At 51.5% G+C, this 70,756-nt stretch overlaps 1 protein-coding gene across 1 annotated transcript; it reads right to left on the bottom strand.

Annotated features, from left to right (window-relative positions):
- Positions 1–24,996: 24,996 nt before the first annotated feature.
- LOC106831377 (annexin A8) lies at positions 24,997–43,015 on the bottom strand. The gene is made up of 12 exons (XM_014841525.3): positions 42,794–43,015; positions 37,572–37,662; positions 36,323–36,417; positions 34,820–34,933; positions 33,949–34,039; positions 33,059–33,138; positions 32,523–32,582; positions 31,810–31,903; positions 31,456–31,551; positions 29,677–29,735; positions 28,441–28,563; positions 24,997–25,905 (listed from the first exon to the last, which is right to left on the bottom strand). Exons 1-12 carry the CDS (start codon positions 42,812–42,814, stop codon positions 25,846–25,848), a joined length of 984 nt encoding a protein of 327 aa, XP_014697011.1. The 5' UTR covers positions 42,815–43,015; the 3' UTR covers positions 24,997–25,845.
- Positions 43,016–70,756: the final 27,741 nt, after the last annotated feature.

Raw genomic sequence — 70,756 nt, 5'->3', positions numbered from 1 at the left:
AGCCAGAAGTCAGTGTCAGGCCTGAGTCAAGGCGTATCAGCATCCTAGGCCTGTGGCCGGGCCATCTCGGGGTCAGCTGGCAGGGCAGGCAGAGTTCTGCCTTGGTGACCCCACATCTAGGAGCTAGTGCTGCCCTTTGGGTCTGCGGGAAGGCTGGCAATGATTATTGGAGAAGGAGCAGCCACCCGGGAGGGATGGGGTCCCCGTCACTGCAGGTGCTCAAGACCATCTGGAGGCCCAGGACTTATGAAGAAGGGATGCAGATGACCTCAGGGACCTTCAAAACCTTGAGGCTCTGCAGGCTGTGACCTGTGAGTCAGTAGGAAATGTGCGCACAAGGAAGCCAGGCCCAGATTCTGGGAAGCGGAGGTGGGGATCCAGGCCAAGAGTCTGAGCGCCAGGTCAGGCCCAGACAAGCACGATGAATGGGATCCTGGGTAGCTGCTCTCAGGCAGCTTCCAGTCATTCCCCGGGGCCAGAGCTGGGCACAAGCGGATGGGGTCAGTGTTCGGGACCCCGGACACAGAAGAGCCATATGCCTGGGAAGCAGATAAATGGGGAGGGGGAGGGCCTTCTCGTGAGAACCAAGCTCTTTATCGTCTCCTGGAGAGAGGGGTTCATTGATTTGTTCCTTCATCCATTCATAATTGCTTATTTATGTATTTATTTTTTTGAGGAAGATTAGCCCTGAGCTAACACCTGCTGCCAATCCTCCTTTTTTTTGCTGAGGAAGGCTGGCCCTGAGCTAACATCCGTGCCCATCTTCCCCTACTTTATATGTGGGACGCCTGCCACAGCATGGCTTGACAAGCAGTGTATAGGTCCACACCCGGGACCCAAACCGGCTAACCCCAGGCCACCGAAGTGGAAGGTGCGAACTTAACTGCTGCGCCACGGGCTGGCCCCCGTAATTGCTTTTTTAAATTAAAGCAAGTAAAGGTTTTATTTTTACAGCCTTAGAACATCTATCTTTTATTGAAACCTGTGACATAATAGGTCAAACTCCAAGAGGTTCAGCCCAGCAGATAAGAAATAAGGTAGTTTTCTTTTTAAGAAGCATAACTCAAATATTAATAAAGATCATTCTGAATTATACATTTTTTTCCTCATGACCCTAAAATTTCATCACAAATGGAGTCACAATGCTAGATATTGATCAGATCCCTTTCAAAGCCTAGGCCGTTCAGCCAAACATTTAAAAATCTTTCGCTATCACAATATGTCTTTCATTGACGTAATACATGCAAATAGGAACAAATTAAATAGGAGAGAAAGGTTTATGGTGAAGGAAAACAGCTTCTCCTCTCACCTCTCCCCAGCCCTCGTCTCACTCTCAGAGGCAACTTCTTTTAAACATTTCCATTTTTAGTGCTTCTGGTGGCACCTCCATAACTTTAAATGGCATGGATACAGACTCATGTTTCTTAACTCATCATCTGCAGAAAATTTATTGACCTTCCCTTACAAAGGAAAGTAAAAAAATTGCTGCATACATATGCCTCTCGGTCCTTTCATTCCCCCAAGGTTTTGTAGCTTTCCCATAATTATTATTAGTTCTTCTGTTATTTACTTTTATAACTTGGTGCAGTTACCCCTGACTCTGCATTTCATCAACCTCAGTCAGGGTAACGGACCGTGGCAGCCAGTTTTGGTCTGATCCCTTACTTCCTGCCCCACTTTCCTTTTTGAAGGACTCTTCCCTTCTCTCCCAGAGACGGCCATGGGAGTGCTCCTGGCCGGCCAATCAGTGCACTCCATCTCTGTAGCCATGGCAACTGCCCAAACCCTGGGCCTGTTCCCCATCCAGGCCATTAAGCAGCCTCTCCAGCACTTTGGCTGCTCAAACTGCTCTCTTTTTCTCAGCATTACCTCCAGGATGGAAGTGGAAAATTCTGTCCTGTGGGGTCCCTCTGGGCCACCATGTGGAGAGACATCCTACCTGAGAAAACCAATGCAGAGGCCCGTAGTGGTGAGAAAGGGAGATAACGAGAGAGACTGAGTTCTGTTGGTGGAAAGACTGTTGGATTTGTCTCACCTGGAGCCTAGTTTGCCTCTTGACCTTCACAGCTTCATGAGCCTGAACATCTTTATTAGCTTCAACCAAATATATTAGCTTTCTGATGACTACAGGGCTAATCATGGCATATGGAACACCCCATCACATAGAAGGTGAGAATTAGCGACTATTCTTCCTGTATTCTTTTCCTACGGCTGCTATAAAAACATCACCACAAACTGAGTGGCTTAAAACATCACAAATCTTACAGTTCTGGAGGTCAGAAGACTGAACTGGGTCTCGCTGGGCTAAAATGGAGATGTCCGCAGGGCTGTGCCCCTTCTGGAGGCTGGCGTGGAGAATTCATTTTCTTGCCCTTTCCAGCCTCTGGCGGCTGCCTGCTTCCTTGGCCCATGACCTCCTTCCTTCAACTCCGTCGCTAGCAATGGGGCTCGATCCTTCTCATGTGGAATCATTCTGACTGTCTCTTCTGCCTCCCGTGTCTCCATTTAAAGACCTTTGGAATTACATTGGACCCACCTGGATAGTCCAGGATACTCGTTCTATTTCAAAATTAGTTCACTAACAATCTAATTCCATCTTGCCTTAATTTCCTTTGCCATTGTGATGTTCTGTCTGACGCTGCTTCTGACACCCAAGGTGTGGCGCCTTTTCCAACACCAGTCAGTTCCATCATTCTCCAATATCAACACCAAATCTCTGGTTCTCTGACACCAACTCAGTGACCTACAATTCAACTCAATTCTGACACCAACTACTCAGAGTTAGCTCAGATCTCACAGGACTGTCCCCACTTCAGAGGCCAGTAGCAAGCGCCAGGTCCCCGGGTTACCCACACTTCTGTCTAACTGCTACAAATTTGGGGGTTCCAACCCCTTCCCCCGGGTTTGCTAGAACAACTCACAGAACAGGGGAAAATGCTCCAGTTAAAGTTTATTATAGTGGATACAAATGACCAGCCAGATGGAGAGGTTCATAGGCGGGGTCTGAAAGTGTCCTGAGCTACTACCCCATGGAGCTGGGATGCACCATCCTCCCTGCACGTTGATGTGCTCACCAACTTGAAAGCTCTCCTAACACTTTTGTTTGGGGTTTTTATGGAAGTTTCACTAAGTAGTCATGGCTGATTAAATCTTTGGCCACTGGTCATTGAACTCAATTTCTAGCCCCTGAGGTTGGAGGTTGGGATGAAAGTTTCAACCCTCTAATCACATTGGTTTCACTGGGACCAGCTGCCATCCTGAAGTTATCTGGGGGCCCTCTGAGAGTCACTTTATTAGCATAAACTCAGGTCAGGTTGAAAGGAGCATGTTATCAATAACAAAAGATGTTCCTATCACTCCCATGACTCAGAAAATTTCGAGAATTTTAGGAGCTCTGTGCCAGGAACCAGGAACGAAGATCAAATATTCCTTTTTTACTATACCACAGCCATGCTATTTACTTACTAATGGGTTCCAGGGACTAGGACGTGGACATCTTTGGGGTGGCCATTATTCTATCCACCATACTTCTCTTCACATTTTAAACGCAATTTCATACCTCAACTTCTGTCAGCTACACATTTTCCTTTCCTCTTGTTTTCAAATTTAAAGAGCTCACTGAGGTATAAAATTGATATACGATAAATGTCATCTATTTAAAGTACACAACTTGATGAGTGCTAACATATGTGCACACCCATAAAACCATCACCACAGCCAAGATAATGAACATCTCCATTGCCTCTCAGAGTGTCCTTGTGCCCATTTGTAATCCATTCCTCCCTCCCACCCCCATCTCCAGGGATTTTTTAGACTTTTATATAAATGGAATCATACCCCATGTATGCCTGTTTATCTGGCTTTATTTATTTATTTTACTAAGCACAATTATTTTGAGATTAATCTATGTTGTGCATACATTCTTTTTTATGGCTGAGTAGTATTCCATCGCATGGATATACTAGAGTTGTTTTTTAATTATCACAAACACTCTGTGTAAGGTGAATGGTCTTGGTGGACGTTGAGTTGTTCCAGTTATGTGGACATATACTTTCCTCCCTCTTGGGAAAATACCTAGGAATGAAATGGTTGGATCATACGATAGGCGTATATTGAATATTTTTTTCTTGATAGATGTTTCTGTGAATTTTGTATTGTATCGCATCAGAAGGCATATAATTTGCTTTTTTTTTTTTAGAGTTTGTTTTAGTTTACACACAGTGAGATTCCCTTTGGAGGTGGTATACAGTTCTATGAGTTTTAAAGGGCCACAATCAGGCCTTGGAGCAGCTTCACCACCCAAAAAGTTTCCTTGTGCTACACCTTTATCTACCGTCCTTCCAGGGGGCAGCTCTCGATCTACTCCCTGTCTCTATAGTTTTGCAGTTTTTAGCCTGTCACATAAATGAAAACATAAATGTTTTCATTTATGTGACAAATATGTATGTAACTTTTTGAGACTGGCATCTTTCACTTGGCATAAGGCCTTTGAGATTCATCCATGCTGTTTCAGGTATCAATCACTCATTCCTTTTGTCATTAAGTAGTACTCCACTTATAGACATGGCACAGTTTATCCACACACCTGCTGAAGGACAGTTGGGTGTTTCCATCTTTGGGCAATTACGGACGATGCTTCTCTGATCATCTGTATACAGGTTTTGAATGAACACAAATTTTTACTTGTCTATAATGAATATCTAGGAGGAGAATTTCTGGGTCATATTTTAAGTGTATGTTGAATTCTATAAGAAAGTGACAAACCCTTTTCCAGAATGATTGCACCGTTTTGCATTCCTACCAGCAATATAGGAGAGCTCCAGTTGGCCTATAGCCTTACCAGCAACAATGTCAGATTTTAAAATTGTAGGCATTAAAACCATTGTGGTTTTAACTTGCTTTTCCCTAATAACTAGTGAGGTTGTGTATCTTTTCATGTGCTTATTTGAGATCTGTATGCCTTTTTTTCCATCCAAATATTTTGTCATTTTTTTTTACTGAGTTTTTTTTATATTGTTCAGTTTTGAGATTGATGTTTGTGTTGCTCTGGTATCCTACAACCTTGCTGAAATCATTCATTGATTCTGAGAGTTTGGATGGGTTTAGTTAGTTTTTTGTTTTTTAGGTTTCTTGGGATTTCCTACATAGACAATCGTGTCATCTGCAATAGGAACAGTTTTATTTCCTCCTTTACAATTTGTATTTCTATTTTTTTTCATGACCTATTGCAGTCATAAAATTTCTAGTACTGTACTGAATAAGAGTGCTGAGAGTGGACATCTTTGTTTTGTTCTTAGTCTTAGAGGAAAAATATATAGTTTCTGGCCATTAAGTATGACGGTAGTTGTAGTGTTCTTTTGTAGATGTCCTTTGTCAATTTGAGGTAGTTTCCCTATCCTGACTTGCCAAGAGTTTTTATCATCAATGGATGTTGGATTTTGTCAAATGCTTTTTCTGCATCAATTTGTATGATCACATGATTTTTTTTCTTTAGCCTGTGGATATGATCGATAACATTAATGGATTTTCAAATGTTGAACTAGCCTTTCATATCTAGAATAAATCCTACTTGGTTGTGGGGTCTAATTCTTTTTATACATTATTGGATTGGATTTGCTAATGTTTTGTCAAGGATTTTTTGGCAGAAGCTCACAAGAGATATTATTTTCTTTTTCTTTTTGTCTTTGGTTTGTATCTGGGTAATACAGGCCCCCCAAAATGGGTTGGGAAGTGTTCTTTCCTTTTCTCTTTCTTGGAAAAGCTTGTGTAAAATTGGTGTTAATTCTTCCTTAAGTGTTTAATGGAATTCTCAAGAGAAACCATCTTGGCTTGGAGATTTACTTTACCAGAGCTTTTAAATTATTAATTAAACTTCTTTAATGGTTATAGGGCTATTCAGATTGCCTGTTTCAACTTGGTTTTCTTTTGGCAGTTTTTTATTTTTGAGGAACTTGTTCATTTATTGAAAGTTTCAAATTTAGGAATGTAAAATTGTTCGTATCATGCTCTTATCATCTTTTAAATAGCTACAGCATCTGTACTGATGTCTCCTGTTTCATTCCTGATATTTATGATTTGTTTCTTCTTTTGTATTTTTTCAGCTTGCTCAGATTTATTAATTTTATTTATTTATTTTTTGAAGGATCAGATTTTTGTTTCCTAGATTTTCTCTGTTGTTTTTCTATTTTCACTTTGATTTCTGCTCTTGTCTTTATTGTTTCCTTCTTTCTGCTTGCTTTGGGCATATTATTCTGTGTTCTTGAGGTCAGAACTTAGATTATTGATTTGAGAACTTTCTTCATTTCTAATCTAAGTATTTAGTGCTATAAATTTCCCTCTCAGCATTGCTTAAGATATGTTGTAATCTATGATGTGTTGATAAGTTTTTTTTTGATATTTTGGTATCTTGTGTTTTTAGTTTTTTTTTAGTTTTATGTATTTAAAAAATTTCTTTAGAGAGTTCCTCTTTCACCTATGGATTGTTTAGAAGTGTGTTGTTTAACCTTGAAGTGTTTACAGATTTTCCTGTTGTCTTTGTTTTTGATTTCTAATTTTATCCCATTATGTTTAGAGAACGTACTATGTAAGATTTCAATTCTTTTAAACATGTGGAGGTTTGTTTTATGGATATGGTCTATCTTCGTGAATGGTCCAGGTATACGTGAAAAAAAAGTGTATTCTGCTGTTATTGGATGGATCGTTCTGTGTGTGTCAATTAAATCCTTTTGGTTGACTGTGTTGCTCAGATCTTCTGTATCTGTCCTGATTTTCTGAGCAGCAGGTCTGTGAGTTTCTCAGAGATGCTGAAGGCCCCAACTCTAATTTTGGATTTCCATGGTTCTCCTTCGGCTCCATCAGTTTCTGCTTCGTGTGTTTTGAGGCTTATTGTTTGGTGTCTACACGAATAGGATTGTTATGTTTTCCACTTGAATTGATTGTTTTATCATTTTATAATGTCGCTCTTTGCTTCTAGTAATTTCTCTTGTTCTAAAGTTTCCTTTATCAGATATGAATATAGCTACACCTAATTTTTAAAATTAATGTTTGCACTCTATATCTTTTTCCATCATTTCACTTTCAACCTACCTCTGTCATTGAATTTGAAGTGAGGTTTTTTTTTGTTGTTGTTGTTGTTGTTGTTTTTTTGCCAAAGAAGATTTGCCCTGAGCTAACATTTGCTGCCAATCTTCCTCTTTTTTTTTTGTTTGTGAGCCGCCACCACAGCATGGCCACTGACAGACAAGTGGTGTAGCTTCATGCCTGGGAACCGAACCTGGGCTGCTGAAGTGGAATGTGTTGAACTTAACCACCAGGCCATGGGGTTGGCTCTGAAGTGAGATTTTTGTAAACAGCATATAGTTGGGTCTTTTTTTGTTTTTATTTTTGTTTTAAATCCACTCTGCGAATCTCTGTCATGCTTGGGACGTTTAGATGATTTACATTAAGGCAATTATTGATATGTTGGGGATTAAATCTGCATTTTATTATTTGTTTTATGTTTATTTCTTGTGGTTCTGGTACCAAAAGTTCGGTCTCTGATCTCGATGTCAATCCAAATACTGAGAACAGAGTCTTGAGTGAAAAAGGAAAAGTTTCCCTTTGCCAGGCAGAGGGAGCAAAGCAAGGGCTAGTGCCTCAAAAATTGCTAGCTCCCTGTTAAGAAACCGATAGGGGTTTCTTATTTGGGGTTTAGGTAGGGGAGGGGGACCGTCAGCGTTTTCCCCTCGGCCTGTGTCTGGGGCTGTTTCCAGTGGAGGAGACAAAGGGTTTCTCAGATGAGCGTCCTTGGCTGTGTATCTCTATGGTGGAAGGTAGACTCTGACGTGAGGAAACCAAGAAGCTGGGGCCTGGGAAGCTTTGGTTTCTTGATATTCTCTGGATATTAGTTTCTCTGTAAAAGAACTTCAAGGTCCTGGGATTAGCCATTACTTTAGTGGGAGCCCAGCTTGAGACCATCTGGCTTTAATAATTTGTAACTTCTACTTGGTTGTACAGCTCAGGGAGTCAGAGGTTAAAGAAACAAGTGTTTACCTATGAGTGTAACTAAAGACCCAGGGAACTGAGAATGTGTACCTTTAGTTTTAATCCATATATGCTGGGTTCACTGTAGGGGAACCAACATCAGGGCTGACATTAACTAAGCCGGTAACAGTTCTTGTTCCTCTGTTTCTCTTTTCTTGCCTTCTTATAGGTTATTGGAACACTTTTTAGTGTTCTATCTTGATGTATTTATTATGTTTAAGAGTGGATCTATTGGTACAGTTTTCATACTGGCTTCTCTGGGCATTACAATACACATGTGTGTCTTATCAAAGTCTGCTGGCATCGACATCTCACCCTCCGAGTGAGGTGTTGCCGCCCTGGTGATTGCAGCCTCCGTCCCGCCCGTGGCGTGTGTGGTGAGGGCCTCTCCCGCCTCCTCCGGAACCCTCCACGACGATGCCTTTGGCTCTGCAGATTCGCCTGCTCATTCCTTCTCTCCACACCATCTTCCAGGAATGTGTGGGACTTTCTCATTCATTAACAGCTCTCCTCTCCTTTTGCTTCCGCCTTAGAGGTCTTTCCATTTTAAATGTATGAGCTGAAATTTCAGCGATGTTTTCAGAACAGGAGGGGAAAGAACAAAGGAATGGAAAATTCGAAGGGCCCTTTAAAAGCATAGAGTGAGAAGAGCCTGGACTTGCTTGGGGCAGACCTAGTGATTTGTGAGTTAGCGCTGCTCACTCACTCGCCGGGGGGCCTGGGTGAGCGTGTGACCCCTCGGAGCCCCAGCATCCTCCCGGGCAGCACACAGTGTGGCTGCGGGGGGGACAAGTGAGACGGCATGAGTGAGGAGTCTGGGTCAGTGCCTGGCAGAGAGCAGGTGCCCAGTGAATGGCTCCTGTTACCTGTACGTCTGCACCAAAGTCCAAAGCTGAGTGCCGGGAGGGCATGGCACATCCCTGTGGGGCAACCACTCTGGCCTGTCACTAGCAACTCCTGAAACGAGTCTGACTAAGCCACCTTTGACACCGAGGAATGTCCCGGGAAAAGAGCCGTGTCCCCAAGGGAGGGGACAGGTTCCTGTCGGCTGACCTGAGAGTAAGCGAGTGGGTCAAGACATTTTAAGAAAGTCACAGGCCACCACACTCTATCTTTTGGAGGCTCCACCCACCCCATTTCAAACAATAAAACTGTCACATCCGACATCATTAAATGCGGTTTATATATAACTCTGTAGGTTATATGTAACTACTATAAAACAGAAAGTTCACTAGTTGACACAATGTCACGTATCAGAGGCATTTAAATAATTACGTATGTAATTAAAATGACTGCATATCGTAAGGCATTTCATTAAGACCACACTTTGCAGTTTTATTTGAGTATCTCAGAGCCCCTAATGGTTTCTCGTGTCTCAAACACTTTACAGGTCCTGGAAAAACCAAAAGGCCCTGCATTCTGGGCCCATAATGGATGAAACAGCCCTGGCGGTATTTTCTGGAGGACGATGGGGGCCGGGCTGGCTGAGGGAGGTGTCAGCTGGGATGCCTGCCACCCCAGAGGCAGGGCATTGTGACACAATGGTCAGCTTGCTGAGCACACCAGCAGCAGGACTGATCCCACACAACCCGCAGCAAGTGGCCAGTGAGTAGAGAACAACAGAGAAGCCATGTGGGGAAGCAGCAGGGTGAAATGCTGGCTCTGTGGCCTTCTGGCTGCGTGACTTCAGTCAAGTTACTTACCCACTCTGATCCTCAAATGCTCTAAGGTGCTTTTACCTCTAGAAGCTCTAGGACCAGAATGGCCATGAGGTTCTGGTTTGTTGGTTGCTGCCCTTTATTTAACTCCTTTTCTCTGATAGACGCGGTTGGGTTTGCTTAAAGTGGAGTGTCTCTGTGCACTCCCCTCACCCAGACTTGAGGCTCCAAGCAAGCCCACGTGCGGAAGGCATGGAGGAGCTTGTGCTGGGATTGTCCTTGTCTCGTTGGCCAGGGGAAAGGGAGGGAGATAAGGTGCTGAGTTACGGAGAGTGAGCATCACAGTCCTTTCCTTAGATTCGCGACCTGCCCGGGGTCTGCACCTCCTATGTTGCTAAGGCCTCCCGCCTCCTGGCTGGCCCCACATGTGTTCTCCATGCTGATGGCAGTGAGTGACACTGAGGCGTTCCTTGGGAATGGAAAACCAAGGCCACCTGGAGCCCGCCCCACATCCTGCTCTGGGGCCTGAAGAGCGTGGGCACCCTCAGCCAGCGCTGCGTGAGACCGGCAGGGGCAGCAGAGGTGGGCAGGGAGCCCCCGCCTGCGTTTGTTCCGGGCTGGCCCAGTTGGGGGTCGGGAGAGATGGGGTGGGAGGGCCGTGCCCAAGAAGGCTGGACCCTGGCTGGGAGCATGCCCAGGCGGCCAGCGCTCACCCAGGCGGAAGGCCAGGATGGCACGAGAGCCACGAGCCAGAGTCCAATCCAAGGTCACAGGGCGGCCCTGGCCTGGGCGCCCCTCCCAGCAGGGGTGGGTCTGAGCCAGGGGTTATTTCTCTTCTGAAAGTGAGGTCTGCGTATGGGGTCAGGATGTGGGCGGGGACAAGAATATCAGTATCATTCTTGCTGTTTTGTTATTGCTAGGATTGGAAAGACTCATTGAACTTCACCTGGTGGGCGTTGAAGATTAAACCCGAACCACAGGCAAAGCCCCTCTCTACGAGGCTCACGTTCTAGGGAGAAGCAGGTACCGTGTCCCCCTATGAGACAGTGAGTGCACGATGTAGTAACTTCCCTGCTGAGAATAACCAAGGGATGGAGAGAAAATGATGGTGGTAGGAGTGGGTTAGACTTTAGAAAAGAAATGAGGAGTGGTCTCTGCGAAGGAGCGAGGAGGAGGAAGCTGAGGCCCCGAGGAGGGAAATTACTTACCCAAGGCCACCTGCTGGTCATGGCAGGGCTGGTGGGCTGTCCGTCTTCACTTTGCCCTCTTCATCATGCCAACCTCCGTGGACCAGGGTCTGAGCCAGGGCAGAAATCATGGCGCTGGGGGTGTGTGGGCTCAGTGGAGGAGTAAGGGGAACCATGCAGCCACAGTCTGAACCTCCTGGGCTCAGCCTTCAAAGGGATGGCTCAGAGTCCAGCGTCCTGTCCCCCTCCCACCACCCCGGCCTTTTCCTGGCTCTGCTCTATGGGCTCAGGAGTGAGACCTGCCCTCATCATTACAAAATGATGACTGAGGAGAAGTCAGAGTTTAAACCAGAACTTGAAGAACACCACCCCTTATTTTATGACAGAGAAAACAGGTCCAGAGAAGGCGAGTGATTTGCCTGAGGTCACACAGTTGACCTGGAGTAGTCTCTCAAGGAGTCCCCAATGCTTTTTCCACTGCTGTGGTTATATTCCCTCCCAGGGAATTTACAGGGACCCAAAGGAATGCATCACTAATGGTGTAATTTCATGGAAGGTGGGAGTGAGGGATGTGCGTGGCATGGACCCAGCCTACTAATGGCGTAAAGTGAAACCAGCACATGCATGGCACGTGGTAAGCCCTCCGTGAGCAGTTGCTCCTCTCCCCTTCCATCGCCTGGTTTGGGACATGGCGTCTGAGTTCAGGACATTCTAACAAGTTTGCGAATTGACTACATGAATGCTGAAGTGTGGGGATGTGCTCCTTCCTGCTTTCCCATCCTCAAAGAACACTCTTTATACACCCAGTTTGGGGGAAGGTCCGGGGGTAATCAACTTTCACCTCTTTGCCCTGATTATATGATCCTGCGTGCATAGGTGCACACGTGTGTGATGTGCACACACACACAGACTCACACACACCCACACCCGCCTTCTCAAATTTTTGGAGCTAGTGAGGAACGTAGCCAGGCCTAAGATAATATTTGCTGGCCTGTTTTTTCTCGTGTTTTAGCAGAAAAAAAGCATTGCTCCAAGCCCGCAGCTGCAGACGTCTTCCTGAGCAGTGTCTAGTCTTTCATCACGCTGTGGAGGACAGGATGATCCATGGCTCAGGAATCTGCTTAGTCGATAACTCAATTCTGCAGCTGGGCCACATTTGTAAGCAGTGATAGCACACCCCATGGGAACCCAGAATCCAATTAGGGCTACGGGCTGCATCATTTCTCATCCCTCACTCCACCTTCCACAGTCCCCGGCCATCCATCTTTCTTGGCTGAAGACTCCCCGAGGTCTGCGGGGGAAACTTCGGACCCTCCCACTGGGGGCCTGAGCTGCTCTCTGATCCTTGCGGCAGCCACAGGTATTGGAATCAAAGCCTGAGGAGACAGGTTTTTCTTGGTCCATGGGACTGGGGCGCTCAGGATAATTCCAGGCTTTCAGCGAACAGAGGCATTTCCTTACCTCAAGCCCACTTAGTCTTGGAGGTCCCGGGTCTTTTCAAACTCACCCATCGCCAGGATGATGCCCTGGTCCATTGGTGTGAGGTTGCGTGAATTGCTTATGGGCAGCAGGTGTTGAAGGAGAACCAGTTAGAAAATCAGACATGAGGATTTTCACAATAGGGAAAGCAGACCCCAAAGAGGTTTAATTAGCTTCTTTCGCACAAAAATGCAAATGTGCTATTCGATAAGGGCTACCTGGCTTGGCATTAGGCCATAAGACCAGAAGTTTCTGGATATTTTTGAGATTCATGCTCACTTCCCCAATTCTAGGACTATTGAGGATATTTTTTTCCTGGAAATTTCTGACGGGCTAGATTTGTTCCACGGGTTCGGCCTACTGGTTTTATGAGGACCTCATTTGTTCTACAACGTTTTTTTCCAGAGTTCAGCCCCTTTACTTTATGAACTAGGTTAGATAAGGGACAGCAGATATCTTTCAACTTGCAGGTCAACTCCAATAGATTTGGTGGTGGCTGCTTTAAAAACTGGGTCTAGAAGCATTCGGAGTCCTAACTGGGCATAGAAGGGAAGAATGCCATGTGCATTTAGCAAAGCCCTCTGTGCCTGCCAGAGGGTGAGAGGCGACAGGTGTGCCACATGATTTGTTATCTTTGCACTGAACCATCCTAAGCAAAAATTGAGGCAAAGTTGTAAGTTGCTGCTGGAGGATTGAAGACATACCCCAATGCACACAAAGTTTCATAGCAAAGGTGGAGAGACTAAGTGGTTCAAACATTAAAGGAAATCTCTGTCCAGTCATTAGCTGACCACTGAACTAGCCAAGGAGAGACATTAGAGGCACACATGGCAAAGAATGCAGACTTCAGGAAAGTCACTAAACAAACAGAAACAGCAGTAGCAGCAATAACAAAAATGAAAAGCGGAGCAGCAGCAACAATAACGACAACAACTTTGGAAGAAGTTTGATTTTCAGAGTTGATTGATTTCCAGAGTTGATTGATTTCCAGAGTTGCCATATTGTATTATTTAAAATGTCCAGTTTTCAAGAAAAAATTATGAGAGGTGCAAATAAATAGAAATACATGATCTATTCACAGGAAAAAAGTGGTCAATAGAAACTGTCACTGAGGAAGACTAGTGCGGGACTTGACATTAAAGACTTTAGGTCAGCTGTTCTAAACACGTCCATAGATCTAAAGGAAACCATAGCTAAAGAATGAAAGGAAAGGAGGATGATGTCTCATCAAATAGAAATATAATGAAGAGGCAGAAATTATAAACAAGAGCCAAACAGAAATTCTGGAGTTGAAAAGTACAATAACTGAAATAAAAAATTCACTAGAGAGACTCAACAACAGATTTTAGAGATTTTATAGCCTGAGGAACAGAAAGAAGAAAAATGAACAGGGCCTCAGAGACCTGTGTTGCATCATCAAACATACCAACATATGCATAATGGGAGTTCTAGAAGGAGAGGAGAGATAGACAAAGGCAGAGCAAATATTTGAAGAAATAATTGCCATTAGGTTCCCAAATTTGATGAGAAACATTAATCCACACACATTGTCTAAGTTGGATAAACCCAAAGAGATCCACGTCTGGATCAGAGTCGAACTGTCAAAAGACAAAGACAAAGAGAAACTTGAAAGTAGCAAGAGAAAAACAACACACCACTTACAAACAATCCTCAATAAGATTAGCAGCTGACTTCTCATTAGGAACCATGAAGGGGAAGGCAGTGGGATGGCACATACTCAAGGTGCTGAAAGAAAGACTGTCAACCAAGAACTCTATATCTAGCAAAACCACCCTTGAAAAAGCACAGAAGAAATTTCCAGATAAACAAAAAGTGAGAGAATTCACCACTAACAGACCTTACCTACAAAAAGTACCAAAAGGAGTCCTTCAGGCTGCATTGAAAGGACATTAGGCAGTAACTCGAATCCACACAAAGAAATAAAGAGCACTGTAAAGATAATTACACAGGTAAATATAAAAGAGAGTAGGAATTGGCCCAGTGGTGCAGCAGTTGAGTTCCCACATTCTGCTTCTGTGGCCCGGGGTTCACTGGTTCGGATCCCAGGTGTGGACCTATGCACTGCTTGTCAAGCCATGCTGTGACACCATCCCACATATAAAGTAGAGGAAGATGGGCACGGATGTTAGCTCAGGGCCAGTCTTCCTCAGCAAAAAGAGGAGGATTGGTGGTAGATTTTAGCTCAGGGCTAGTCTTCCTCAAAAATAAAAGAAAGAAAAAATACATAAAAGTGAGTATAATGAATCTTTGTAATTTTTTTCTTACCCTATCTGCTTTAAAAGACAACTGCATAAGTGAGGAATTATAAAACTGTGTCGATGGGCTTATAATGTATAAAGATGTAATTTGTGTGACAATAGTGTACCTAAACATTGGTTAACATAAGAAAATTAATCAAAGTATGCACTATTACTAATACAAGGAATGGCAAAATCACATAGTCTTAAGAGATGCAGAAAAAGCATTTGACAAAATCCAACACCCTTTCATGATAAAAACACTCAAGAAACTAGAAATAGAGGAGAACTTCTGAAACCTGATAAAGGACATCTACAAAAAACCACATCTAACATCATCACACTTACTGGTGAAAGACTAAATGGCTTCCTCCTAAGACCAGGAAGAAGGCAAGGAAGTCTGCCCTGACCGCTCTATTCAATACCGGATTAGAGTCTAAGATAGGACAGTTATGCAAATAAATAAGTAAGGAAATAAATAAAAATAATTCACATCCAGATTGAAGAGAAAGAAGTAAAACTGTATTCACAGATGACATGCTCTAAGGAATTCACAAAATAACTATTAGAACTAATAAATGAGGTCAGAAAGTTTGCAGATACAAAATCAGTATAAAAAATTTCATCGTGTTTATATACGCTAGCAATGAACAACCCAAAAAACAAAATTAAGCAAACAATTTTTTCTTCAATAGCATCAGAAAAAATAAAATACTTAGGAATAAGTTTAATGAAAGAAGGGCAAGACTTGTACACTGAAAACCATAAGACATCATTAAAAGAAATTAAAGAAGATCAAAATAAATAGAAAGACATCCCATATTCATGGATTTGGAAGATTTAATATTGTTAAGATCGCAATACTTCCCAATTGGTCTACAGATTCAATATAATTCCAATCAAAATCTCACCTGCTTTTTTCTCAGAAATGTACAAGCCAATGTTAAAATTTATATGAAAATGCAAGGGACTCAGAATAGACAATCCAATCTTGAAAGAGAAGAATAACGTTAGGGCACCCACACTTGCCAATTTCAAAACTTACTGCAAAGCGATAATAATCAAGACAGTGTGGTACTGGAAATGGAACAGAATTGAGAATCCAGAAATAAACCTTCACGTTTATAGTTAATAGATTTTTTTTTTTAAATATGTTCAGATCCTTTGCCCATTTTTTTTTTTTTAAAGATTTTATTTTTTCCTTTTTCTCCCCAAAGCCCCCCGGTACATAGTTGTATATTCTTCATTGTGTGTCCATCTAGTTGTGGCATGTGGGACGCTGCCTCAGCGTGGTTTGATGAGCAGTGTCATGTCCGCGCCCAGGATTCGAACCAACGAAACCCTGGGCCGCCTGCAGCGGAGCGCGCGAACCTAACCGCTCGGCCACGGGGCCAGCCCCCTATAGTTAATAGATTTTTGACAAGGGTGCCAAGACAATTTAGTGGGGTAAAAAAAATGTCTTCAACAAATGATGCTGGGACAGCTGGATTTCCACATGCAAAAAAATGAAGTTGGACCCTTACCTCACACACTATATAAAAATTAACTCGAAATGGATCAAAGTTCTAAATGTAAGAGCTAAAACTATAAAACCATTAGAAGAAATCAAAGGGGTAAATCTTCATGACCGTGGGAACTTGGCAAACATTTAACATCAAACGCAAGAGCAACAAAATAAAAACTAAACACTGAATATCACCAAAATTAAAAACTTCTGTTCTGCAAAGGGCACTATTAAAAAAAATCAAAAGACAACCCACAGAATAGGAGAAAATATTTGCAAATCAGATATCTGATGAGTCTTGCATCCAGAATATATAAAGAACTTCTACAACTCAACAATAAACAACAAATAACCTAATGAAAACATGGGCAGCGGATTTGAATAAACATTTCTCCAAAGCAGACATACAAATGGCCAAAAAGCACATGAAAAGATGTTCAACATCCTAGTCACCAGGGAAATGCAAATCAAAACCACAATAAGATACTACTCCACATACCTGCTAAGATGAATTTAATAAACAAGACAGATAATAATAAATGTTTATGAGGATGTGGAGAAATTGGAAACCTCATACATTGCCAGTGGGAATATAAAATGGTGCAGTCACTTGGGAAAACAGTCTGGCAGTTCCCCAAAAGGTTAAATGGAGAATTACCATATGATCAAGCAATTCCACTCCTAGGTATATACCCAAGAACTTGGGGGCAATTTGGCAAAATTGATCTCAGTTACAATTCCACATGCCCTTTGATTCACACACTATATTTTAGGAGTCTACCCTATGACTGTGCTGCATGAAGTCGTACCAGGATGTTTATTGCAGCATTATTTCCAGTAAGAAATGACCAAAAACACCTTAAATGTCCATTAAGCAGAGACTTGCATTTACTGTATTACCCAGCAATCACATTCCTGGGCATTTATTAGAGAAATTAAAATGCTAAGTCCACACAAAATTTTGTACACATATGTTCATAGCAGCATTATTCATAAGATTTCAATTGATGGGTGATTTATATACAATGAAATGCACAAATCTCAAGTTTTACAATTCGATATGCTTTGGCAAACGCACGCACTGCTGTAACCTGCCCTTTATAAGATTTAGAACATTTCTAACACCCTAGAAAGTATCTTTTTGCCCCTTCCAGTTCATCTCTGCCATGTTGCCCCACCCCTCAAATCCCAGGGCAATTATTAGTCTGATTTCTCTCATTACAGATTAGTTTTCATATAAATGGAATCACACACTATATGTTGCTTTATGTCTGGCTTCTTTCGCTCAGGCGGGAACATGTCTGAGACTCTTCTGTGTTGTGACTTGTGTCAGTAGTTTGTTTGCTAGAGTCCCATTGTATGGACACACCACGATTTGTTTATTCATTCTCCTTGTGATAGATGTTTGCATTGTTTCTCGTTTTTGTCTTTTATAAATACAGCTCCCATGAGCCTTGCCATATAAGTCTCTTTGTTAGAGATGAGTTTTCCCTTTTGGATAAAAACCTAAGAATGGAATGGCTGGATCCTACAGTAAGGCCTGGGTGTAAATTGATAAGAAATGACCAAACTGTTTTCGAAAGTGTCTGTATCATTTACTTGCTCACCAGCAAAATTGATGGGCCTATTTGAAATTTTAACATGCAGGTAGTTTTCATGTGCATCTTGGCTATTTGTACATAATTCCTTTGTGAAGTGTTTGCTCAAGTCTTTTGCCTTTTTTTTTTTTTTTTTTTGAGGCAGGTTGGCTCTGAGCTAACATCTGCTGCCAGTCCTCCTGTTCTTGCTGAGCAAGACTGGCCCTGAGCTAACAGCTGTGCCCATCTTCCTCCCTTTTATATGTGGGACTCCTGCCACAGCATGGCTTGATAAGTGGTGCATATGTCCACGCGCGGGATCCGAACCAGCGAACCCTGGGCCACCGAAGCGGAGTGCACAAATTTAACCGCTGTGCCACTGGGCTGGCCCCTTGCCCATTTTTTAATTGGGCTTTTTATTGCGTTGTAGGAATTATTTTTCTTTCTCCAGGTTTATCAAGATGTAATTGACATATCACGTTGTGTAAGTGTAAGGCCAACAAGTATTAATTTGATTCACTCATATATTGCAAAACGATTACCATCATAGGGTTAGCTAAGATCTGCCTCCGGTCACATCATTACCATTTCTTTTGTTTGTTTGTTTGTTTTTTGTTTTCTTTTGTTTTGTTTTTGAGAAAGATTAGCTCTGAGCTAACTACTGCCAGTCCTCCTCTTTTTGCTGATGAAGCCTGGCCCTGAGCTAACATCTGTGCCCATCTTCCTCTACTTTATATGTGGGACGCCTACCACAGCATGACGTGCCAAGTGGTGCCATATCTGCACCGGGGATCTGAACCGGCGAACCCGGGGCTGCCAAGAAGTGGAACGTGTGCACTTAACTGCTGCGCCACTGGGAAGGCCCCACCATTTCTTTTTTGTGGTTAGAATGTTTCACATCTACTCTCTTAGCAACTGTTAATAATGCTAGTTTATTAACTATAATCACTATTCTGTACGTTAGATCCCCAGAATGTACTCATCTTATAGCTGGAAGTTCATGCTCTTTGACCAAGACTTGTAGAAATTCTTAAACATTCTGGCATCAAATCCGTTATTTGATATGTTTTGTAAATACTTTCTCCAGTCTCTGACTCGTCCATTCATTTTCTTACTGGTGAAGTTTAAAATTTTGATGGTCCAATTTATCAATATTTTTCCATTGTAGTTACTGCTTTCCGTGTCTTGTCTGAGAAATAATTTTTTACCCTAAGGTGGTGAAGATATATAGTTTTATTCTAGAAGTTTTAGGTTTAAGTCTATGATCTATCTCTGAATTTTTTTATCAGATGCATAAGTTACAGTTGATATTTAAAAAGTAAATAAGAAAAACATGCGGGAGTCAGTGGGAACAGCCCTGGCCTTGAAGCCCAAGGTGTATCTTGGTTGTGTCCAGCTGGGTGGCCTTGGGCAGGTCACTCCCCAGGGAACGAAGTGGGCCAAGGAGGGGCAATCAGTGACCCACAGAAGGTCGGTACAGGTAGGTGGTGTTGGAACCTAATCGGAGAAACGCGCTGCTCAGTGGAGAGGACACACAGCACTCCAGAGCTGGTGTGCAAGAAAGCGCGGAACTCCCCCCACTCCATGGTGAGGAGGGTGGGCTCCCCCTCCACAGCCCCTCAGCTTTCTTTTTGGGGAGCAGTGTCAGCTCCTACGCAGCCATTTAGCCTTCCTGCTGGTTGGAGTCGGCCACCAGAGGGCGCTGTGAGAGCGGGTCTCTAGGCCTGCAGCATGGACGCAGCACTGGGCCCCCACCGCCAGTGCAAGGGTGGTCTTGCCTCTGAGGGGCAGGGGGAGGCTGTAGAGGTCATGCATGGTTCCATGGGGAGGCGGGAGGAGGGCAGAGCGGTGGCTGCACCCAAGATGTGGAAGGGTCCACCTCAGCAGGCGTGCTCCCTCAGAACACAGACTTGGGAATGGGGCCGTCAGGAGGACAAAGGCAGCCTTGGAAGGGGAGGAGGGCCTGGAATGAAGGGCAACATGGGGCACGTAGCAGAGGCTGGCATCTGTGGTGGGTCGCCCACTGCAGGTTAGGAGGGGATGGCCTACGTGCTACCAGGCCCGGGGAGCGCTTGGACGACTGACTCCTGTTTCAGTTAGGATCAATTCATGACAGGTGGGATGGAGGTGGGGGATGGGAAACTTATCTGTGAGGAGCTCCAGACAGCAGACACGGGGTAATGAGGGGCTCATGGTTCACCCATGGCCAACCTGGTCACTCCAGCAGCAAGGCATTCTGGGAGTAGGAGAAATGCCGAGTTCTGGAGAGGAATTCTTGGCTACAAACCTGTGGCCCTGGGGCGGAGCCGTCTGGCCCAGACAGAGTGAGGTGAGCATGTCCGGTCAAACCTGAGTGTCAGGCAGCCCAGGGGTTTGGGTCTGGGAGACATTGATGGGGGTCCAGCTGTGGAACATTCCACAGAGATGGTGCAAGCCCTGATCTTGAAGCTGGTCGCCCCGGAATTCCATCAGAGTACTGCCCGAAGGCTAGGCTCAGAGCCAGGAATGGGCTGGCAGGGGAACAGGGGAACAAAGGTAGTCACATGCCACTGGGGCATCAGACAGCACCCACTTTGGCCCAGTATCCTGAGAGAATGTGGACACCTACGTGGGGAAGTCCCTGAAACCTTACGCTCAGGCCCAGGGCTCACAGAGCTGGTTCGGCTCAGTGGGCTGAGGATGGGAGCTGTGAAAACAGCATCTGCTCCTCATTCCAGGGACAGAGACGTGGTGGCCTGGGGCTACGTCACAACTATGTAGGAAGACTTCCCAGGACTAGGACAGAAGGTGGTCAAGGCCGGCATCCTCCTAGGAAATTAGCCCCAGGACCACAGAGTCCTAGGCTGAGAGGTTGGCAGGAATTGCTGTCGGTAGTTGCAACAGCTTTGGGGCTGGGATCCCAGCCTCATGCAGGCACACTCACCTTCTGTAGTGTTGCCAGAAATCTTACTAAGATCCATTCCAGATGCTCCCCTGCCTGACCCCTGAAAGGCGTCCTGGGAAGAGTTTGAGCTTCTCAGCCTGACAGCTCCAGCCCTCCCTGACTTGGCCCCTGACAACAGCTTTATCTTTTGACTCTCCCACCTCTGGTGGCGCGAACATAGCATTCCTGTAGTCTGATAGAGACCAGACTCCCTGGTACGTTTGCATTCCTCCCTCTGCCTGGAACGTTCTTCCATGTCCTGTCTATCTGATAAGTACTGAGTCATCCCTCAAAACTCTGCTCAAGCATCGCCTTCCTTATGAAGCCTTACCTGGCCAGCTCCAACCTGGTTGTAGATAGAATGCTTGACCGTGGTGACAGACAGTGTAGGGTGTTGCCCACAAATCTGTTCTCCCCTTTACTTCTTGCCAAGAGGGTCCTGATTTTGCCCAAGTATTTGACCCTCAGCAAGGTGACCCTTCATCTGCTCAAGGATAAACCGGAAAGAGGCCATGCCCAACAGCTTAGCCCCATCCCTCTGGCAGTGTGAAACCAGCGCTGGTGGACGTGTGCCCGGCTCTGGCCGTTGTCTGCATGTGCTGCTGGACTGGTTGTCAGGGGAGACGAGCTCATCCAAAGGGGCTCAAACAGGGACCAATTCTAGGCTTGTTGTCATCGCAGTGTCAGAACCTGAAACAGAGCCTGGTGCCAAGAGAGTTGAGAGAAGCTGCCTTCCCCATTAGCTCCCTTTCAGGACTATTTTTATTAGGGTCGGCCATGTAGGCTTCCCTTCTTGGGGTACCAAGAGGCCCAGAGCGTCTTCTCAGAATCAGAGACTGTGAAGGATTGGCTCAGGCTCCTCGGCTAGTTGGGTCTTCTGGCCCCAAAGTCTGTGCTCTTGTCTGTTGTTGTTCATTCAAAAATGTTCGTTGCACATGAAAAGATGCTCAACATCACTAATCATTAGGGAAATGCAAATCAAAACTACAAGGAGATATGCCTTACGCCAGTCAGAATGGCTATAATTACCAAGAGACCCAAAACAACAAATGTTGGAGAGGATGTACAGAAAAGGGAACCCTCATCCACTGCTGGTGGGAATGCAAACTGGTGCAGCCACTATGGAAAACAGTATGGAGATTCCTCAAAAAACTAAAACTAGAAATAACACATGACCCAGCTATCCCACTACTGGGCATCTACCCAAACAACTTGAAGTCAGCAATCCAAAGTAACATATGCACCCCATGTCCATTGCAGCACTGTTCACAAGAGCTAAGACATGGAAACAATCCAAGTGCCCATCGACCGATGATCAGATACAGAAGATGTGGGATATATATGATGGAATACTACTCAGCCATAAAAAAAAAACAAAATCATCCCATTTGCAACAATATGGATGGACCTGGAGGGTATTATGCTAAGCAAAATAAGCCAGACTGAGAAAGACAAACACCATATGATTTCACTTATATGCGTAATATAAACAAATACATGGACAGAGAAAACATTTCAGTGGTTACCAGGGGAAGGAAGGGAGGTGGGGGGTGGGCACAGGGGGTGAAGGGGAGCTCTTGTGTGGTGACAGACAAGAAATAATGTACAACTGAAATTTCACAATGATGTAAACTGTTATGAATCTCAATTAAAAAAAATGTTCGTTGAATGCCTGCTACTGTATGTGCCAGGCACCGAATGTTCACCCATGAATAAAAACAAGTTCTTGCTCTCAAGGGGCCCACAGCTTTTTTGAGGGAGACACATAAACAGATAATTATCCTCAGATGCCAGAAAGGCAGTGGTTCCATGTAATAGAGAGACTCAGTGGTTAACAAGAGCATCCACTTTGGAGAGTTTAAGCAGAAAAGGCATTGATGACAGGCCAGTGGATGGCTCACAGAATCCTGTGCGAATGAACACGATGTCTCCAGTCACGCTGGAGGACGAACTCCAAACTCAGTTTACCAGACCAGGTTCTGCCCTTCCCCACCAGCTGGCATCGCAAAGGAGGAAAATGGATCCAGCCTCAGAGAATGAGAAAACTTGGACCTAAGGATAGAGAGGGAGCACGAGGCTGTAATAACCTCCTGTGGACAGTTACAAAACAAAGCGACACTGTCCATTATGGAGCTGTCACAGGGCCCCATGCAGCAAATATCTAGTCTCTTATGTTTTTCCTCTGCTGAAATCGAACTGACCACATCCCAAATTATCTTTAAGAACATAGATGTGTAAAAAAAAAAAATCCCAAAGAGCAATTGCAAAAGTACCTTAGGAATGTGTCTGCTTCCTTACAAGTGCCCCAAGGGTTATTCCAGCAAAAATGTTTTGAAGGGGCAGAGGACACCACCATGTCCTGGCCAAGTCTCTTTGCCAGCCACTGCCCGCTTTGCCAGCTGCCGGGAGAGTCAGCTGATGACCCCTAGTTGGCCCCCTTTCTGGAGAATGTCCTCAGCTAGACAGGAGCCACCTCACAGGGAGTCACATCACCCCTCGTGCTGCTGTAGCTGTGACCCCAGGGAGAGAGCATCACTTTACTGGGCAAGGGAGCTCCATCCCACTCCATCGGGAGCCATGGATGACTGTGTGCTCCTGCTAAGACACATTCCCTTGGGGGCACATAGTAGGACTCAGCGATGTTTCCTGGGCCATCTCTCTGCCTGCAGTTTTCTCCAGGCTCTCGTCTGGCCACGTCAGGCCGGTTTTGGGGCGGGTCTCCAGAGAATCCCGTGCACAGAGAGCCACAGTCCCAAGGGGTTGCAGGGCAGGGGAATTCTGTAAGTCCTTCCTAAAGGGCTGTGGCAGAAAGTGACTCAGCACTGAAAGAAAGTCCAGGGCAGGACTTGAACCAAGAAGAAAAAGAATCCTCGTCACCCAGGAGCCTCGCCTGGGGCCCCACAGACAGCCCTGAAAGCCAGCACTAAGGATAGCGGCCTGGCCCTGCCGGGCCTCTGGGACCCTGCTCCAGCCCTCCAGACGGCAGCCATTCCCACGGGGCAGCTGTGCTGCACCAGTTGTTCAATATTTTAATCTACTTGTTGGGGATTTTTAAAAGGTGGGCCCCACATTCTTTGACACTCCTCCCATTGCCAGATGGGGTCTGTGTGTCTCCTTCCCTTGAAGGTGGGCTAGCTTGTGATGTCTGCCCAACAGGCTCGGTGGACGTGATCTCTGTGACTCGTGAGGTTGAACCACAGAAGGCAATGCAGCCTTGAGCTGCCGTGTAAGGAGTTCCAGTGCCCTGAGGCCCCATGCTGGAGAGGCCAATTGTAGGGTTAGGGGACAGTCCCTGCTGAGCCTAGCCTTCCAGCCGTGTCACCCAGGCACCCAGCATGGGAGCGAAGAAGCCTCCAGGTGATTCCAGCATCTGCCCTGGAGTTCTCCAAACCTGTAGGTCTTCCCAACAGAGTCCCCAGACTTGCTGGAGCAAAGACAAGTTATCCATGCCATGCCCCACTGCATTCCTCAACTACAGACCCCGGGAGCATCATAAAGTGACGGTTTACACCACTAGCTTAGGGGTGGTTTGAAGTGCAAGTGTAAGTGGGACCCCGCTCCTGCATTTAAAGGTAAGGAAACTGAGGCTCAGGGGAGAGAGAGAGAGAGAGGAAGTGATTAGGTCAGAGTCACCGAGCCAGCACAAGGCAGGGCCAGCAACTCCCTCCCCTCTGTGTGAGCTCACAGCCCCTGCTGTTTCCACCTCGCTGTTCTGCCTTCTCCTCACTCCTGGATGTGCCCCGGCTGGCTCCAGGGGGTCGCACATGAAGAGGGAGTTTGCAAACGAGAGCATTTTCAGAGGATGCGGCCCCAAAGTGGGCTCCAGGAGGGGCAGTGGAGGGGCCTGGCACGTTTAGCTTTGACAGAGTCTTGGCAGAATATGTGAGCAGTCTCCACACATCAGAAATGTTATTGTTGGGAAGGGATAAACGCCGTGGCCCTAGATGGTAGAGTCGAGAGCAATAGGCTCTATGGGGCAGAGTCTGGCTCAGTTAAAGGAAGAACTCTACTGATGACCTGTTGGGAAAACACTGGGCAACCCAAGGAGGCCATGAGTCCCCATCACGGAGGCAGCCAAGGACAGCTGGAGCCCCCTGGGCAGATGCCCTGGAGGGGAGGCAGGCCACAGGTTGGAATAGGAGCAGATGGCCTTTAAAGCCCCCTCTAACTCTGAGATGCCAGGATCTAGGCTCTAAATCAGGAGGTGAATGGAAGGAGTCATCCCCAGGGTGACAGCAGGCACAGCTCAGTGTTCCCACAGGGAAATTCCCACCTGGGGGCTCAGTTTTGATCCCCAAAGTGTTTTTTAATCACATTTCTTTTATATCCACTGACAAATTAAATTAGTCCTACTTCAGTCACTGTTGAACATCCAAAGACACTTGAAGTAGAATGTGTAAATCTTTATTATTCTGAAACGCACAGCACAGGCATCTCAGCTTCTCCCAGTGACCAGTTCCTGTCACCATTCAGTTGGGTTAAGAGATGCTCCGTGTTCATGTCATGGGAGGAAAAATCAGCTAATTTGATCAATGACTGGAGAAGGCTGGGCCTCTTGGAGTACAGCGTCCTTGGGTCTGGACACCGATCCGTAGCTTTCTTGGTTAGTAGGACGCTGAGAGAATTTTGCTACCTATAGCCTAACATTTTTCGATGAGGCTGGTGAATGAATGTTAGTGACATCCCAGTTGGCCCGGATATATGTGTCCTTTTCTCAGCTGCCAGGAGTGTGTGCTCTGAAACAGGCTCTCACAGCCTTCTCTCTGGTTCTTGAAAGAGAAGCATATCGGCTGAGATGCTTATTAAAATTCCACATTTCCTGGTCCCTTCTCTGCAGATCCAGACTCATGGATGGGGGTGGGGCTGGGTATCCGTGTAACCTGTGCCCAAGGGACCCTGATCAACCAAGCTTGGGAAGCCCCTGTGTAAGGCAGGAAGAAAGGACCACGAGCCCCTGCAGACCCCTTTACACCAAGCCCTTTGTCAGGCTAGGTGTGTGCTGAGGTTGGCGATGTGCTGCCTCCTGGAACTGTCCTGGGAGGATGGAGGAGGGAAGTGGCCTAGGCTGATCCCTCCCCCCTGGGTTGGAAAAACTGGCTGTAAAGCACCGGAAGCTGGGAGATAGAAGACTGAAGGTCTTGCTGTGCCCCACCCCCCGCCCGCATCCATGGCCAAGGTTGAGCAAGCAGGGCCTGGTGGCTCTGGCTTCTTGGCCTTTGCTCTCGTCCTCTGAGCCTTCAGGGGTTGCCACCCACCAGGTTCAGCAGGGCGTTCTTGTAGTCGCCACTGGTGTCTTCCTGAAGACAGAAGGGACACAAGAGTTAGAAGAGGGGTGTTTGCGACACTGGCCTGCTCTGAGTTGCCTCCGTCAAGACCAATGTTCTCATTATTATTAGGAGTCTTGCTCCCTGTGGGGAGGCCTGGCGCACCCCTGTGCCGCTCCTATACCACAGGCCCCACGCTATGTCCTCCACCTTTCCTTGTTTTCCATTTCAGGCTATTCCTTTGTACCTTCTTTTGATTCTCTTAGAACGAATCACAGACACAGTTCTGCTCTTGAGTCAGGAAGGCATTTAGGCGATTCCCTTACCCCATCAGTTGCCCCAGGGCTCTTCCCTGTGATTCATTCAGGACCCAGGTGTGCCTGGCCATTCATCTATCCAACACGATCCATCACTTATTCAACACCACTATTGCAGATCAGGGAACCGGGGCTGAGAGCAGGTGCCCACTGTCACACCTGATGTTGCAGAGGGTCAGGTAGAGAGAGTCTGGGCCTTGGGCCCAGAAAGAACCTGGAACACGGCTCTATCGCTCACTGACCCCATGGCCGAGGCAAGTCCCTTCATCACTCTGCCCAGCAGCTGGCTCACGTAGGGGTCAAGCAGAGTTCATCTCCCAATAGGATAGACCCCACAGGCCCAATGGCTGAGCCCCATTTCTGTGGTCTACCAGGCCCCCTTGGCTACTAGGCAGGTCCTGATAGGACTGCTGTTTAAGGACCTGCACACAGAGCCAGAGGAACAGGAGAGGGCTTATCATCCGACTCCCTCTTTACGTGGTTGAGAAAAATGGGAGCAAGAGAGGGCACTGGATTCATCCAAGGTCACCTACTGAGTAAGTGGTAGGGCTGGGGGCTAGTTCCACTTTTCTCTGCTCTATAGTCCTTTATGTCTCATAGAAACCATCTATTCTTGAACTGTTTAGTCAAGTTTGCTTCTAAATCATTTGGGCCTGAAATTGTTTGGTTTTTTTTTTTTTTTTTTGGTGAGGAAGATTCACGCTGAGCTAACATTTGTGTCAGTCTTCCTCTATTTTGGATGTGGGATGCCTCCAGAGCATGGCTGATGAGCAAAGTAGGTCTGTGCCCAGGATCCGAACCTGCAAACCTGGGCTACTGAAGCCGAGCGTGTGGAACTTCAACCACTTGGCCACGGGGCTGGCCCCTGGGCCTGAAATTTTTAACCACATTTAAAATTTTTTTTACTACTTACAGAACAATGTTTGTAATATAGTTGTTTTTTCTAAAAATAAAACTATTCATTTTGTCTATCTTTTCAAAGGTGCGGGTATAAAATTATACATGGGATTTTTATACATTTTTCTATTAATTTCTATGCAGGAGATTTTAATGCTGGTATCACTGTTGGGAATTATTTTTGGGCTTTGATGATGTCTACAGAAAGTGGTCTATACTAAAAAGAAAATATTTGGCTAACTTATTCACAATTCTACCCAAATTTTCTTAAGTGACAGCTTGACGCAATCTCAGAGGGTGGGCTTCGTCTGTGTCTAGACCAGGGGCTCCATTATGCACTAACTAGCCTGCTAAGTCTACCTGCATCATGAGGTCTACACCTTAGGTGGGTCAAAGTGATCATTTTCACTCAGTGTTTTTGTTCTTCTGAAGTCTACCTGGAATGGTGAGAAGGAACAGAAATCCCCCCAACGCCACAGAACCGTGTATGGTTGAAGGAATTCATGACATGTGGGCTGGGAAGCCATCTCTGTGGGTGACACGGCAGTAGCCTGGGCTGGTTTGTGTCTAGCCCTCCTGTCTCTTGACAAGACTGGCTGGAAAGCCTAAAACAAACAGAGTGATTCCACCCTCCCAGCCCCCCACTGCCCCATTCTGAAACATCCTAAAGCAGAAATGTTTTTTCAAACATGTCGTAAGCTATGTGTTTCTTGGAAAGTGTAATTAACAATAGACATTTGTAGAATAACCAGAGACTTACCAGCCAGTGAAGACTCAGGGATACATTTCTCCTGATTTGACTTCTGTTCATGAAGTTGTCAAGGCCTTAATTTGCATTAAGAGCTAGAAGAGCTATTTCTCTCGAAGTTAAAGCAGTGTGATAACCACTCTGCTTTTTCTCGGCTCCAGAAGTTTCGCTAACTGGAATCTGGTTAGGCAACCCACTGGAGCCCATCTGATTTATCTCCCTAAGATTTTGCTGCCAGGACTACTTAAATCTGGATTTGAATGCTACGCCTCCGTTCCCACTAGAATATTTACTCTCGTTGACTCTTCCACTATGGTTCCTTCTGCAAGAATTCCATGTGTCATTTTCAAAGGGGCAACCACAACTCAAATGCAAAGCCAACCCTCTGAGCACGATGTACAGGGCCCTCCCCGACTCCCCTCCAGGCCTTAGCCACACGACCTCCTTGCTGATCCCTGTGCATCCCACAGGGCAATGAATGCAAGAGTGTGACACCCACCGGGAAAGGATGGACACACGTGACTTGCAACATTGGTCACAGAAACCAGGTCTCCCAGGAATGTGTCCGTTTCAAACTGGTGCTGGAATTGGAAACTCATGGCTTACCATGATCATGCTGCTGAGGGTCTTGCCGTACATCTTCTCGAATTGACACTTGATAAGATTTAAGTCGATCTCGCTCCTTGAAACAATGTTTCTTATCAGGGTCCCATCGGACGTCCCAGCTCCCTGGATAAGAGACAGCAGAAAAAAGTCACATCTCGCCTTTCCACTCCATCTCTGGGATGATGGACAAATCTGGGTCCAGCAGGCTTTCAGAGGGGATGGAGATGCAGGAACGAGCCTCTGCTTCAGCGGGGGAAGCGCTAAGAGGGATGCTTTAGCGGCTTAGGGTTTATGTCCTCACTCTCTTCTCACTCACTGCCCATGTCTCTTCCCCTCTTAGAAGCGAGGTGCCCCAACTGCAGTGCGTGCTTTGCCACACAAGACTCTAGACACAAAATACTCACTGCTCCAGAAATAAGACTTCTTCCTAGGGCAGCAACATCATGAAATTCAGCTGAACTGGCCAATTCACAAGCAGGACCTCCCCGCTCACTGTTATCTTTGCCTAGTCTCATGTCAGATAGAGCCATGTGGTCAAGGGAATCCCAAGCCCTCTCTCATTGCCTGCCAGAGAGCTTAAGGTCCTTGGTCCGGGTGGTATAAGCCACCTGGTGAGCACTGACTTCAGCCTCAGGGAATTAATTGGACTGTCTGTTTTTCAGTTTGGTTCCAGATATCAGAAATTCCACCTGATACAAATGGCAAGGGCCTCTGTTTGAGTGGCTAGTGCTGCCTTCTGAGCAACAGGCAAACCCAGATGGGCACCCATGCAGGAAAGTCAAGCCTCTGCATGCAGCCATCTCCCTCTGAACTGGTCCATCCACAGGGTGCCTTGGTTTCCTGGCCATCCTGACCTGTGCTTTCTCAAGAAGGCCACGTGGTGGGGTGAAAAGGACAACTGGACTGGCCTGGGTTCAGATCAAGGCTCTGCCAGTTCCCAGCTGTGTGACCTTGACCACGAGCCCTAGTTTCACCATCTCTGGGATGGCAGTCATGACACAGGCCTCGCAGGATTGTTGTCAAAGTTCAGGGCAGTGAACACCTGTGAATGCATCTGCTCAGGTTCAGCCTCCTCCGGACTTGCTCTGCCCTCTGAGAACTAAACCCTTCTGATTACAAGAGGCTGGGACACGAGAAGGCCCAAGTGTCAACGACAGGGGTGGCTCTGAGCTCCTTGGCTTTACACTTGGTGCCACAAAGGGTTGACAGCAGGGGCACAGAAGACGGAACAGTTACCTTCATGGCGTAGTAAAGTCGCTCCGCAAAGTAGCTGTGGAGGTTCCGGGTGCATTTCACTGGAACACAGGAAAGGTCTCTTAACAGCTAGAGACTGTAGGCGACATTGTGCACATGTTTGTTTGTTTATGTCTTGTCTCGGGTCTTAAGGGTTAGCGTTATGCACTATTTGAGGCCTATTTATTTGTGCCCTGCATAGTTTCAAAATGAGAGGCTTTGTGTCAGGTGCGGTGGGACAAGGAAGGAAGCCTGGGGCACTGGGCACAGGTCCAAGGGCACAGAGCAGGCAGGCAAAGGGTGAGCATTAAGCACACTGGGGCCCCAGGGCTGGCCTGTCAGAGCACAGCTCTGCCCAGGGCTGCTTCTGGGCTCTGACGCCCCAGAGAAAGCTCTGCTGGGAATCTAGACACTCAGCTCCAGTGAGGAGCCCCAGTTATGGCGACCCCCAGCCTCAGAGTGCCTACTTTACGTGTCATTTCTTGGCAAGGCCCCTGCAGGTCGAATTCCCCTGTGGCAAGAGGGGCTCAGCCCTGGAGCCTTGGGGCACCTAGGGGCGTCTGACCCCACACTCGCTTTTGTGGATGCTGCTTCAGAGACTCGGCATCTGGGGTAGGGGTGTAGGGGAGGCTGGAGTTTTAACCAGGGCAGCAGGAGCGTGGGCTTCGAGTGAGGCAGGCGGGGGTTCAAACCCCACCTTGATAGCACTGGGTGACTTCATCACCTGACCTCTCTGCCTTGCATTGTCCCCATCTGTGAGGTAAGGGATCTGAGTATTCAGGGAGAAACGAATAGGAAGCGCCCAGCATGGGAGGGTAGCACCGCTGTGTCCTTCACTTTTCCCTGCCCAAGGATTTTACTCAGGAGGTTGTTCAAATCGGATGCAGGGCTGACTTTGGGAGCTGAGACTGGAGCACGGGGCCTGCTTAGATGCCCCGACAGAGACTGGATTTGATCACAGCTGTCAAAGCCTGCTGGGGAGTGTCAGGTGTTGCAGTCCACCCCGAGACACAGTGGGACACATTGTGGTGCTCCCCTGCTGCTCCGCACAGAATGGGGACGGCCTAGGGTGGAGGTGGGCGCCCCAGCCCTGGGGCACTGACCTTGGCTGCACCATGGGAAGCAGGGGAGCATAAGTCCCACTGCCCCTGGGTCTCAGTTCTCCACTCTGCAATCAGTCCTCTCACTGAGCCCTCGGCTCTTGACCCCGAAATGTGCTCTTTGGGGAAGCTTCTCAACGTTCCCCAGCATCAGACCATCAATCACTCAGTTTGGACTCAAACTACACATCATCATTTCTTCAGTCAGCAACCTAGGCAGGGACCAGGCTCCTGGCTAAGGTCCAGAAAGGTGACTTTCTTCAGGGCTCCATAATCAGAACCAGAATGTTCCTTCTGTGGCTGCTGTGGGTGAGCGCAGGGCCCAGGTCTGGCATAACTCTGCAAATGTGTGCATACTTCACACACTCACACACTCTCACATACATTCACACACATGCTCATATTCACACACACACGATGTGGGCGCACAGCATTGGGTATCATGTGGGCAGCACAGAGAACCATCCCTGGCCGGACACAGTACATTGAAGACACTAGGGTCCCCCGAATAGTTCCAGTGTCCTGGGCTGAAGGGTACATGCTGAGAGTGTGGGCTGGGGTGGGTCCCTTGAAGGTGAACACAGGGATCCAGTCACTTGCTATTGTCGCCCTGGGTGCTGCCCTACCCGAGCCCCGTGGCCTGCGGACAGGCGTGGATCTGAGCACGGAGCTGCGTTCTTACCCACTGTGAGCATGGCCTCCTCCAGCGAGCCCTGGGTCTCACTCTTGATGCTGTCCTCAATGCTCTTGTTGGCGATTTTCTCATATTCCTCAAACACTGTGGACAGCAGACTTCTCTTAGGGGACACGCAGATCTCAGTGTGATGCCCCCAGCATCTCAGAGCAGAGACCACACATCAATGCGCCATCTTTGACCTCCGTTTGGTTGCTGGGGGGAGGGTCCAGGGCTCCCTGGCTCTCTCCCCAGCTCCATGACTTGACAGGGCTGCACACTGGATATTCAGTGTGAAGAGAGAGGCCCTCTGGCCGGGGTACCCCACTGTGGCCCTGACATTCCCTCCCTCCCTCCCAGTACCTCTCATCAGGTGAGTGGCGCTGCGCGTGCACAGGATGGTGATGAATTTCATCTCATCAGTCCCGCGAATCTTCTCGCCTGCTGCATACAGATCCTAGCATTGGGACATCCACAGGAAGCCAGTGAAGGAGAGCAAGAAGGCGAGGGACAGAACCCCAGCGTCCCAGGGCTGGGGCTGCAGGGTCAGCCTCAGTCCACCCCACCAGGTTGGCCTTCTCCTCTGCTTGATTATCTCTTTGACGGGGAGCTTGCTATCCCTGAGTAGTTAAAATCTCTTCTCAGTGCCCGGCCAGAAGCTGCTCCAGGACATCCCCTGTCACCCCGCTGGGACTTTGCTCTGCCTCGGGCATCTCTGAGCACTCGGCCAGCAGGCAGACCTATGAGAGAGCTGAACACACACATCTGCTCCTCGGAGGCCCGGCATCCCCAAGTTCGTGGGCTGTTCCTGCCAGGACAGAGCTTTGCTGGACCCCACCCGAGTCACTCTCCTTCCTGTTTCTGAGTCTCCCCAACACCCTTACTTTCCTCCTCAAACACCAGAGGGTAAAGGCCTCCAGAGAGCTGAGCTGGGTCCCACCTTAGCATCAAAGAAAACCCCCACAGGCAGAGGGGCTGGAGGAAGCTCCTGGGCATTAGCCCCTGGAGTCTAGATGGCCAAGGGTGGGCCAGGTGGCCAGCAGGGCAGAAGCTGCTGAGGGTATGTGTGGCCTCACCTGTGCATCTTGGAGGGCCAGTCCTGGGTCCACAAAGCCGCTCACGTCATCCCTGCTGCCCTAAGAATGGAGGAGGCAGCTCTGTAAGGCGGGCTGGCCGCCCAGAGGAGCCAGGGCAGAGGGGGAGCCGGGCAGGAGGGCAGGCGGGGCTCTGCGGGCCTTGAGCAAAGCCAGTTATCCTCCTCAAGCCTCAGTTCCCTCATCTGTGAAATGAGAGTAGGAAGGGCCGCCTCACAGGGAGCCGGGGGATTTGGTGAGGTAAGGGAAGCCCCGTGCCTGGTCTGGGGCTTGGTGGGAAGGACCTGCTCAGTGACGGGCACTCCCCACCACTTCCAGGGTGCCCTCAGGTGGCTGCATCAGGAGAGACATGAGGCTCTGCAGTGAGAGCCCTGCGACCACTCTGAGATGTCCCCAGTGAGCCCAGGCTACGCCCTTGTCCCCACCCACCCCAGCAGCTTTGCCCAAGAGCTGCTCCCCGAGACCCAGCTGTTAGGATCCCCCAGACCAGGGGCTGCCAGGAGCCTAGGCTGGGATACCTGCAGGAGGCACACCAGGATCCTCTCCAGGTAGCCGCTGGTGTCTGCTTGGATGTCTTCCTCCAGGCTGGACCCGTAGTCTGCAGGGAAACAGGACCAGGAGGCAAAGACTTACTTTCCTCCTCCCAGGGCCTACCCAGGGCCTGATTTTCTCCTCCCAGTCCTGCTTCCCATGCTTCTCCAGATTAAGGGAAGGACAAGTCCTTGGTGCAGGGAGTGGACACACTGCCCAGGTGTCTGAGTGGCAGAGGCTCCATCATCTGGTGGTCGTTCAGAACTAGGAAGTGACATAGTCTGCCAACCCAGCTTGAAGCACAAAAATGGGCCAGGTCAGAGAGCCCGGCCAGAGGCTGCCGACCGAGCTCCGTTTCATCTTGTGGTTTCACAAAGCAGAACCTTCAGGCAGACTCCCCACCAGGCAGCGTGCATGGAGGATGGGCTGGCCTCTGCTTGTCTTGCATCCCGTAGATTCCACGATAGCTGGCCTGCAGTCCACAGCCCCCTTGCATCAGGGCCCTTCACGGTCCCCTAGGTCAGCCTGCGCCAGGCCAGGAAGGAGCCAGCCCCATCCACTGCTGACATAGCCCGTGGCCCAGAGAGTTGCCACACATTCGAGGGCAGAGGGGTTAGGGGGTGCACGCCCCTCTCCCCAGCAGCCCGTGGGCTTAGAGGGCTTGGAGATGGAGCCTGAGTTATGTCCAATCTCACTCACAGGCATAGGACTTGGCACACAGTAGGTGCTTGTAATCCATGTGTGGAAAATCCCAGAAAAGTCCCTTTCCAACGTGGTCCAGTACACTGCTTGTCCCTTGTCCCCTTCCAGGCTGCCAAAGCTTGTGCCCGTTCCCAAGCGAGGCTTTAACTCAGGCCCCGCACCCTCCCTCTCTTACCCTCCTCGTAGGCCTTCATTATCTCCCGCAGCTGGTTCTTGGTCCGAGAAGCCAGGATTTCGATGATGACGCCCTCTTTGGTTCCTAAGCCCTGCGGATAGAAACCTCTGCCTACTGGAGAGCCCTGCCTGCGCCCTCCTGCTCTGTCCACACCCCCTTTCGTCAAGAAGCAAAAAGAAGAGCCTCAGGAAGAAGCGGTCACAGCCCTGCCCGACTCCGATGGGGCCTCTCCTGGAGGACGTTCCTGCAGGAAATCACCCACGTTTGTCTCTGGTGGTGGATGCTGTGGGCAAGTGAGTGATGGCAAAGCTCTTTCTCAGCTCTGCCCTCCATAGCTGGGTGGGCTCGAGAACAACACTCCACCTCCCTGAGCCTACGGGTCCTCATCAGTAGGCGGGGATGATAAGCCGCCCTCACCCTGAAGGTGGATTAGAGATAAGGGATGTAAAACGCCTGGCGCATTCACACAGTAAGTGTCCTCTCAATGGAGATGATTATTGTTGCTGGGTCCCCATTCCCTCCTAGTCATCTGCAAATGCAGGAGTGGTGGGAAGTGACGGGAAATCAAGGGACTGGGCCCGAGACTGCAGAGGTGGGTGTGTCTAATGTCTGCACACCTGGCTAGTGATGTCCTGAGAAGACTGATTGTGGCTTCATCAAGGCCAGTTGGTCCTGTGTCTGGTGGCAGTGTGAGCAACAGGCTGCAAGGCCACTGGGCTCAGCCAAGGTCCAGGTGCCATTCCAATGATGGCTCACAGGGAGCTCAGAGCTCCCGGGGCCGGGTGCTCTTGGGAAAGGAGTCCAGGCATCGCTCCTCCACCCGGTCCTTGCGGGCATTTCTGCTCCTTTGCCACCCCACCTGCTTAGTTACCTTCATGGCGTCGTGCAGCTCCTTGGCTTCGTATCTGTACGGCAGGTACATGAGGGCGACGATGAGCCTCTCAAACTTGCCACTCAGCTCCGACTTCAAGGTCTCGGTGAGATCCTAATGCAGGAACAAGGAAGGTCATGATCTGTACGCTGCGCCCACGTGTGTGCAGGCAGCAGGATGGGGGTCAGCCCCAGGTGCTCCGGCTGGATTCCCAAGTGGGCTCTTCCACGCGCTGGTGCTGGCTGGGCTTTCTCGGTCCAGCAGCTTAGCCTCTCTAAGTATCATTACCCTCAACTGCAAGATGGAGCTAATGGTACTCCTGCCTTATCCCGCTGCTTAGGGGATTGGCAGAGAGAGGTGTGTGGCTCAGCTCAGCTCAGCTCTGGGCACAGTGCTGGGCACATCGTAAGCCTGAAATACGAGTTCGTCCTTGGTCACCATCAAATCTCCGGCACTTAGCCCCTGGCACTCAGGAAATGTGTGAATGAATTAAGGAGTCCATCCCACACGTGTCTCCATCCCTTAGCACTTGTAGACAAGAAGCCACGAGGCCACACCCAGCTGGTCTATCTGCACCTTGCACCAAAGGACCAGGAGCCTTGTCGGACCTAGATTTACATCCCAACCTCATGGCTTACAGGCTCTGGGATCTTGGGCAACTTACTCAACCTCTCAGAACATCAGTTTCCTCTAATGGTGCATGCAAAGAATAATGCACAGTTGTGAAGATTAAGAGAGAGAAATTATTTAAGAAAGAAATTATTTAAGAAAAAGCACACTGACTTCTCCCATGGAATGTTTGGGCTTCCTCACTCATCTTACTGTGTTAACTCTCTGATGTGTGCTGACGGAGGCTTCCAGGAAGCGAGGCTGTGCGTGCATTTACTCCTGGGTGACCTAGAACCCAGTGCCCGCTCTGTGCTGGAGGTGGTGGAGAGCGGGAGGGGAGACAAAGGGTCCAGGCTGCGTGCCCGCCGCCTTTTGAGTTCTGGTGCAACAGGAAGAAGGCCTGGGCACAGCAGCTCCGACATAAAGAGAGAGTCCCAAACCACAAGACAGAGGGGAGCTGGCCTGCGTCTCTGGCACATGGGGAAGAGAAGGACATTCCAGGCTTAGGGAACAGCACAAGCAGAGCACAGCGTGGGGAAAAAGAGCTCACAGCTGGGGGGATGGGGCTGTGGAGTAGTTGTGAAGGAGCCCAGTGCGAGAGACGGTGGGTAAGGAGGGTGAGCCAGATGCAGAAGGCAGGACACCAAGCCAGGAGCGTGGGGAGCCACAAGGAAGTTTTCCGATAAAACATGGGATGTTTGGTTAAATTTGAATGTCAGGTAAATAATGAATACTTTTTTAGTCTAAGTATGTCCCTTATGCCCCATGTTTCCAGTGGGCTGGTGTCTAGACAGGGGCCTCATCCAGAACGGAGCTGCCTCCCAGGCTGTCTCTGGCAGCAGCACCCCCCGACTGCCCGCAGCACACCTGCCCCCGCCCCCAGCCCCCCTTTACCTTGCCGAACTGGGCCTTGAAGGACTTGGCGATCTGCTGCCGCTGCGCGTTGCTTCTCCTCGTGAGCACGTCAGTGATGGCCTGCTCGTTGGTCCCTGCAATGGTGCACGACATCAGCACCCCACTGCCCCCAGGGGGCTGATGAGGGCTGGGGAAGAGGGAGTGCAGTTGCTTGGCAGCCAAGCAGTGGGGACATACCACCTGGATAGCTCCAAAACTTGGTGATTTTCATGGTGTAGACAAGACACCTAGACAGAAAATCTGTCCACATCTGTCCACCCCCCACCCACACGGTGCTGGGGTATGGCCCTGGCGCAGCCTCGCGGTGGTAGAATCTGGGGGCCCTCCGGTCATCTGATCTGCTCTGGATGTCACCTGGGGCCTTTCGAGCTTGGAAAGTGAGACCTCCCGCCCTGACTGCCCTTGTGCTGGTGGCAGTGGGGGAAGGTCGGGACCGAGGGTCCAGAAAACGGGATCTGAGTATCGGCCCATTAGCCGACTGGGCAACCTGCCTCACCTCCCCAAGCCTCCGTTTTCACCTTTGGGAGGTGGAGATAACAGTAAGGATTTCACAGGAAACAGAGGACAGGAACATGCTTTCTAGGCTCATCCAGGAATGGCGGTTCTCGTTAACGCCCCAATTTACCAGTCAGAGCCAGCTAATGGGTAAATCTGCCTGGGGCGACAGCATGAGGGGTTTCTGGGCAGGGGGATGGCTTCAGGCCAGCCCTTTCCTGCTCACAGGAATGCAGATACTGGAGACAGGAAGGAGCCTGTCCTGTGGCCAGCTGAAGCTGAGCAGGGAAAAGCTGCAGACCCTGTGTGATGCCCCCTGGACCAGTTCAGCCCCTCAAAACTCCCAGCGTCACCCCATCCAAGATTCACAGCAACACGCAGGCTCCAGAGTTCTTGGGGACTTTCAGGAGTGAGAGTGAGAAAGCTCAGCCTCAGTGAGGTGAAGTGGCTTGCACAAGGACACACAGGAACACACAGAGGTGGCCTCCCCCTCCCCACCCCCAGAGCTCAGGGAGGCACAACTGCCTTCCCCCTCTCCAGTTTTGGAGGGTGGGTGTAGACCAGTGCTGGGGAAGGCGGGACCCATGTGATCCTCTGGGTGGATGCTGGAAGTTGGTCTCAGAGGATTATGAGGTGACCCCTGGCATCCCCTCTCCAGAGGGGACTTGAGCAGAGTGGGCAGAGCCCCAGAGAGCCGCAGTGCTCCCGGGCAAGGCCACAGACACCCACTCACCGATGCCCTTCATGGCTTTGTAGAGGGTCTCCGCGTCAGGATCCGGGTTGAAGTGGGGGCTGCCCTTCACTGCAACGCCCTCCTGTTCGATCTGCAAGAGAACCCAGGCCTGCTCAAGGCGGGAAGTTGGGGAGGCCAGCACGGGCTCCTGGCCTGCCTCAAAGTCCACCCTAGTGGGTGAGGACCAGCTCTGCCCCTGCAGGCCAGTGGCTGAGCCTCTAGTCCTCCCGGGCCTGCCTGGCTTGGCCCCTCCTGCCCATCCACGTTGGGTGAGGGAAGGTCAGAGGGGTCCTTCCTGGTTCAGGGCCACAGCTTCTGGATGTGATGTTTCCAGCAGATGTGTGCTGAGAAAGGGCGCCTTTGTCCGCTTGGCCCCAAGTTGTCATATGGCCCATTCACCTTGGGGCCACAGAGGCCCCACCTGCCTGTTAGCCGCCTTGGCCAAGGGGAGGCCCATCCTGCCAGCTCGGCCCTCAGGCTGGCAGGAGGGCCTACTGAGGGGGACTCAGGCAGGGCCAAGCTGGTCCACACCACCTGCCACCCTGAGATGGAATCCCAGCTCTCAGTGCCGATTCCATCCTCGGGGAGTCAGACCATGCTGGCAAAGACCTTGAAGGTGGCCACCGTGGCCATTCCCAGAGTGGCCATGCTCACTGTGGGGACAGCAAGAAGAGGGTGTAGAGCCTAGACTCTCACCTCTGGTGTTGGGAGGAGGGAAGAACCAGGAGGAAGTCCTGGGACTGTGGGGCTGGCCTGAGAAAGGACCAGCAGTTGCTTGGGGGAGCATCCGTCAGAGTCCAGCAATGATTTTATTGGGGTGACAGGGCACAACAATTACCATGTATGTGTTCCTAGCCACCTGGTTGTCTTCAGAAGGGTCCCGCCTGGACCTGCAGGTTTCCCCTCCCCATTCTGGCCAGGCAGGTTCTTGGATCTTTTGTGATGAGACTCCTGAGGCCTGGGAGGAGGTTTCCCTGGGGTGATGGGAACTTGAATCGAGAAGTGGAGGGCACTGCAGAGTGCAGGGGCTGTCAGAGAATGTGAATGGCACTGCATCCTTTGGAGGTGGCTTTCTCGGGGTGGGGCAGACCTGAGTAGGGAACCTACTTGCTGACTGAGGAAGGTGGGGGCACCCTGAGAGGCTGTAGTCTGCCCAGCCTGGCTGTGCGGGGTCGCTGGTTCCCGTCTGGGGGCTGTGGGATTGCCATGTCTCCTCCACAGAACAGTCTCTTGGTTAACAGGTTAGCACCAGCCAGAGCCACAGCTGGCAGGGAGAAGCCCTGGCCCTGGGGCACGGGCTCTGCATCAGGCTGGTGCAGCCAGTGCCATCTGGGGGCCGGCAGCAGGCCCAGCCACCCCCAGCTCCTCTAGCACTGTGGACAGGCAGCGGGAAGGACAAACCCAGGCAAGCTATAGGACAATGAGCTGAACGTGCTGCTTCAAATGCATGCAGACAAGGCTGGGAGCCAGGCATGGTTTGAGCTCAATCTGCCCTCTTCCTGAGAAGTGGGGACTTACAAGAAGAAGAGAGCCAGAGCAATGAGCTGAGCATCTTGACAGCTCAGGGCCTTTGCACATCCACAGGCTCTTTGGGGGACAGAGGGTTGGGTTTAGGAAAGTTGCACGGTGTTTTGGAAATTGTGATATCAACCAGATAACCAAAGTCCCCAGGCCCTTGACTTCCACTCCTCTAATCCAGGGCTTGCCTCAGGACACTTAGACTTGTGCCCTGCAGAATTTCTCAGATGCAAATGAACAATCCCTCTTAAGTATGAGTTTTTGGGAAAGGAATTATAGGGGAGCGGAGGGAGATTGGAGATGGGCATTGAATTTGAGAGAGACTCGGAGAGCCTTCAAATGGAAGGAAGTTTAGTCCCATTGAACTTGGTCTCCCACTCACCTGTTTACTCCTTCTACCTGCTCCTCATCCACACACCTACTTTCCCCTCTACCCACCCACCAACTCACTCATTCTTTCATCTATTCATCCATTCTCCACCCAGATGCCCAACCACTGCATCCATCCATCCATCCATGCATCCTTCCTTCCATCCACCTATCCATCCATCCATTTATCCATCCATCCATTTATCCATCCATCCTTCCTTCCTTCCACCCTTCTATCCATCCATCTATACATCCATTCATCCATCCATCCATCCATCCATCCATCCACCCATCCTTCCATTCAAGCCCTGGATTAGGTACTGAAAATACAGAGCATTCCCATCCATAGTATATCTGTCAGGATATTTCTTTTGAGTAAGAGGTAAGAAGTCCTTTTATATCCTTTGCTTGAATTTCAACTGTGTGATGACAGATTTTCCTATCTCATTTCTTAGCATCACGTTTCAGGGCAGAAGTTGTTAGAAATAATTCCTTGTGGAAATTCCATCCCAAGAGCCTGTGCAGTTCAGATGTTGCCCAATTGTGTGCATGCATACACTGTATCCCTTGTTTGTGGAGTCATGAGCTGCTGTTACTACCGTTAGTGATTTGAGCACCACCTACGGGCCAGGCCCTGTGTGCTAGATGCTTTAGATGTACACTCATCTCCTTGACTTCTCCGACAGTTGCGCCAGGTAAGTATGAATGCCCCATTTTACAGGCATGGGCACTTGTCAAAGCTACACAACTAGTAACTGTTGGTGCCAGGACTTAACCCACAGCCTGACTCAGAAGCTGAGCTCTTTTTCGCCTCTCCCACTCTGTTGATGACTCAACCTTTTCCAGACTATGAGTCTTCCTGGAACTCTTCCCTGAAGGAACCCTCGCCCACAGGAACACAGGTCAGTGGGGAGCCTGGGGGGCATCTCAGTTCTCACTGCTAAGCTCTGGGGGCCACCCAGGAGGGGCTTTCCCCTGCTCTCAAGGTGGCACCCCGGGGGCCGTGCAGCAGTGACTGACCAGGCTGTATGGCTGAGTCACCATGGAGCGGCCCATCCAGCAGGTCTGAGGTTTGACTAGGGTGGCAGCGTTTGTACACAGCTCCCTGGGGGGTTGTGATTTTGCTGCATTGAGAAGCTTCAGCCTCACTCCCACTCCATGGTTTTAGGGGAAAAACAAAGGACAATTTTCTGGGAATTAGACCCCTGGGTATCAGTGTGGCGCGGTGGAGCTCAGGTCTTTCTGTCTGAGACCCGCCGGCTGTTGGAGGAAGGATCTGCCTGGGCTCCCCCTGGGTCTTGCCCAGAGCGGGCTAGTCCAGACAGGAGCATTTTCACTGAAGGGGTGACTCAGCCCAGCCCATGACTCTACATCGATAAAGTGTTCTGTGATGGTCACAGTGGGGTGGCCACGCCTTTGCCTCCCTCCATCACGGGGCTGCCCAGAGCACCTGTGAGACAGGCTTTGTGTCTACAAGGGAGGCCCAGACGCCCTACCCTGCAGACGGGCGCCCCCTAGCTGATTTTTCAACCCCCTTCAGTCCTCGTTCTGGTCCAATTGGTGCCCAGAGGACATTTGGTCCTTACTGGCAGCTCAGCCAGTCACAGGAGGGGTCTACCTGTGATCTAGCTGCCCCAAGCCACTCTCCCAGGGGGGTGGGGGAGGCGAGGCCCACAGACTTTGGGCTTTGGAATGAGGCTTCTCAGATCCTAACTCAGACTCTAATACTCGTGTGGCAACCTTGGGCACTCACTTCGCCTCCTGGTGCCTCAGTGTCCTCTTTTGTGGGTAAGGATTTTGGCATCTAAATGGTAGAGATATCGAGAGGCTTAAGTGAAATGTTGATGTGAGGTGCTTAGAGGAATGTCTGGCCCACAGTCCACGCCCAGTGAACGTCACCGTTATTCCACCAGGTTGACCAGGTCCCTGTGAGAGGTTTCCGCCTGCCTGGCTGGGTGGGGCCCAAGGCTGGGCCTTCACCGCTGCCGCACTGGGAGCCAGGCCCAAAATGAGGCCGCCTCGGCCAGCTGCTGACTTTGGAAAATGCCCAGCGCTGGGATCTTCCTGCCACGTCTGCCTCCCCTAAGGCTTGTTCCCACCAGCAAAGATGAAACTGGAGGCCGCCCTGGCCCCTTGACCTGTCCTGGCTACTTCACTAGAGGCCAGATGGCCACCCCGCCTTGCCCCTGACTTCCTTTCTGTCCCACCTGTCCGGGCCCATCATGTTCTGAATCTGAGGGCCCCTGGGTTGTGACATTTGTGACAAAGACTTCCTGAAGCAGGATCGTCTGGGTCATCCACTAAGGCTCACAGAGAGGCTGGGGGCGGGGGCGGGGGGAGACTCTAGTTCACGCTAGACCTCCACTTGCTGGCCGTGGGACCCAGCTAGTCACTTGGTGTCTCTGAGCCTCAGTTTCCTCCTCTGTGAAATGGAAAGAGCAGCCCTGAAGTCCCAGGGCCACCTGGGCATGAAATGAAGGGAGGTATGGAGACCACACGGCATTGTGCCTGCCCAGGAGAGGTCATTTGCTCAGCATCCTTGTCCCCTTTTTGTGTGTTCAACTCCTTAGCAGGAAATGGCCTCAGACTCAAACTCAGAGGAAACACGCCGGAGATCTGTTCATTCGGCTGGGATGTGGGAGACGGGGGGACAGGCTTGTGTGATGGGTCCTCCAACATGGGCCTATTCAATCAGGGTGCTCTCCAGCTCAAGGCCCTTCAATGGCTCCCCATGGCTCTTCAGGTAAGGCCTGAGCTCCTTAGCCTGCTCTGCGAGGCTCTTTAGGACGAGGGCCTGCCTGCTTCTCCAGGTACATCTCCCCCCACCCTCTGCCTTCCCACCCAGGGCCTTCAAGCCGGGCCCTCAAGCCGGAGATGGGCTACTTCTCTCCAAAGCCAAGCTTCCCACTCTTCTGGGCCTTTGCACGTACTGTTCCCTCTGCAAGGAATCACCTGTCTGGTTCTCCCCAAACACACGCATGTGCACACACGCCATACACACACACGCCATACACATAGGGCTCAACCCATGATTCTCTCTAGCTTTGAGTAGCCTGACCCCTCCCTGCAGGGGTTTTTCCTCTGGGCTCCTCCAGCCCCTCAGCTCTGTCCACCAGCCTAGCACCCTCCTGTGCATTTCAAAGTTTTCTTTATCAAATTGCTCATGTCCCCTGGCCACGAGTGCCTCCAGGGCTGGGGCGGTTTCTTCTTGTCTTCCTCCCTAGAGGCAAGGCAGCAGCAAGTGTTGGCTGAGCTTATCTCTTTCTTGTCTCTCTCTCTCTCTCCCAACACCGTGCAGGAACCCTCCACCCTGCCTCTGCTTGCTCCGCACTTACCCAGGCTTTCCACCAGGCCATCTCGATCACCTCGCAGCCGTCTGTCCTCCGGGAGCTAAAGAGACACCGTCAGCGCTCCCTCCACTGGAGATTCCTCAGGCCCAGTCCTGGCCGGCTGCGTGCAGAGGAGCAGGCCGCTGGGTTGGGTGTGGTGGCGGAAGCGGGTCCCAGGCCCCACCCAGCGCCACTCCTGCCTCCATGCCCGCCCCCTGGGCTTGGCCTGGCTTCAGGTCCCTCCTGTGACTCCCAGGCCCCACCCAGGCACTGCCCAGGCCTGCCCTGTGGAATTCTGCCACTCACCGCCACATGTTTGGGCTGTGGCTGTTATGCACGCAGACTGGAAACTCTGAGTCTCAACCTTTGAAAGCCACACTTAGGGAACACGGCTGTAGTTTCCTGGGGTCTTGGCGAGACCTGATCTTTAGGATCAGGAATGATACCAGCTAGCATCGCTTTCATTTATGGCACAGCTCCCACTCAATTAACAACACAACAGGGAGCTCGGCAAAGGACCAGAAATTAACAGCGGCCTCTGCTTCTTGGGGTGTCTCTGTGTCTTTTCAATCACTCTGTCCCTCTGTCTCCGGTAGTCTTCGCCACAGCCCTAAGCAGGGTGAGTTCCGTGCCTCAGGTAAGAAACGGAGGCTCCAGTGTTTGGACAAAACGTATCTGAAGGAATCACATTTCCCAGGAGAAGCAGAGCCGCTCCCCCCAGGATCCATGGACTGGCCTGCTCTTTGCTGGGCCCCGCAGGGCCCACCGGCTGCCGAGGAAGGAGAAATGTCCCTGGAAGAGGTTAATTTTTTCTTCTCTGGAATCTGCCCTTCCTGGGGTGCCTGCCTAGAATGTTCTGCAGCTCCTCCCTCCCCACCACCATCACGGTGCGTAACCGCCCTTCTGTGCAAACACCATGCCTCCAGGACTCCCTGGCGCCCCTCCATCCCGAGGGAGGCTCCCATGGGCTTCCAGAACCCCCATGGCTCAAGACCCGAGGGAAAAACAGCTCCCTGGTAGCATGATTGTTTCACATCCAGTGAAGCCCTGTCAGAGAAACGGATAAGAGTTGGCCCCTGATGCAAACCCTTCCAGTTTCCCGACCCTGGGTCCAGCACTCTTTGCTTTCCACGCACAGTGTCCTTGGGCTGTTCCTTCTGGAAGTGTGGGCTGGTGTGGGTGAGGACAGAGCTGGGACAGCATGCAGAGGGAGGGGAGGTAGCCGTGCCCTGGGAGCAGCCACTGTCCAGAGCTGCTGGGAGAACTGGAGCACCATCACCGCATAGCGCTGTGACATGCCACCACAGGAGGCAGGTTACTGCCCGCCTCCAGCCACACGGACTGGGAAAGGGCCTGCTCTGGGCCTTTGGGCGCCTGCACTCCCCACCCTTCTTGGGGGCCCTTTGGGCCAGAACTGAGATGCCCTCTTGGCAAGCCTTTCTCAGGCCCTCAGCCACTGGTCATGCCTATGTGCACGTTGAGGAGCCCCCGTGGCAGGCTGGAAGTGCAAGTGTCTGGGGAGTGGGGACCCTTCGGGGGGCTCTGGCCAAAGTCTGTTAATGAGGATGGCTCTAGGTAGGTCACCACGGTGTGGTGGGCCTCGGGCAGAGCCCAGAGAGAGATGCTGGACCCTGAGACCAAGACAGGCCACAGAGCTTGGTGCAGAGAGAATGCTAGACATGGCCCTGTCCTCCGAGGATCTGCAAGGTGCAGCGACCCAGTGAGGTCCCAGGAGAAGACCAGTCCCTCCATGGCCTGCCCTCCATACCCCAAACCCCCTCAAGCTCTCTTCTCAGGCCCTGTTCTGCCCAGATCCTGCAGCTAGGACGTCACCGTCTTTTCCAAGCTCAGACCTTGCTTGGCTTCCAGGATACCCAGCCCCCTTGCCATTCTTTTCCATCTCTTTTCCACCCACCTAACTGTCCCCAGGACTCCTTCCTGGGCCTTCTGTTCTTCTTCCTCAGCAGTGGGGGTTCTGAACTTTGGCCGCCCTGTGGGATCACCTGGGCACCTCCCGCCTCAGAGACAAGAGCCTTGAGGCCCCATCTGCTCCTGCAGGCTCTCCTTGGCTCAACAGCCCCATCCTGGGATCATCCATCGGGTCCCACATCCACTCTAGAACCTTTCACCCACCCGCTTGTGCCCACATTCTGCCCTTGAGCCTATTTCCTCTCCTGAATGGCCTTTCCTAACTCCTGGGTGGGTGTGTGCAGCTCGCTGGCCCTGGCCATGGGTATCCATCCCATCTGGAATGCTCTTCCTTCCCCTGGATTACCCCCCCAGGGATGGCGACGGGATGTCACTGAGCCTGGCTGGAAGAAGGTGCCCAAAGCCATAGTGTTCCCAAAGTCCTTGGCCTGGGTATCAGACAGAACCTGGTCCAGCTAGCTGCACCCTGGGGAGGCTGCCTGAGCACTCTGAGGGGGTCTTTGTGAGTGAAATCATTGTAGCCTGCCCTTCCTACCACTTAGGCGGACACTGTGAGGACCACACGCAACAGTGAACCTGGTGGGAGCTGGCACATGCCCGGGGGTGCTTAGGACCTAGCCAGGCTGAGCTAGAGTTCTTGTGAGGAATGTTATAGTCTTCCTATGGGATCCCAAGATCCCCAGACACACATTTTCCTCGTGGCACAATGAGTGATGGCTGCTGCCATGTTCCCAACACTCGGCTGAGTGTGGGCGATGCTGGGCCTGTGCCCTGGCCCAGGGGGAGCACACAAAGTCCTGCAAGCTGCAGGTGAACCACACAGAGAAAGGCAGAGGATGCTGTTTCGAGCGTGCAGCAGGGGATGGAACCTGGGGTTGGGAGGCAGCTCTGAGAACGGGACATTTCACTGGGCCCTGTTGACCCATCGCAGCTAGCCCAGGGACGGGGCTGGAGCGGGGGGTAGTAGAAAAGCAAAATGGAGGTCAATGATGCCCACGGTGTGGTGTTGGCATACAAATAGGGTGTGTATGCACACGGACACAGTAGGTGCCCAGCTAATGACAGGTCAGAAGGATGCAGGAGAGGGTGTGGGCTGTTCCAGTCGAGAATGGATGCAGAGTCCCCAGGAAAGCAGCGGGTGAGGCTGGGAATACAGGGAGCCTTGCAGACATGGAAAGAGTTTCCGAGTTTAGCCTAAGCACAGTGAGGCAGGATTGAGGGGCATGAAGGAGAATGGGGAGATCGGGCCCTGCTTTCTGGAAGCCCAGAGCTGTGTGGGGCCAGATGGGAAGCAGGAAGCCAGGCAAGTGAGGAGGAGTGGACACGGGGCTGCCATGGCTGAGGGCAGCAGACTGCTGACAGGGGAGAGGTGGAGATGGGGACTGGGGGACAGGATGTGAGTGTGAGGGACAGAGAGGGGTTTGGGCTCACTTCTGGTTTTTGCTTAGCAACAGCGTAGATGGGGGCAGGTTCTCCTGAGATGGGGAAAGACGAGGCCACTTCTGGACACGCTGTTTGACATCTGTGGGGACGCTGTCTGCATGCTGCCCAATTCTGCTCCCCAGATTCTGCACTTTACTCTTAAATGGCTGCTCTTGTGACAGCTTCAGAGGACTGCCCTTGAGATACGGGAGCGCAGCCAGTGCCCCGAGTCTCTATTGCCCCACCGTACACCCAAAGACTGGAGGGTGCTGACGTAGAAAAGCCTAGCTCCCCCACCTCGGGGGGGACGGACCTGGGGGCCTCGCTGTAGGGCTCCCAGGGGCCATGCTGAGGTGGGCGTGCCTCTCCTTCCCTGTCTTCCTTCCTTCACCCCCTCCCTGGCCTCCTGGGTCCACTTCCTGAGGAAACCACTGGACACATATCCTTGTCTCAGGTGCTGCTTCTGGCCAAACAGACCTAAGACAACATCTAAGTGGAGCGGTCAAGTAGGCAATTAGAGAGAAGCTTCTGGAACTCAGGAGGAGAACTGGTGTGGAGCGGGGTCTTGGGAGCATCATCATACCGGTGGTAATTAAGCCACAGGCATGGATGGTAACTGCTCAGTGAGAACAGAAGGGGATCAAGATGGAGAGAGAAGATACACCCATAGAACAGGGTGAATACGTGGTGCTGGGAAGGGCAAGAAGATGATGTTTCAGGAAACAGTGGTGGTCCTGCTGTCAAAGCTGCCGAGCAGACCACAGGTGAAGGACTCCAGTCGGCTAACTGGGTTTATTGACAGGTGGTCACCCTGGGGAGGGCAACTCCAGGGGTGTGGCAGGGAGGGTACTGGACAGCAGTGGGTGCCGTGGGAGCAACGGGCTCGGTATAGAGGCAGTTCAGGAGGTCGGGGACGGAGGGACCTGCATCTGGAAGGGGAAGCGGGCCAAGGAAGGTATTTTTAAGGGAGGAGGGTATTGGATGTGTTTAAATGCTCTTAGAGGGGTAGAGAAGGAGAGTTTGAAGACACAAGAGAGAGATGAACACAACAGCGACACCAGGTCCACAAGAAGGGAAGGGGGATGGGAGCCAGGGCATAACTGGAGACTTTGATTTAGTTTGGAAGGAAAGCAAAATCGGAAGCCCTAACCCTCTCTGTCATGACATTTAGAGGAAAGGGGTAAGAATGAGGGCATGTCAGAAAAGAGAGGGCGTTCCTTCCACAGGCCCTGAGGTTGTTATCGTCTGTTTAGCGGGAAGCAATGTCATATGCTGAGTGTGGGGTGAAGTAGCCAGGTCAGAGGTCGGCAGAGGTCTGAAATAGTCATTACGGTATAAAATTAACCTATGGAAGATATCAAACTTGAATACTGCTCGTAGACTTTGAGTCATCCTACGCACCAGGCCTGAGTGAAGACCCCCTTGGTCCATGAACATGGGACTTGTTTTAACCAACCGTGTCCAGACCCAGGAACTAGTTCTGTGCCATCCAGAGGGCTAGTTCTCCATCCTTGATCAGCCCCACCAGCCCTTCCAGAACCTTCTAGACACTTTGCTGACTCCCCCGCAGCAGACCACTCAGCAGGTTTCTCCAGAGGTGTCTGCTCCCTGGCCTGGCAAGTCGGGCTCTGTTCGCCTGTGTGTTTGAGTTCCAGGGCCTTGGTTTTACCCTTTGACCACTGAGGATGGGCGAGTGACCTGCTCCAGCAGAGCCTCCTCATTCTTTCCTTGTCCATTAATTTCCCTTTCCTGGTTTCCATCTCTGTTATCTCTGTGCTGCGCCGGGGGCGATGGCTGCAGACCTGTCTTTCGAATTCTTCCATCTCTTCTCTTCAACTTTGTCTACTCACGTTTTCTAATATAATGCCCTTTCAGGACTTTGCTTTGATCCTTTTTAAACTCTGCCTTTTTCCTGATTAGCTGTTCTTGTCTCGTAGTTTGGAGTCCTTCATCTTGTTTGAACATTTTACACACTCCTATTTACTGTTCCTTTTTGAATGCTCTGTCATCTCTACCTTCTGGGCCGAGCCTATTTGTTTCTTGCATCTGCTGGCTCTTTTTGGTTACACACCTAGGATTCTTTTCCTTTGAGGTCCTGTTTAGCGGGAAATGTTTTCCATGAGATCCCAAGGACCCTGAATGGTGAAGGTGTCTCCAGAGGCAGAGTTTCAGGTTTGGTTCAGCTGGAACCAGGAAGATTCTACGAGGTGCAGGGGGCTTCCATGCTGGCTTCTCGGCTCATTTTCCACACCCACTCACTGCAGACTTGGGGGTCCCAATTTCCCACAGGTGCCCAGGGCACGTGGCCCTTTTCTGCGCTGTGTCTTGGGCTGGGGACGAAGTCTCTAGTTCTGTTTTATGGGCGCTGTTGCCCCCTGCAGCTCTTGGCTTAAGAGGGAGCAGATTTCAGCTCTCTACATGCCTGAGAGCTGAGGCCTCACCTCTGACCCCACCTGGCATGAGCGTCTTGGCCCCTTAGGCATAAGCCTTGTTCTCATGTCTTCAAGGTCCAACAGCCGCTCACTGTCTTGATTTGATTTGACTTCAAGTTTCCTCACTTTTTAAAAGATTGGCTGGCATTTAGTAAATGTTTTTTCTTGTTTTTCTTGATGAACTTTGTATTAAAAGCTGTGCTCAGCACCTGAGGTTGAGGCTGGTGGGCACTGACTTATGAGGGTGCCAGTCAGCCAGGGGTGCATTTTTCCCCCCAGCAATCGGGAGCCCAGGGTGGTCTCAGAAAAGGCAAACAACTGGTTCCATCCATCTGAGTCGGCAGTCTCCGCCTGAGCACGTGACACAAAGAGAAGGGGCCAGAGAAATGCAGCAAACTGGAATGAGATTGGTCCGTGTGCTGGGGCCTGTGCTTGAAAGAAAATGGAGCTGTCGATGGATTGCAGGCCCTGATGAGGTTAAAAATAATGGAGTGGGAGTAAGAAGTGAATAGACTGGAAGTGTCCTTGGTGTTGGGAGAGACGTCTGAATCGTGTGGCTATGGGATAGTCAGGCTCAGGCTGTGGTCGGCGCTGGGGAGAAGGCTTGCAGGGCAGGGAGCTGGAGGCCAAGAGGTCAAGGATCAAGAGGTCATGGTGTTAGATGGGTCATCCTGTGGACCTTGGGGTTGCCCGGGATAAGTGTGGGTCTTGGGCTGCAGGGCAGCGTCAGCCTGCCCAGGTCTGCAGTGAATGAGGAGTAGACGGATGATGGTGGGGAGAAGGCAGGGGAGTGGCAGGGCTCTTCCATGGGTCCCTGCTACTGCGCAGGGCCCATACGCGTGGGCACACTGGGCTCTGGCAGAGGGGTTGGAGTCGTTCCATGGGCACAGACCTGGCCGCCCAAGCCGTGGGTCTGCTGTCATCATAGGAGGCTGCGTGTTCGGTGGGGGGCCTGTGGTCGGAAAAGTGCGTGCTGAGGGCTTAGGGCAGTGCAGGGTCCCCCCACCCCTCCAAGAACTCTCCCATCTCTCCAGGTCTTAAAGAAATGTCTTGAGATCCAAGATGGGGACAAATAGCTCTCACGATTGACCGCGTGATAGAGGGTGACCCATAATGGGTGAAATGGAAGTCTCAATTATATTAGTTCCATGACTGCTAACACTGACGTTTTAAAATGGACTTTTAAATTGGGCTGGTAAACAAATGTAAGCTCTGAGCGCCATCTCCTGGAATAATCGACCACATCACACTGGCCTCCATCATCTTCATCCCACATCCTCAGTGAGGCACCTGGACACCTAATGCCTGAGGCTACAAGGCAGGAAGGCCCCTGGGGGCACTGCAGGAGAGAGATGCCCATCAGCCCCCTGTGCCTTCTACCCCCTGGACCCCAGGTTAGGCTTCTGCTGATGTATCAGCCCATCTCTGAGAGGCACCCCTCCCCTTCCGGGCCTCCTGGCTGCGTGGTGAGCGCCTCCCGTGGCTGGCCATCTGCTCTCTGAGCCAGAGTTTGCTTCCTCGGACGCCGATCACCGACAAGGAATTGTATCTTTGGGTTTGAGAATCCCAGGTCACCCTTGGGCTCACAGGTTGCAATGCTGGACATTCTGGATGTCATTGGAGCCCCAGAGCCAGCATGAAGATCATGAGCACAGGGCTGCGGCTCTGAGGACAACAAGGCACCAACGTTCTTCCCTAGCTCCTCACTTGTCAAAGGAGATGATGAGTCTCCAAGGTCCCTTCCCGACCTTGCAGCCTGTCCATCTGGTGGCCACTGCAGGCCCTGCCTCTAAACAGCCCAGAGGCAGGGGTCTTCCAGATGCGGAGCCCTTATGGCTGGATTTCTTAAACTCCTGCATGAAAATTCCCCAGTTGACAAAGGACATAAACAAGTTGGGGGCACATTTTGGAGTGGCCTGTGAAATTTTTGAAGCTTTGTGGTTCACTTGAAAGATTCATGATTTAAAATGGAATTCTTCATTTTAAGAATGTAGTTTTTGTATGCTCCTGAGGGCTCCTGTTCCTCCAGGGTTGGGCCAAAGTCCCGAATGCAGAAGGTCCCTGGTCAGCAGTCCTCAAGTCTGTCCTTGAGTCACCCAGTGCCCAACCTGCACAGGCCCTTCAGTCCAAGCAGCTCTAGTGAACTGGGTCCCTGGGCCTGGTCACTACCCAGCCATCCCCCGGGGGTCTGGCATCGGGCAGCCACCCTGTCTGACCCCTGACGTCTGTCCTCCCTTGCTGTCCACTCCAGCTCCTCACTTGGAGTCACTAAGCATCGCCCCTCAGGAGCTTCAGTCTTGACACAAGATGGAAGAGGACTTGCCCATGGGGGCAGGTTGCCCATCACAGCACATGGATGAGCCGGGCAGTGCTTGAGAAATGGCACTCCCTCCACCGCGCTGGCCTCCTCCACATCCTGGGCCCGCTCTGGGGTGCCCAGTGCACAGAAACAGACAACGGGCGGGGACTGCAGCTAAGGCCACAGCTTTGTTAGAACACTAGCTCCAACAGGGGGTGTGTGCACTTCTACTTGTGTGCTTGTGGAGGAGGTCTGCGGCTGTCCCTGGTGGGGTCAGGGGGCTCCTGGCTTCCAGAAGCACAAGCTTTGGCTCAGGCTTGGAGGTCCATTCTGAGTCTACTGGGGCTGCTTAACGGGACACCAAGAGACATGTGCACAATGTGTGCTTTTACTGCCCTAGTCTAAAATAAGGGACCAGCACTGCTCAGTATATTCCCCTTTGCACTTGCCTCAGTCTGGGGCAGCTGAGATGTGAGACTGCTTTTCTAAAAATACCCTGCTGCGCCTGAGGACTCAGGCAGGAGGGGGAGGTGGGGCAAAAGGTAGCCCCCGGGATGTCAGGCGTCAGCTGCAGGCCGCGCCCTGTGCCGCTTCACTAGGGTGAGGGGTCCCAAACCAGAGATGGGCTGAGCCAGAAAGGGGGATGGCAGGGACCACCTGAAACTCCCCTTTCCTGCTGCCTCTTGCTACTGTTCACCAGAGAAGGCGAGGCAGGCATCTGAGGGTCAGTGTGGGTGGCGAAGGGCAGGCCGGTGTTCCTCCAAGTTCTCCTCTGGTCTAACATTCAGGAGTGACAGGCCTTAGTCCAAGTGGCTAAAAGCAAGAAGGCTCTCAACATCCATTAATAAACAGATCCGTCGATTTTAGTCAGGGCCACGTCAAGCTCTTTATTAAATCACAGACACATGGCTCCATACAGGGGCACGGAGTCTCAGAGATGAGCACGTGCTGTCTTACGTTTACATGTGGATAAAAAGTAGGAGCACACAGCCAATTTTGGGAAAGTGTCCTCGAATCTCTCAGACCCAGACCATGCTTTCACCAATTATGGACAACCCGAAATATTCCACTTCTAAGGAAGAGATAAAACTTCTCTATACACTTTGAGGTTATTTTAACGCTCTTCCTGCTTAATAAAAAAAGTTTCACACACTTTTCTTGGTATCATGAAGACAATAAATATTTTTTCCCTGATTCTCAAAAGACCCACAGTTCCAGTCACCGTTTTTTAAAGCTGGAACGTGTACATGACCCAGAGGTGCCAGGCAGCTCAGTGAAGGCTCCAGAACCAGTGGGGCCCACTCCACCCCTGCACTCGAGTCTGTGACCCACCTCTCTGGACCCTGCCCCATGGGGCCACATATGGGCCGTGTCACCTGCCAGCCAGGCATCAAGTGCCCCTCATTAACATCCTCTGTATTTACACAACCAGACCAGTGGCTTTTACTCTTTGTGACACCAAACCAAACCAAAACACAATAGTGACAAGGGGCTCACATTCCATGTGGGATGTCATGAAGTGAGGGATGGATGGCCGCTCTCTGCGCCTACAGTTGCTCTGGGAATGCATCTCTGAGCGAGGCCAAAATCAAACACTGAGTCCCACACCATGGGGCTTTCAGTACCCTCCTCGATTTCCTCCACTTCCGTTGGCTTATTTCTCTGAAATGCCTTGTGCCTGGCATTTTGTGCCGGGGAAAGCCTTCTTATAAACAGCTTGGGAGACGGACGTGCTAGCAGAGATGGACTAGGCCCACGAGGGTGTGGGGGATGCCCTCTCTCACTGCTCCTGTCCTGGCCGTTGTCAGGACACAGATGTGGGGCCCAAGCTGTGACAAGACAGAGCAGTGAGGGAGGGGCCCTTAAGAAACGGCAACTTCAGGTATAAACGCTGTCAAGGTTCAAGGTCACATGCCCTAGTGGAACCCTGCAAACAGTCTCTGCATAGAGACATACACGCCATTCCGGCAACAGTTTTTTTTCTTTCTGCCCAGGGGTCCCGAGTCAGGCTGCTGTGGGCTGTGTGCCCGGCACTTAGAGTAGTCACACAGACACGTGTGCACATGCTGGGCGGCAGGACACTGCATGCTGAAACATCCCTGTTGGTCCGTGGTTTCTGCTATGGTGGCAAAGGGCTAACAGGGGAGGTGCACCTTCTCTGGGAAACAGGGCCCTCTAAAGTTCTCCTGGGCTTAGGGATAGTTCGGGCTGTCTGGGAAATGAAGTGGCCCTTCCAGCTGACAAAGGCTAGGGGGCTGTCTCTTCCTATGACACAGTCAGAATGTGGGTAGCCAAAGAATGGAAATCAAGAGCATCAAGTGAAGGAGCTGAGAAATTCAAGTACTTCTCTCTGCATAAAACAAGGGAGTAGACACAAGATTGTATTCATAGTCCAAAGATGTTCCGCACTTTTTCACCAGAGCAGAATTTGGCTAAAACCCCATGTGTTGCAGCCCTTGGTGACAGATGAAGATCAGGCTGTGGGGAGTGGGACGCAGCCACGTCTACATCCACACGACACCAGGGTGCTTTGTCCCTGTAGAAGCAGTATAGATATGTCTTATACCATGGGGCAACACTCATCAGAAAACAAACTCTTGCCGATCAGCAACAAATTCCAACTCTGTTTGACTGTAAACCAAGACTCAATATATATGTACAATTCAGTACACAAGGGGCTCTTAACAATCCCGCGTTTCTGGTGCTTTAGAGGTTGGACTAAGGGGGCGGGTGTGACAAAGTAGTTCTGCAGAGTGCCTGGGCATGGGGGGGGATCATCGGCAGCATCCTGGAGGCAGGCCGGGAGCAGATGGCTTGGGGGTGTTGGCACCGTGAGCAGCAGCTGTGGAGGGGGAAGCACTCCTGGCTGGGTGCAAGGCAGATCTTTGGGCCACAGGACAACTGCCCGCAGGGCGGCTTCACTAGGGTGAAGTTCATGCATCTGTCCTGCAGGGACAAGAAGGAGAAGGTCACTGAAAAGCCACTGAATTGGGAGCAGAAGGCTGTGGTTTCTCTGGCTGCCGGGGCCTGGCAAGCTCCTTCTCTACTCAAGCCCACCCTTCTGCTGCCCAGAATCCCGCTGAGCCCCCTGCTAGGTCTGTCTGGGCCTGTGAGACCCCAGAAACTCCCACCAGACCCCCCAGGTGCTCCACATGGTGTGTAGACTCTGGCTTCTGTGAACCTGTCACTCACGCATAAGATGCCTGTGAATGACAAAGGGCACTGAATGCTGCTTTCTCTTACTGAGACCGTCACTTTCATCACCCTAGTTTTTAAAATCTTTATTAACCCTTTAGAATGATCATGGTTTTTCCCCCTAATGGAGTCACATTAGGAAAACAAAACATCTAAAACCCCTTGAATTTATAAGTATGTCTTAATGAATGTGCGACACCTTGAACCTGATGTTGTCCTCTTCCACACCCACAAGGATGTCTGATCCGACAAAACTCTCGGGAAATACACATACCCTCTGGGACCTGCACCCTTATGTGCAGAGCAGAGCCAAGCCCAGAGATGGGAAGGGGTTCCTCACTCTGATCTTCCCCAGCATGACAAAACTGAGATACCTTGCTAAATGTCACTTTCTAGGCAACTTTCTATGTCAATTCACCTTAGATTTTATCAAGTTAATATCTTCTCTTTTATACATAAACATTTTTACTTTTTCTGATTATAAAAGTAATACCTGCCCATTGTAGAGAAACTAGATAATAGATAAAAATACACACGAGAAAATAAATCTGCTTATTTTCCAAACACCCACATAACCACCTTGAATAGAGTCCTGAAGTCTCTGCAGACAGCAAATTCTTGGATTATTCATCAGCAGTCCCCTTGTCTGATCTCCACGCCCTAGCTGGCCATTCTCTCCTCCAGACCCAGGGCCCAGGCTTGCCTTCCCCTGCCACCTTCCTGCTGGCCCCCATATTGCCCATGCTCACCTCCCCTGCCTTCTTCCCTCTAGACCTCCCTAGCCTCCAGGTCACCAGGCCCAGCCTCAGGGCCTACTCTGCCCAGTGCCTGTCCTGAGCCACCTGTGGCCCTGGCCACCATTCTCACCTTCCTCTTAGGCTGACTCAAGTGTCCCTTCTCACCTGGTCACCTGGCTCTGCTCTACCCCCAATCCGGGCCTCAGAGTACCATCTTTCCCAAGAGCTTCCTCACCAGCTCACATCTTCCGCTGCACTTCCCCACTGCCTGGGGATCCAGCTCCGGTGCCCAGCCCAACCAGCCCAACCAGCCCAACCAGCCAACCCCAGGCTCCCGGCCCGTCGCCAATGCTCCCTGCATGCACCCAGAGCATCCCCGGGTCCCTGCTGTGCCCTCTGTGCTTCTCTGTTCCAGGGCTGTCCTCCCTGACCTCTCCGTTTCAGACATCCAGACTCCCCTATCCTCTAGTGCCGCCTCTGCCATGCGGCATTCCTGAAGCCAGTCCAGGAGCACTCCAGTCTCATAGCCCCCAGAGCACTGGAGCCGGACCTCTCTTCTCAACACTGAAGTCAGACAGCCTCTCTCAGGCCCACGGGCAGGGTCTCAGTCATTCAGCAGGACCCCAGCCTCCCTGTCCCAGGATGGCACCAGAAATTCCATTTCTTTTCTTTCTTTTTTTGCTGTGGAAGATTCGCCCCAACATCTCTTGTCAGTCTTCCTCTATCTTGTATGTGGGCCACCACCACAGCATGGCCACTGACCAGTGGTGTACGTCCATGCCCAGGAGCTGAACCCAGGCAGGTCAACCACTAGGCCACTGAGGCTGACCCTTCCTTAACTATTCTTAACTGTTTTTTTTTCAGGTGAAGTTTAGAATCATTTTGATCAAATTCCCTAAAAATGTTCAGTACAATTTCGACTAAAGCATCACTAAGCCCACGGATTCCTTCAGGAAAAGCTGACACTGTAGTCTAGGTCTCCATGTTTTCACATCTTCTTTTATAGCATGAGTAAAGTACCGTAGCTTCTTTTCATTGTAGGTCAGTACACTTGTTACGCACAGGCATGGGTGTGCTGTTTCTGTTGCTACTGAGAACAGACTGGAATCTTTACCCTTATTTCTGCTTATTGGCTCCAGAATGTGAGCAGATTAGTCTAGACCAAGTGTCTAGCAACGGCTGTGGGACCCTTTGATCTCCTCAGGAGCACGACCGTAGGACACTGCACTGAGGCGTCCCGCCTCCCCAGGCCACAGCCTCTTTGTGGGAGCTGCAGGGGGTCTGCACGTGGACGATGGAGAGGAGCGAGGGGCTCCAGACAGCAGGGGAAACACCTGGCCGTCGGCAAAGCCCGAGTTGGTGGTGTAAGTGTAAGAGGGGGAGGGCAGGGGCCTGTGGCTGGTGGGGGGTCTCCTTCCTCTCGGGCTTTCCACCAACGGCAGAGAGCTAAGCCGGCGCCCCATCATTTCCTGCACCAGCCTAACCTCTCCACGGTGGAGGGATGCTTCTTAAAACGCTTGGCAAATGGCTGCTTGCCAGCCTTGATCTCCAGTGCTTTGGAGCTTTGGCTCCAGTTTGGATTTCCTGCTTGTTTCATGGGGAAGTGTGTGTGTGAGAGTGTGAGGGTGTGTGAGTGTAAGTTCAGGGTGGGGGACCAGGGACGACTGTGGAGCACAGAGGAGCCGGCAGCCATCATAACCCCAACGTTATGATTGGAGACTTCCCCAAAGGTCACTGGCTGAAGGACAGCTGCTGAGTGAGGACTTCCTGGAGGGGTGAAGCCACCCCCTGCTTTATCACACCCTTGGCTGAGCTCCCTCCACGGGCAGGGTCACAGGGACTCAGGAGCTCCTTGGCCATGATGCATCACAAGGCCCATCTGTACCCAGCTCTAAGCATTACCCAGAACAACGGCTTCCCGGCAGATAGCTATCAGTTCATGGTTAGAGGAGGTCTGCAAGCAACACAGTGAGACAAGAAGACAGTCATATTCACAAGTGTCTGCACATCTACCACACCGCACAGCAGAAGGAAGTACTTTCCAGATGTTTCCATATCACCCGGACAGCATGAGTTGGGGCATGGAGGCCAGACTTGGAAGGGAGCCTCCCCAGGGGTCATTCACAGTCCTGCTACAGCCCTCATAAGCCGGTCACGCTGAGCCCCTCTCTAAACGTCAGAGCCTCAGTGTCCACAGCTGCTAACTGCAGAACAGCGACCTCCTTGCAGGACAGATGGGCAGCCAAGCACACGGGGAGGGGCCGGGCACCGGGCTGTTGCATGGCCCCACTGCTCCATGGCTGTGTGACTTTGGGCTGCTGACTTAACTGTGTAGGGCCTCAGCTTCGTCCCCCATAGAGCTGTTGGGGGGCCGCAGAGCATGCACTTGTGTTAGTACTCAGAACAGCGTGGCCGCCTGTAAACTCTGGACAAAGGGCAGCTGTTGTTATGGGAATGAAATGAGATCCTGTTCATCAAGGGCCTCGGGTGAGGGTACGCACTCAGATGATACACAGTGGAGGACAGTGACATTACTGTCAGCGTCACGTTCAGTGAGAGAGGGCAAGGTTTCCCATTATTGGCCCCATTTTCCTGATGGATCTAGAACTGTTGTCCATGAGCTAAGGGGCTGCCCAGGGATCTAAGGCAACAGAGGAAGAGAATCAGGACCCCGGACGGGAGTCAGGGTTTTGCTTAAGATTAAGAAACTAGACTGGGCGTTGCTGCGTCATCGTCATCATATATGCATGTGGGGAGAGAGGGTCTGGGAGGGAACAGGATTAGAAAAATTCCTCTGGGGAATTGCAGGCCCCGGGGCAGAGAGACAAGTCATTTTACACAAGTTTACAGTAAACAAGACTGACACCTTAGACACAAATCAGCTGAGGTTTGCGGTAAATTGAGCCTTTGGGAATTTCCTGCATTATTAGGTGCTGAAGTGCAAAAAGCCTAGATTTGCTGAAACAAGCCAGTGAGTGAGGTTCTAGAAGGCAGCAGCTCCTGGAGTCAACAGCACTCCGTGTGAAAGGTCCACTAATATCCCCAGCTCTTCCGTGGCCCCAGGCCGGACTGCAGGTCCAGCTCATGAGCAGGAGTATGGAAACAACCTCCCCTGTGGGTCAGGGCCCAGATGGAGCAGAGACAGGCTGGGCACTGGATCTGCCAGGAATGCCAACTCCCTCCTCGGTTGCTTCTGATTCCAGCACAGCCTGGTGAAGCGGGCCGGGCTGAGGTTATGTCTAGGAGACCTCCTGGAAGAGGGTGGGGGGCATGCAAGGGGACCTGCAGTGAGTGGGTGAGGGCGCTTGACTGTCCAGGGTAGGATATCTGACCAGCGCCTTCTAGCCCCCTCACCGGGGCCCCGCTAGGCTGAGCTGAGTCCCCCAAGCCTGGTCTCAAATGGGTTCTCACTGAGATGTGCTCTCTCCTCCAGCTCCAGACCTCCTTCTCACTCAGGGAGCCTGTGGCTCAGGAAGGAAGGTCACGAGGCCGCTACTGGATAATGCGTGCCCAAGCAGCAGGGGCTGGGTGTCTGGCGCTGTACACTCAGGACTGGGGTTGGGGCCAGCTCTGGTCTGCAGAGACTGCAGGGCCCGGCTCTCACCCCAGTCTCTTTAGTCCCTGATTCACTTCAAGGCATGGGACCAGTGCGCTGAAGGCTTAAAGAGAAGGAGCCAGAACTCCTGCACCTACTGGAATAGTGGGGTAGCCAACAGAAGTCCTACAACACTCGGGTCTCCAGGACAAAGGTTGGGAGGGACAAGGTCAAACAAGACGGGGGCAGAGGAGTGGGCAGGGGCCCGCGTCCACAGGCACAGTTATGGGCTCCCGGCTCTCCTGAGGACGAGCAGGGTTTATTTCAGACAGCCCTGGAGGCTGCCCCTTACTCTCCATGGGGCCTCCGACACTCCCCTGACCTCCTGGGCCTCTGTTTTGCCATCAGGAAACAAACGGTTGGTCACTCCAGGCTCGCAGGACTGCTGGGAGGCCTCGAGAGCTGGCATTGCAGGGGTCTGTTGGAGCCCTGAGCAGCTGTCAGTGCCCCATAATCCACTACTCTCCCAACCTGAGCTTCAGAGAGTGGTCCTTGGGAACATGAGCATTTCAGAGGGCTGCTCGGCAGCCCTGCCCTCACCCTGCTGGGCCGAAAGGCCATTGCTGGCATCCTTCCCTCATCCACCCTCTGGTCTCTCGCCTCCTCCACATGAACCCTCTGTCTTGCTCTGTCTCTCCAGCACCTGAGTGGGCATCTCTGGGCCGGGGTCTCCACTGTTTGGGGCATAAGGTGGCGTGGCGCTCTCGTGACCATAATGGGGCTAAGGTCCTGGGGAGAGGCTCCAGGCGAATCAGATGGAGATGGGGCTTCTGTGATGGCATGGCTGGGACTGAGAGCTCTAGTAGACCCAGACCAGGAGCCCAGCTACCAAGGAGCCCCGACACCACCGACACCAGACAAGGGCCCTGCTAGGTGTCAGCAGGTCTTGGGGGTATCTCATCAGCAGTGTCCAGACACTCTTGGGCCTGCCCAGAGCTTGTGAACACCTACCTGCCCAGCCATCAAGAGCCAGCGTCTGCCTGATTCAGGGAATGTGGCCGATGCAGCCCTCAGGACAGACCCTGGGAACAACAGGTTCCTTCAGGCCCAGCCTGCGCCAAGGGCCTGAGCATGGGGACCCAGGTCGATGAGCCCCAGTGAGCCAAGAGCACTGCTCTCCTTGGGCCCGGGGTCCTGAGAAGGGCAGCCCTGCAGTGCTTTGGGGAAACCATCATGAGATCACGAATGCTGACCCGAAACGGGGGCAGGGCAGGGAGAGGGTATAGCCTGAGTCGGGGCTCAAGTCCAGCTTGGCCAGTCCCAGGCTTTGTGATCTGGGACAAGTCACTCAGCCTCTCTGTGTATGAGCTCCCCCCTTGATAACACTGGGATAATAGAAGTCCCTACAAGAACAGTTACTGGGAGGCTGCAGAGGGCAAACCTGTAAAGTTCTTACGCTTGCAACTGGCCCATAGGAAGGACTCAATAAAAATTAGCCATCATAAAAACATCGAAGAAGACATAAAGAAATGGAAAGATAGTCCGTGCTCATGGGTTGTAAGAATTAACATAGTTAAAATGTCCACAACATAAAGCAATCTACATATTCAATGCAATCCCTACTAAAATCCCAACAACATTTTTCACAGAAAGAGAACAAAGAATCCTAAAATTTATATGGAACAACACAAGACAAGAATAGACAAAGCAACCCTGAGAAAAAAGAACAAAGCTGGAGGCATCACACTCCCCAATTTCAAAATATACTACACAATGCTGTAGTAATCAAAACAGCATGGTACTGGCAGAAAAACAGACACACAGGTCAATGGAACAGAAGTGAGAGCTCAGAAATAAACCCACACATCTATGGACAGCTAATTTTCAACAAAGGAGCCAAGAATGTACAATGAAGAAAGGAAAGGCTCTTCAATAAATGGTGTTGGGAAAACTGGACAGCCACATGCAAAAGAATGAATGTAGACCATTGTCTTACACTGTGCACAAAAATGAACTCAAAATGGATTAACGATTGAATGTAAGGCCTGAAACCGTAAAACTTCTAGAAGAAAACATAGGGAGTACACTCTTTGACATTGGTCTTAGTAGTATCTTTTCAAATAGCATATCTACTCAGGCAAGGGAAACAAAATAAAAAATAAACAAATATGACTACAGCAAACTAAAAAGCTTCTGCACAGCAAAGGAAGCCATCAAGAAAATGAAAAGACAACCTAATAATTGGGAGAAGATATCTGCAAACGAGATATCTGAAAGAGGTTAATATACAAAATATATAAAGAACTCATACAACTCAACAACAAAAAACAACCTGATTAAAAAATGGAAAAAGGATCTGAATAGACATTTTCCCAAAGAAGATATACAGATGGCCAATAGGGACATGGAAAGATCTTCAATATCAATAATTACTAGGGAAATGCAAAGCACAACTACAATGAGATATCACCTCATGCCCATCAGAATGGCTATATATAACAAGACAGGAAATAACCAGTGTTGGAGAGGATGTGGAGAAAAGGGACTCTCATACAGTGCTGGTGGGAATGTAAACTGGTGCAGCCACTATGGAAAACAGTATGGAAATTCCTCAAAAAATTAAGAATAGAACTACCATACAATCCAGCTATTCCACTTCTGGGTATTTGCCCAAAGAACATCAAAACACTAATTCAAAAAGATATTTGCACCGCTATGTTCATTGCAGCATTATTTACAATAGCCAAGACTCAGAAACAACCTAAGTGCCCATCAATGGATGAACGGATAAAGAAGATGTGGTATATATACACGATGGAATATTACTCAGCCATAAAAAAAGATGAAATCTGCCATTTGTGACAACATGGATGGACCTTGAGGGTCTTCTTCTAAGAGAAAAATTCAGACAGAGAAACTCATATATCATATGATTTCACTCATAAGTAGAAGGTAAAAACAAGAAGAGAGAAACACAAATAGACAGAGATTGGATTGGTGGTTACCAGAGAGGAAGTGGGGAGGGGAGAAGGTGAAAGGACTAAACGGCACGTGTGTATGGTGATGGACAGTGATTGGTCTTTGGGTGAACACAATGTAGTCTACACAGAAACTGAAACATAACGATGTACACATGAACTTTATATGTTATAAACCAATGTTACTGCAATTTAAAAAAAAGCTTAAAAATATTAGGCATCATTATTAAATTTCAAGATGACACTTGTGACAATTTGGCTTCTCCCTGTTGTCACAGAGAATGACACAGGACAGAACCTTTATAGCTGGTGAAGCCAGGCAGTGTTGCACAGAGAACATTGGGGAGGGGTCACCATGCCCTCCTCCACTCCTGGCTCCTTGGAGGCGGGGAGCCAGCAGACCCACAGGACCTGGTGGGCCGTGAGGAGGGCCATGGCCCGGGAGGCCACAGCATGCACTGGGCTCCTGGCCTCTCCAGCCCTTTCACTTCAGTTTGGAAGGGCTGCCTATTGCTCCAGATGAGAAAGCTCCCCACATTCCTGAGCCGACAGTGCATGGAAACACAGGGGTCATGTCCAGAAGTGGCCTGGGAGGCCTTGAGCACCCAGTCTCCATGTCTGGGCCATTCCTCCTTGGCACATCACCCACAGTCCCAGAGCACAATAGTCCAGGGCAAAAGCAAGGCCCCTGCCCCATGAGGAGCAAGCCTGTCCTCGGCTTACCTTATCTCTGGGCTGACACCACATCAACGGCACCTGGTTGCAGTTTTGAGCAAAGTTGCACAAGGTATCCAGTTTGCCCTGAAAGGCACAAGTGGCTGTCAGCAAGCTGTAGGCAGGCATGGTGTCTCCAAGGGGTGGTGGCCCCTGTGGCTCCCAGGGCTCTGTCTCCATGCACTCGCTGACACAGCACTGCAGCCTCCCCTGGGGGAGGGTGTCTAGTGCCTGGCTTGTTTTGGGAGGGGGTGGTCACGGTGGGATACACACTGTTCGGGAATCTGGAACAAATCAGTATTTTTGGTGCAGGAGGACAAATCAGGGGCTACTTTCAGGGGAAAAGTTCAAAGGTTGGAGGAGACGTGGTGGCCAAGGAGGGTCTTGAAGGGGAAATGTGAGGTGGGGAAGGGAACCCGGGCTGGAGCCAAAGAAGAGGGGATGAGGGTCTCATCTGGGGGGCCACAGGAGAAGGTGGGAAGAGGACCCATGCCCTGCTGGGGGCAGGTTCCTCACACAGGGGAGGGGGTAGAGAGGGAGAAGGAAGTGAAGGCGGGTAACAGACCAGAAAAAGTGGCCCTGGACCCAGAGGCGGGTGGCATCATGGGGGCAGGGCCCTGCGGTTCAGGCCGCTCTGGGTCCTGGTAGGGGTGGGAGCCGTGCCCTGGAAGCAAGAACAAGCCCCTGGCAGGCATCTCTGCCCTCTCTGGAAGGTGTATTTGGGCTTCTCTGCCCTAAACTGACCGCCAGGACAGGGGCAGGGCTGGTTCTCCAGCTGCCTTCACAGACTCCAAGAGGAGGCAATGGATCCGACCCGGGACAGAGGCAGGACCCGGGAGGAGGAGGGCAAAGCCGGGCAGAGACTGTGGGCTTCCTTCCTCCTCACCACCAGCCACCCAGGCCTTTCCATCCCCCTCATCTCTCGTCCCCTGCTGGGCTGGGTTCTCCTGCACCAGGGTGGGGATGAACACTTTCTGGGGAAGGACGTTTCCTCCAGGGCCCCCACTCCACCACGTAGTCTCCCCATCTCAGTGGGCCACAAGGACAATGCAGAGGCTCTCTGCCTCACTCTGCTGGGCGGACGTCTGCAAGGGTAGCAGGAGTCACTGCCATTTCTGGCAGTTTTAATGGTGGTGAGAATGTGGCTCAGAGTTTTCCTTTGTGTTGTGACCTGCACAGGCCTGTTTGGGATAGAGTTTGTCTTCACTCATCTCCCTGGTGGCCAGTGAAGCCCAAGCCATTGCTGCAGCTGGTGACAAGCTCAGAGAACCAGGGACTGGCCAGCTGTGAGGCAGCCACCAACATGCAGAAACTTGGGTCCTTTCCAAGGGGGAGATGAGAGCTAGGACCCTCCTGGTGGTGGTGTGAGCAGGAGCCCTCATACTTTTGGCCTGTCCCTGGCCTCAAGGGTCCAGAAGGCTGTGGGTTTTTCTCTGGTACCAAGTGATCAAAGTCCAAAGCCCATAAAACTCATCTCCAGCCAAGCTGTGCCTTCGAGGCCCGGCCTCTGCAGCATGAACCAGCAGCCCCTCTCCTCCCACCCCAGCCTGGGGGTCACAGCCCACCCCCCCCCCCCCCCCCAGGAGCCCTAATCACCTCCATCCGATATATCCCACTTGATTGGCACCCGCAAGGTACAAACACTGTGGGGCATGTTCGTACACAGCATATCTTATCTTCTGGCTCCTGGGAAGAGAAAACAGAGTTGGCTTCATGTCTGGCAGCTCCTAGGGTGCAGACACATGACGTCTGGTCACTAACACCTGTCAAGCACTGGCTACTCAGCAAGTGCTGGTTGGAGAGTCTGAGGACAAATGAGCAGCATGCTGCACCACAGGAGGGCGGGCTCCATGTGAAAAACAAGCAAACTCCTTTGGGTTTGTGAAAATGGCTCTCCCCAAACATCCAACCAATCTTGTCCTCCCCCTTGGTTTCTGGAGGCGGCCCTTGCTGGAGAATCCTGGGGTGAGGCCGAGTGACGTCACGGGGGACATCAGGCTGTGAGCATTTCCAGGAGACAGGACTCCATTCACCTGCTGCAGGCAGAGCCAGCCACCCAGGTCACCCTGCAACCAGCGCACAGGCCTCCAGGGGAGTGAGGCCTGTTGTCTGCCAGATCCCAGGACCAGGGCCCCTGCCTGGGGACCCCGGGCCCCAGCTCTGACTACTTCCCATGGGCCTGGATTGCCCCACCTTAGGAGAGCCACAGCCTGCTCCCGTGACCCTTGACCCCGTGCTCACCTGGGCTGGGCCGCCCTCACGGAACAATGCCAGCTAAAACTCGCTCACCCTCCTGAGCCCTGCAGACCCTAAGGCCAGTCCCAGAAAGCCCCTCGCCTGGCCAGGGCACAGGGATGGAGACCAATGGAAAGGAGCCAACATCTGGGAGACCCGGAGGGGACCAGCTCCCTGAAACCTGAGAGCCCCCTTCCCGAGGCTCCCCTGAGCCCTGGGAAGGCCCATCCCACAGACAGTCATTGGGAACTGGCCAACACACCCCATGCATTTCAGCAGGGATCCTAGCAGTTGCTGAAGCAGGCTATCCCGAGTCCCTCAGTCACTGACAAAGGCCCTGCATCAGGCTGGGTTGGGGGCACAGCAAGGGTGTTGTCTGGGGGACATTTCATGAGTCCCACGTCCTCCCCAGGGCTCCTCCCTGTTCCTCTGTCGCCCTCTTCTTTCTGCCAGCTCTCTCTGCCCAGGTAGTCAGGAGCTGGTGGGTGCGAGAGGAAATGTCCCCACAGGCTGCAGGAGGCCTCTCCGGGAAGGTCAGTGTGCACATCAGGCCTGCTGACGGCGTCCAGACCAAACACCACTTACTTTTTCTGCTTTCTGCACTGGTGGTGGCTCCTTGATGGTCTAGAAGGTTAAAGAGACATAAACCCAGGCTGGGAGGGAGGTGGAGAGCTCTTGCTCAGCCGTGAGGACAGGCCGGGCTCCTGCTCTGCAGCAGAGGGACAGAACGTGGGCTTTGGGGAGTCATCTGGGCGTCCACTGCCTGTGCTGGGTGGTCAACAGCCTCCAGGCTCCTGAGCCCCAGGCTCCCTGGTTATCAAAGGAGAATCGGTCCCTCCCTGGAGGGTCACCGGGACACAGCACACTAAGGGCCTGGTCCCTGGTGGACACACCCGCCTGGTCCTGCCCTCAGCAGCCTTACATCACATGAACAAGAGAACCCTCCCCGTCCTGTCCTCCCTCTCTCCCCCCAGGCCCTGAAGCCCTCCCTGGCTGCCCAGCCCTCAGGGATGACAGTCCCCCACCCCGGGCGTCCTCTCCTCACTGCTTTCCCTTTGTGGGAATCCAGACCTGCTTCTTGCTGGTTGCTCAGCCCCTCCACACCTCTGCTGCTTCCTGTCTCCCTCCAGCTCTCTGGCCTGTGTCCCTCAAAGCCAGCTAGCCAGAGCCTCGGCCTTCCCTCCCTCCCCCGGGCAAGTCTCTGTCCTTCCCGCTTGCTCTGGCTACACAGGGCACTTGTCACACCCTATGAAGGTTGACATTTTACCCTCAATACCCCCAGGCACCAAACCGGACCAGATTCTAGGCTGTGAGATCCTGTGGGCAAGGAGAGAGGCCGCTTCACTTCTGTCCCTTGGCGCCCAGCATGGGGCCCAGCACATCCTGGTGCTTAGTAATGACTGAGGAACGACTGATGGAACGCACTAGAGATGAGCAACATCCCTCTTGCCCATCGAAGGTTCTGAATCCCCCTGCCAGCATCAGTCTCCCTTTGGGGCCAACTGTGCCCCCTGCAGACCCCTCTTCTTTCCTAACAGCTGAGGCCACTCCTGGCCTCCAGTCCACCTGAGTCTCCAGGGCCTGGGGTCACCACTCCCCAGGCCCAGGGCAGCTGGAAGGCCACCTCCCTGAGGTGACCATGAGCCAGGAGGCTCCTGAGAAGCCAGCCCAGCTGTGTCTGTGCCCAAGAATGGAGGACAGAGTCTGTGCCTCTGCTGCTTATATGATGACCCTGGAGCTGATGGGAACCTGCCCACAGGCAGGATCATGGGGCAGGTAGGCGTCTCGGTCCCTTCGGGGGTCGCGTGGGCCTAGGCCCCAGGGCTCTATGGCAGAGGTCACTTACCTTCTTGTAGCACAGCCGCCAGATGCACCAGATCAGCACAGGGAACATGAGCAGGGCCGGGATGAGGGCAACCAAGTAGAGAGGGTTGAAATTTGGGATAAAATGTGGGGGAGGCGGCGGGTGATATGGTGGTTGATCCGGTGAGGGATCTGGCAGCGTATCTGGCTCAGCATCTGGCAGTGTATCCGGCTCAGCATCTGGCTGCGAATCTGGCACAGCATCTGGCAGGTCATCTGGCACAGCATCCGGCAGCATATCTCGTGTCTCACCCTGCAGAAAGAACACGTGGCAGAGGGCTGGGGTGGCTCTGGGTGGCCTCTTCCCATGCGCCCACCTTCTGGCTTCCCACACCAGAGGTACTCATCTGCCAGCTCCCACTTCTCCTCACATTGCCCCACCGTGAGGGACCACAGCAAGACTAGGAGGCTGGGCTGGTCCCCAGAGAACCACTGTGGAGCCCTGCACCACAGACACCATCAGTGGCTCTGCTGAGAGTCTCTTCCCCAGAGCCCTATCAAGGTCTTCCAGAACCTTCCGTGCTGTGAACAAACCCGCCTCACTGCATGCCTCGGCTGACAGTACAGGGGTGTTATGAAGACCACAGAGGGCTAGAGAGACCCCGATGGGTGAGGAGGGGCTGCTGAGCCCATGGAGGTGGGGGTGCAAGAGCAGGGGTGGGAGCTCCGGGTCCAGCTCCCATCACTTCTCCCCCCAATGTCCGGCTCTGCAACCCTAGGCAAGGCGACTCAGTCTCTCTGAGCCTCTGTCCACCTCTGTCACGAGACCCTGGGCGGGTACTTGTGAGGCTGAGAGCATTCACTGAGGTCTGGGTCAGGCCAGGTCCACGTGGGGGCTTAAGACATGGGAGCTCTGCTCCTGGTCTGCACCACCATGGGAAAGTGCGCTGTCCCCGTGGATTACATGCTGCACAGCCCTGCCCCGACCAGGGCTCTGCTCTTGGAGAGGCAGAGAGGGAAGCAGGAAGAGAGGGCCGTGCACGGAAACGGGCACTGGAGGGAGGCGAAGCCCAGGCCCACGGGGAGCCGCGGCCGCTCCTGAGCTCCTCCTGCACGCGCCTGTGCAGGGCGGCTGTCGTGGGCGGCACTCCTGATGGGCACAGGCCGAAGTGCAGCTGACGGCCCGGGTGTGGACATCAGGGACAAGCGGAGACAGACCAGATGGCGACTGTCTGCCCTGCTGGCACCCTCCCGAGCTGGTCCTGGACACAGGGTGGGCACCAGTGCAGGTGTCCCTCCTCCTGGCACACCTGCCCTCCAGCCTGACTCTCTGTCACCCAAGCCTGCTGCCCCTGGCTAAGGTGCCTGGATGATGAGAAGCTCAGAAAAGTGAGTTCCTGGGAGCAGCCCCCCTTCCCATGTGCCTCTCCCTGAGCTGAGCCCGGCTGCACCCCACAGCCCTGACTGCTTCTCTACCAACAGAGGAGAGACCCTCCCTGCAGGGGTGAGAGTGTTAGCACAGGGGGCCCTGAGGAGCAGGAGAGAGGAGGAGAGGCAGGAGGGAGGCTGAAGACATCAGCCAAATGACGGCTGCTGCTCCCCCAGCCTCTTGGGGCAGGGCTGTGATGGTCCTGAGTGGGTTCGGAGCTGTGCCAGCAGCTTGGGCACCAATGCAGGGGAAACACACCTGTTGTGCACGGCCACAGCGGGTGCCACCCTCCAGATCCCCTGTGCCTGGGACCCCGATTTGGAGGGCTCGGGAACCCCAGAGGTCCTGGACCTGGCTCCTAGCACACACCCTCCAGTCTCTCCCCATCACCCCAGCTGGAATCCATGATGGAGCCCCGACGTGTCCCACTGCTAGGCCAGGCCAGGGAGGTGGCAGGTGGGAGAAAGGGTGGGTAGACCCTCAGCAGCGTCTCTAGAGTCAGCTTCGAGTTCCAATTGGTCCCTTCCACAAGGCGTCAGTGACACTTGGTTCACAGAGAGCAGAGATTCTGCAAGGCCTGGCAAGCTGGCTGCCCCCTTGGTGCTCTTGTAGAAGCACCCCCAGGGCCCTTCTCACACGTGAGGGTGAGAGGAGTTGCCAAGGAAGGGCTAAGGGCCTGGGCTGGCTGTGGGATGCTGCCCCAGGTGCATGTCTGCACAAGATACTTGCTGGGCCTGCCTGGAATCATTGTTGCCCTCTCCTGCCTCCCCAGGGTCTCTCCCCACCAGTGCGGGGGTTCTGGACAGCCCGGGAGGGAGGCTGCAGACTTACCCTGGCACTCACACAGTCCTTGCTGCTGATTCTAACATCATTGTTGATGAAACTGATGGCATTGTTCAGGCTAACTTCAGTGGTGATTTCCCTGAAGCACAGAAAGGGCAGACAGTGACAAGCAGCCCAGACAGACACAGTTCTTGCACTTGGCTCAAACTGTAGCCCACAGGAGTCACTGTAATGACTTTGAACATCAGGCATTTGATCAGCGGAGAGCAGACCGCATGTGTAAGGAGAGCTCACCAGAAGCACTCTGAGATCAAGCTCTGTCATGAAGCCTGAACAGGTCATGAGGAGCCCTGCATGGGGTCGGATGCCCTTGTGGCCTTGGGCTAAGTGACCAGAGAGGGCTGCTTGGTGTCACTATCCTGACTCTTCTGTCTTAACTCTGAAAGGCTGCCTGGAGCAACGGTACCCTCCATGGGGCCATCATGGCCCACATCCTGCCACCTCAGCAGAGTTTGGGCCCCGGTGGGTCCCTGAGCACCTCAAGGGCAGGTGTGGTGGATGCCCTGAGCCTTCTGGCAGATATATGCTGTCTCAGCAGCGGTAGCATCACACAGTCTGGACACTTCACAGTGGGAAAAATTGCCCAACTGGCCCCCAAGCTGGGCACTTACTGGCCTGGCTTCTCTATCTTTACTTCTGGGCATATTATGGTGGTATCTTCCACAGAGGTGGCTTTTTTATCTAAAAGAAAACCACATGACAATGTCAGTGGACCCGTCCATCCACCCCGCTCTCCCCCTCTCCCTGCCCCTGGCAAGCAGGGCCAACACTTGGGCAGACGTCAGCTCCTCTTTGCCTCCTTCTGTCCAACGACATCTCCGCACTCCCACCCTGCACCAGGCGCGGGGCAGTGCTCTGGGGTGTAATGGGAACAGGCCGGCAGGGTCCCTGCTCTCTAGGGCCTCACATCTGAGGGACTGGAGAGGGTCACACACAATGAAATAACTCACAGTGAGCAAATGAACGCCAGAGTGAAGAGTACTGTGACGTCCCTAGACAAGGGAAGGGGCAGAGAACGGAGGGGAAGGACAGCTGTTCAGGGACAGGGGACCTGTCCTGCCTCTCAGAGACGCAATTTCTATTTTAGAGAAACTGGAAATTTACACATGAAATGATGCCATGTCTGCGATTTGCTTCAAAATAACCAGTGGTGCGCGTATCAACAAACCCAGATTGGCCAGAGTTGACAACTACTGAAAGTAGGTGGAGGCTGCTAAAAGTTCATAAAACAACTTATGCTCCTTTTGTATATTATTGAAAGTTTCCATTAAAAATAAGGGCTCTCTGAGGAGGTGATCCTGGAGCTGAAACCAGATGAGGGGAAAGCCAGGGAGACATCCAGGGAAGAGTGTTCTGGGCTGTGGGAGGGCATGTGCCAAGGCCCTGAGGCATGACTACCTGAGCTTGCTGAGGAGGAAAGGAGTGAGTGAGGACAGGTGGGCGGGCCTCGTGGGCCCTGGGAGGGGTTTGGGTGAATCCATCCAGGGGCTGCCCAGACCTGGTTGTACTTTGGACACAGAGGCAAGAGGACTTGCTGGTGGACTGGACATGGGGGTGAAAGCAAAGACAAATCCAGGATGACACGCAGGCTTTTGGCCAAAGTGACCAGGTGGATGGTGGTGTCACTGAGATGGGGACACTGAGGAGGGAATGGGGGCTTCCTGTTTTCTGGGTTTTCTGTGGAGGTGGCACTCACCAGGCCCAACACACTTCCAGAACTCGGAGCTGTGGAAGCTTCAGTCCTGAGCCCAAAGTCCTTTCTGAGCCAGGACTGACCACAGGTCAGGTCTCTTCCCTACAGACTCGTTCATTTCCTCGTGGGCCAGCTCCCTGGCTCCACCTCTAGATTCGCTCTGACATTCTGAACTGTGTTTCTCCTTCACTGGTGCTGAGAATGGACACTGATCGCCAAGGATGCTTAGGGGAAAGGACTTGTGTCTGAGGGGCAGGATGCAAAACCACAAAGAAATTCAATGACTGTCCAGTAGGCTGTTCACAGGCCAGAGCAGGGGGAAGGAGGCGATGGCAGCAGCCGGCACACCGAGGGCCCCGCAAAGCATGGTGGCTGGAGAGGAGTTTTCAAACCACTATTAGCTGATTAAACCCAAAACTTCAGTTGCCACTTCTAGAAAACGTCTCAAGTTATAAAAACATTGTATGATAAAAGCAGATTAATTAAAAGAGTGACATACTGAAACACTCTTTAAACATTTTTCTCCTTTACGCTTTTCTCTATTTTCTAAAATGTATTCCTGGATGTTTTAATCGGGGTAAAATGTAATTAAAAACAAGGCCATCACTCCTTGGGGCCAGTCCGGTGGCGCAGCATTTAGGTTCGCATGTTTTGCTTTGGTGGCCTGGGATTCACTGGTTCAGATCCTAGGTGTGGACCTACACACCATTTGTCAAGCCATGCTG

This window comes from Equus asinus, chromosome 2 (genome assembly GCF_041296235.1).
Source record: "Equus asinus isolate D_3611 breed Donkey chromosome 2, EquAss-T2T_v2, whole genome shotgun sequence".
Taxonomy (NCBI): domain Eukaryota; kingdom Metazoa; phylum Chordata; class Mammalia; order Perissodactyla; family Equidae; genus Equus; species Equus asinus.
The sequence above is the reverse complement of the archived record's forward strand: the minus strand, read 5'-3'. Positions and strand labels throughout refer to the sequence as shown.

Coding starts and splice junctions, on each gene's coding strand:
- LOC106831377 (XM_014841525.3), bottom strand. CDS start 42,814: ATGGCCTGGTGGAAAGCCTGG. Junction 34,934..36,322: donor TCAAGGCCCAGTTCGGCAAG/GTAAAGGGGGGC, acceptor TTCCTGCATTAG/GATCTCACCGAGACCTTGAA. Junction 34,040..34,819: donor AGCTGCACGACGCCATGAAG/GTAACTAAGCAG, acceptor TTCTATCCGCAG/GGCTTAGGAACCAAAGAGGG.